The sequence below is a fragment of the Giraffa tippelskirchi genome, chromosome 10, assembly GCF_054371585.1.
Source record: "Giraffa tippelskirchi isolate mGirTip1 chromosome 10, T2T-mGirTip1v1.2.pri, whole genome shotgun sequence".
NCBI lineage: Eukaryota > Metazoa > Chordata > Mammalia > Artiodactyla > Giraffidae > Giraffa > Giraffa tippelskirchi.
The window spans coordinates 4,021,186-4,089,971 of NC_137284.1; the positions used below are offsets into that span (position 1 = coordinate 4,021,186).

The 68,786-nt window shown below is 55.0% G+C and overlaps 3 protein-coding genes across 6 annotated transcripts; 2 read left to right on the forward strand and 1 right to left on the reverse strand.

The window, feature by feature from the left end:
- The first annotated feature begins 3,618 nt into the window (after positions 1-3,618).
- Positions 3,619-8,827, forward strand: FGF19 (fibroblast growth factor 19). Its single transcript, XM_081533218.1, has 3 exons — positions 3,619-4,030; positions 4,420-4,523; positions 7,217-8,827. Exons 1-3 carry the CDS (start codon positions 3,790-3,792, stop codon positions 7,526-7,528), a joined length of 657 nt encoding a protein of 218 aa, XP_081389344.1. The 5' UTR covers positions 3,619-3,789; the 3' UTR covers positions 7,529-8,827.
- Positions 8,828-27,723: 18,896 nt separating this feature from the next.
- On the forward strand, positions 27,724-34,781 carry LTO1 (LTO1 maturation factor of ABCE1). 4 transcript variants are annotated; one of them, XR_014067929.1, is made up of 6 exons: positions 27,724-27,883; positions 29,211-29,316; positions 30,399-30,469; positions 33,076-33,197; positions 33,416-33,559; positions 33,761-34,781. XR_014067929.1 is itself a non-coding variant. In XM_081537953.1 (5 exons), the coding sequence occupies exons 1-5, from the start codon at positions 27,834-27,836 to the stop codon at positions 33,442-33,444; spliced, it is 378 nt and encodes a 125-aa protein (XP_081394079.1). In that variant the 5' UTR covers positions 27,724-27,833; the 3' UTR covers positions 33,445-34,781. The 4 variants fall into 4 exon arrangements, 2 of the variants coding, with proteins under 2 accessions (XP_081394079.1, XP_081394078.1); XR_014067928.1 differs by having other exon boundaries at positions 33,076-33,193; XM_081537953.1 differs by having other exon boundaries at positions 33,416-34,781.
- Positions 34,782-43,121: 8,340 nt separating this feature from the next.
- CCND1 (cyclin D1) lies at positions 43,122-55,707 on the reverse strand. The gene is made up of 5 exons (XM_081537951.1): positions 55,350-55,707; positions 53,566-53,781; positions 52,874-53,033; positions 48,852-49,000; positions 43,122-46,464 (listed from the first exon to the last, which is right to left on the reverse strand). Exons 1-5 carry the CDS (start codon positions 55,545-55,547, stop codon positions 46,300-46,302), a joined length of 888 nt encoding a protein of 295 aa, XP_081394077.1. The 5' UTR covers positions 55,548-55,707; the 3' UTR covers positions 43,122-46,299.
- Between the last annotated feature and the right edge of the window lie 13,079 nt (positions 55,708-68,786).

Consider the following 68,786-nt stretch of genomic DNA (forward strand, 5'->3'; position numbering starts at 1 on the left):
CTCTCTCTTTTTTTTAACCAACACCCAGAAGTTTCTGTAATTACAAAGCACTTCTCCACCAAGGGGTGGGGGTAGGGGGTTTGGGATGAGCTCAGAGAAGTGCTTGTGTACTTAAGAAGGCATGTCGGCCATTGTAACGTAAATTTCTAACCGAAAAGTGAAAAGAAATGGGATTACTTTTTCAATGCAAAGCCTGGAAGTCAAGCTAAAAGAGGAGATCTTCTTAGCTGTTGGGATGTGGGTTTAGAAACAATGAAAACTGACCACCACCAGAAGAACAAAACCAACAAGCTCAGATGAAGGGGGGAAACCCCAGGAGAAGGGTTTAGGGCGGTTAAAAAGGGCAGCTAACATCAGACCCAGACAAAGCCGCCAAGCCAAGCCTTTCTGGCCATCTGGGCCTGAGACCCCTGGGGCCCTGCGTGGGGATGACGGGGGCGGGGGGCGATTGAACCTGGCTTGCATTGTCCACTCCACTCACCAGGGTGAGTCAGATGGCTCAGCCACCTGGACCAAATCAAACGCAGCCTGAACACTCGAAACCGGCCCCACCCAGCCCACGGGGGCTGCAGGGGGCGGGGGCTGCAGTGAGCAGCTTGGCAGCTGGTTGGTTCTCACCTCCATCAGGCTCTCACCTGGAGAGCCCACGGTGGGCGACAGCGCCCCCTGCTGACAAGCGCCGCCTTTCCTCTGCGCTTCCCCTCTTCCTCCAACCACACAGAACAGTTGTTTAGCCGCTAAGTCGTTTCCAACGCTTTGCGACCCCATGGGCTGCAGCACGCAAGGCTCCCTGTCCTTCACTCTCTCCTGGAGTTTGCTTAGATTCATGCCCACTGAGTCGGTGATGCTGTCTAACCATCTCATTCTTTGTCGCCCCCTTCTCCTCTTGCCTTCAATCTTTCCCAGCATCAGGGGCTTTTCCAATGAAAAAGGCTCCAAAGTATTGGAGCTTCAGCTTCAGTGTCAGTCCTTCCAGGGGGAATTCAGGGTTGATTTCCTTTAGGATTGACACAGACCAGGGGTACCAGCAAGACAGCACAGGCGCTGGGCCCGACCACCCAGGGTGTCAACCCTCGCTGGCTGCCTGGCCAAGTCTGTAAGCCTCAGTTTCCCCACATGTAGCACGGATTAATCACCGAAACTTGCAGAGCACTGCTCTGACCACGACATTCCACGTACGCAGCAGCCCCTGGGCAGATGGTTGTCCTTCTCTGTGAACTGTACCTGAGGCACTGTCTGTCCACTCTGCAGTGCGACTCCAGACAAAGTTGAGGCAGGCATAAGGAGGCAAGAAGCCCCAGCAGGTTCATGACCTGCCAAGGGAATGGCCAGGCGTGGTCCGAGCTCCCAAGGGTCTGACCCTGGGACCCTCGCCCCTTTTAGGAGGCCACACAGCCTCCCTGAAATGCAGCTTGACCTAGATTTACAAGCCTGACAGCCTGGGTTCACCACTTACATACTGTGCAACCTTGGGTCACTCTGGCACTCTGACCTGGGCAGCCCCAGGTCACTCTGGGGTCCCCATCTGTTCACTGGCATCACCGACTCGATGGACACGAGTTTGAGTAAACTCGGGCAGTTAGTGATGGACAGGGAGGCCTGGTGAGCTGCAGTCCATGGGGTCGCAAAAAGCCAGACATGACCGAGCGACTAAACTGAACTGAACTGTTCACTGGGGGAGGGCAGAAGATGCTCAGAGCAGGGCCTGGGTGCAGGGAGCTGCCCAGGGCTCTCCCAGCTTCCTCAGCTCCTGGATGGGGGACAAGGGGGCTGGGGGGGCAGGCCTCTCTCCGCCCACTGTGGCCTTAGGAGGGGCAGCAGAGCCGTTGGGGGTGGAACCAGAGGCCGACCCCTCCTCTCCCAGCCCAATTTGGGGCACGGCCCCCAGTGCACCCTCTGCCAACCTCCTCAATGCCCTGCATTTATCCAGGGTCTTTAAACCGAAAGCTGCAGGGGAGGGTAATTAAGTTTAATAGGAGCCGCTGTCGATTTAAAGCTACAGGGGGGAAGTAATTAGATTTAACAGAAGCCACGGCTTTCTGAACCAAGACACTCAGCGTGGGGGTCCCTGGCCCATAAAGCTTTCGAGATGATGTCTTTTTTTGTAAAGACTTTCCTGGTGACATTTTCTGTGCGCTCCGTCATTAACGCCAGTCACCGGCTGGGGTAAGAATGTGGTCTTTACTCATTGAAATTCATCAGGCCTGGCATGGCTTTCTCTCCCTGTCTCCACTGCGGGCCCTCCCCCGGCGCCCCTGGGCTCAGCCAGCATGGCTTTTCCCCAAAATCAGCCTCCTGGAGCCCCACATCCCAGAGTCGGGGGGCAGGTGGTTGGAGGAATAATGAGAAAGAACCAGTGTTGAGCCAAAGCCCCCTAGAAGGACCCCTCTCTTTCCTGCAGGAGCGTTCTCCGGATGTGGTCTCCTTTTTCCGAGCCTCATCAAAAAAGCCATCCGGTTTGCGGGGGGCGGGGGGGGGAGCCACTTCACTGGGTGGCCCCAGTTTTCCCAACTGGTGCCTCTCCCTGCCCCCCAGCCCCCAGCCCCCCGCAAGCAGCGCCCTCCACTGCTGCCCTGCCCCTCCCCACCAGGTAAGGTGCCCCCGCTGTTCCTGTCCACCCCCCACCCCCGCCCGCGAACAGCGCGCCCAGCGCCTGGAGAAGCTCCCAGGGACCCGAGGACAGCACCGACGATGACAGACACAGCGAAAACAGAGGCGCCTCCTGCGCCACGCGCCCTGGAAAGTCAGTTTCCCAGCCTGCAGCTTGCAAGCCCACCCTGCCCCCCGGAATGCGCCCTCCCCGCAGGCTCCGGGTCCAGGGACGGCCGCGCGCCGGGCCGGGCCGACAACCCGGGCTGAAGCGCCATCTAGCGCTCGCCCGCGCGACCCTATTGTTCCTCCAAGAGCCCAGGTCGCGCCTGGCCCCAAGCCGGGGGACAAAGTACTGGCGTGAAACGGGGGGCCGGGCAGGCATCTCGAGAACACAAAGCCGGAGAACGTGAGAGGCTCTGAGCTGCAAGGGAAATAAATTCCAGCGAACCGCTCTGCCGGTTTCCAGTGAGACCCCCGGGGCTCTGAGCGCTGGGATCGTGGCGGGGGCGAGTGGATGTGGACTATAGGGAAGGGGGCCCCAAAGCCGAGGCGGGGTTTTTCCCACCGGGAGTGAAGGATGCAAAGCTCAGTGTCCCCCACCCCGGTCTTTGATGTCGGGACCCCCGCTCCGCGCAGCCCCGGCTAGCGCCCTGCGACGAGCGCATTCCCGGGGCGGCGGGGGTTGAAACCAAAGGCATGGGCGGGGGTGGGGGTGGGGTGGGCTCCATCGTCTCCTTAATTTCTTTACAAAATCAAGTTCGCCCAGACGGGAGCGACCTGGCCTCGCCTCCGCGCTGCCGGGAGGAGCTCCCCTCAAGTCTCCGGCGAAGGAGGGCCCCCTTCTCTTCCAGATCTGGGCGGCCTGGGCGGGGTCACCCGGGCGGGGCCCAGGGAGAGTCTGGGTCGGGGGGCGGGGTGTGAGTGGGTGTGTGCGAGAGGCGGAGGGCTGATGCAATCCCGATAAGCGCTCCGCGTCGCGGGCAGACGCGCTATATAAGGTCGCCGGCCGCCAGCCGCCGCGCCGTCGGAGCTGGAGAGGTGCCCAGGTTCCCGGAGCGTGCAGCGGTCTCCTGGCTCGAGGGCACGGCCACCCCGCCTCCGCACGCTCCGTCCCGCAGGGCCTCGGGGCCACCGCCCAGCCTCCCGCACCCTAACCGCCCGGTCTGCGCGCAGAGCTCCGAGCCCGAGGGAGGTGCCATGCGGAGCGCTCGGAGCCGGTGCGCCGTGGCCCGCGCCCTGGTCCTGGCCGGCCTCTGGCTGGCAGCAGCCGGGCGCCCCCTGGCCTTCTCGGATGCGGGGCCGCATGTGCACTACGGCTGGGGCGAGTCGGTCCGCCTGCGGCACCTGTACACCGCGGGCCCGCAGGGCCTCTACAGCTGCTTTCTGCGCATCCATTCCGACGGCGCCGTGGACTGCGCGCCGGTCCAGAGCGCGCACAGTGAGTGCCCGCCGGGCCCCCGCCCGTCACAGTGCCCCTTCCTCCCTTTGCCTCCCTCTCGCTCCCGGAACCCCGGCTCTTGGCGCTTAGCGATCTACTCCCTCCCCGACCCTCCGACAGCGGGAGGCGCTGGGGGAGGCGGGGGAAATGGGTGCGTGGACCTACTGCACCTCCGCGCTCCCCTCCCCTTCCCCCACTTCGGCTTCTGCGGACCCCCCCATTCCGGGAACTCCAGGTCTTGGCACCTGGGCGTTCCACTCCCATCCCGGGCCCCAGACACGGAGAGGGGCTGAGGGGGTGGGGAGGACGGGCCTGTACACCCACCAGCCATTTGCACGGGTGTGGGCCCGCGGGTCCCGGTTGCAGTTTTCTGCTGTTTTCCCGCCCAGGTTTGATGGAGATCAGGGCGGTCGCTCTGAGCACCGTGGCCATCAAGGGCGAGCGCAGCGTGCTGTACCTCTGCATGGACGCCGACGGCAAGATGCAAGGGCTGGTAGGTGTCTCGGTCCTGCCGGACGCGCGGGGGCGCGGGCCTGCGAGGCAGGGGGTCGCGCAGAGTTAGGTTCAGAGTTTCCTTGTTTGCTCTGTTCGGGCCGGCGTGGAGCTCGGAGGGGAAGGCGGCGAGGGCCGGATTACTCTTCTGTCCGACTTTCTGATTTGTAAATTTATGGAGAACGGGTGAGGCCCGCCTTTGCATTCCGCTTAACTAGAAGCAGGTCCATTCGGACGGAGGAAATTGGCGCTTAGATATTAAACGCGGAACCCACTGTGGGCATTTTCGGTTTTGGCCTGTGCGCGCGTGGCGCTCGCCTTCCCCCTCCCTCCTTGCAGTAGTTTTTAAAAAAGTGGTGGGTGGAGGAAAGAAAGAAAAACTTGGATTATTTTTTTAAGTCAGAAAAAACATTACATTTGGGATTGAAGAGACTTTTTAAAATTAATTTTTATCCACTAAAAAAATTGATTATTTTGCAGCCGCGTTGGGGTCCTATTTTCGTGACCGCACTCATTTTCCTGTCGGGCTCACCTGTAGGCAGAGGCCTCTTTGGGTGGGGGTGGGAGGGCAGGCCCAGGTAGCCAGAGACGTCTGGGGGGCAGGAAGTGTGCAGATGCCGGCTCTCTGGTCGCCGGAACAAAGGCTGAGAGTTCAAAGGGAACCTGAGCCCCCCGGGCGCTCAGCGGAGTCTGTGTGAGGTCCCGGCCTGGCGCAGGGCCTCAGTGCAGCCTTGCTGGGCCGGGGGCTCCGATGGAGGGCCAGGGGCAAGGGGGGGCGAGCAGGGGGAGGGGAGGGGACCGGCCCTCCAGGGATGCCCTCCTTTCCGCAGCTCAGATCTCTTTAGTGTCTCAGTGTTTTTTGTGGCTCTGGTGCCCCTTTATTCTGTTTATCCAGAGATAAATAAACCTGTCTCAGGTTTTATGGCATCCTGCGTGCAAGGACAAGAAAGGAGGCAAAGAAAGCTGATACCCAAAGCCACTCCGAGCCCTGCAGTTGCAACGTCTGTGATGTTTAGTTAAGGGTGGTGGGGGCTCCAGTGTCAGAGCCCCCCACAGGGGCAGCTGGGTCTAGCCCATCATCATTCTAATCCAAACTGAGGGTCCCTTCAACTAAACTCCCGTTCCGCCTCTAGGTCCTGTGATCACAATTTAGCAAAACTTGAAGATTAAAAAAATAAACAATTCCACATCCTCCCAGAAACTTGAAATTATTTCACTCTCTCTTTGGCAAATGAGATGTCAGTTTCTCCCAAAGAAACAGCAGGGTGAAATAGTCACTCTCTTTGATTTTAATTCCCTTGTTTATCAATTTGCATTTCTCCCCTCGGTCTGGTGGCCTTATTCCTTGCACGGGAGCTGGGCACATTGCTTCATTGGATGCAGACCTTATCAGGGCCTTATCTAAGCACAGTGCTCACCCACCTGCAGTGAAGCGACCTTTGTCGGCTTGGGCAGGAATGAGGCCAGGTGCTTCCCAGCGCAGTTTATGGCCTGGCCCTCCTGGCTCCCCGCCTTTGGCTGTGCTCTTGTGCCTGAAGACAAACTGAGCCTCTGCCTTTGGGGCTCAACCAGCTCACTCTCAGTGTTCTGCCTTCCGACTTTCTGGCCACCCACGGGGTGCAGGCTTCCTCCTGGCCTGGAAGGGAGGGGGCTGCCTTTATCTCCATGATCCTGGCAGGCTGCCTGGAGGGCAGCTACTGAATAAAGGAGCCAGAGGGACTGAGGTTTCTCTTACCAGAGCTCCAGACAAAAAGGCTCAGCACCACAGTCATTTGGGTCTACATGGGAAATAGATGCTTTCATCTGGGCTCCAGATTGGATTACTCTTGATTCTTAATTAAAAGACTGATTCTAAAAGGATAACCTAGTTAGCAGTGTTTCCCAAACCGCCTGTGGAATACAAGGGACTTTTTCATGGCAATAATTATATATTTAACATTGGGGAGGGAAGCATGCATGCCTGTCAAGGCTGTGACTTTATGGATGTTGCTCAGAACAAAACCAAGTTTAAAAAATGATGTGACTTAGTGAAAAAATAGAAAGGATCTATGTGAGCTATATAGAGATATTGAGAATATACATAGAACACATGAAATATACCTGAAGTATGTGTGTATAGTTGAAGGCTATAAAGTATAGAGGTATACAAAGTACATATATATATTTATGTCTAATATGTTGAGTATATATGTTTAATGTTACACATGTATTTTATGTGACATATTACTATTTACATGTTAATTCAATGTGATGTGTATTTAATGAGTGTATTAATATATAACAAAGCTTTCATACTAAATATATATAAATATATATAAATATATATATTTTAAGTGTGTGTTTAGTATATATGTTTAATGTCTAACACATATTTAATGTTACATAATTTATGTAAATATGTATACATATATGTATTTGTAACATTTATATGTTAGTATGTAATATCTAATGGGTATATTAATATAACACATGCTTTGCATTTTATGTATGTGTATATATAACATCATACTAAATATATATGTGTTTATATATGTACTTTATACACCGCTGTGCTTTATAAACTTGCACACATACTTGGCTGATGGCATGGGCGTTAGCCAATGGCGTGGACGCCTGCTCTCCCCGCTGCCTCTGCTGGTGTTCCAGCCCGGTGGGCCCCCACTGAGGCTCACAGGCTGTCTCTTTGCTTTGCAGACTCAGTACTCAGCCGAGGACTGTGCTTTCGAGGAGGAGATCCGTCCTGACGGCTACAACGTGTACTGGTCCAGGAAGCACCATCTTCCAGTCTCCCTGAGTAGCTCCAGGCAGAGGCAGCTGTTCAAAAGCAGGGGCTTCCTGCCGCTGTCCCACTTCCTGCCCATGCTGTCCACCATCCCAGCCGAGCCCGACGACCTCCGGGAACCCCTGAAGCCTGATTTCTTTCTGCCCCTGAAAACAGATAGCATGGACCCTTTCGGCCTCGCCACCAAACTGGGATCAGTGAAGAGTCCCAGCTTCTATAATTAATGGAGGCTCTGTCCTCTCCCCCCGCCCTGGCCCTGGAGACCAGGACCCCAGGCCTTAGGTGCTTGCGGAGTGGGGTTTCTACAGGTATGATCCTGAGTCCAGGTTCTATGTAGCTTTAGGAGGAAACATTTAGAACTTGTACATAGACAAAGTTTTCCATGGGCCATGCCGGTTTCTAGCAGATAGACTTGTACGATCATAAAATGGTAAGCCTTCCACCCCACCCACCCAGCTGCTACCTACCCCAGCCCCTCAGCCCTGCTGGACAACTCTGTGCTGCCCTGGTTCTGCTTGAGTACCTCCACTGGCGGGGAGCTCACTGCCTCTGGCAAGGTCCTGACACCAAGCTGACCTTCTCAGCAGTTCTCTCCTCCCAACCTTTGCAGCACGAACGGCCAAAGGAAAAGCAGTCATTTTTGTAAAACTCATGGGCAGGTAATCAACTTTGTCAAACCTCAGGTAAATCTGACTCTATTGCATGGGAAAATTTTTCCAGATCTCAACTTCAAGAAGGCCCATTGGGCCTCCCCAAGCTCCTCCAGCATGGCAGTAACTGGGTACAGGCATTGCCCACCAAGCTCCAAGAGCAGGGGGAGCCCAGAGGCCCCTTCCAGCCGGGGACAAACTTGAGAACTCCCTGCTATGGCTGGCTCTGGGTTGGACAGCCTCACGGGACCCCTTGGCAACCCACCTGGGGCAGATAAGGTGGTCTACCCATCCCTCCTCTTCCCCTGCTTCTCCACCAGCGCTCTGCACGTGGCCAACACTTACCCGGGGTCAGGCTGGTCCCCTAAGGTGAACGGCCACACTGCCACCTGCTCAGAGGCATGGCCAGTCCCAGCAGCATCTTCCTTGCGCCAGTGGCCAGGGTTTCCAGGTTTCCAGGGTTGTGTGGCTTTCACTTGAGGGCCCTAAGAGAAAGAACCCTATAGGCCTCCTCCTCCCTCCAGCTCGCTCACCTCACTCTGGGGTCTGACCCCCCACCTTCCTCTCTACCCGCTGGGATGTTGACCTGAAAAGGTCAGAGCGAATCCTCTGCCTGGGGTCCTGACCCTTTCATTCCAAAGCCAGGAAAAAGGAAGATCTGAAAGCCCCAATCTCACCGATAACTTGTAAAAGCCGCATGGAGATCGAGTCCGTTTTCCAGCACTTGGTTTCCACTGTGATATTTATGAGTAATTTATTGTGTTTGATATGTACATCTCTTTATTTTCTTACTTTATTTATACCCCCAAATGGTATTTATGTATGTACACGAGGGTTTTTTTTTCTACATTAAAGCAGAATTTGTATCAAAAATTATCTGGAATATTTGTGCAGGAGAAGAGGGGAGGGGAGGAGCCTGTGTCTGTTTGTCTGCTGTGTCTGGGACTCTGATCGTTAGGGGCATGTGTTCCTGAATGTTCTAGGATGATGAACAGTGTCCCCAGCCTCTACTGACAATGTACCAGTAACACCCCCTTACCCCAGTCGTGACAGTCAAAAATGTCCAGAAGTCACTGCATTTCTCTGGAGGACAAGCACCCCCTCATTTGACTGAGAACCTCTGGCCTAAACGTACGGGATTTCTTGTGTCCAGTAACAGAGCGTGTGGCAACGTTGGTTCATGGCCCAGTGATGCCCAGGCTATTTTGTGACCCTCGTGGCGTCTCCATGGTATGGCTTTGTGCCCTCAGCATGTGTACTGTGCCTTTAGTGGAAACTTTTGTCTTCTCAAGCCAGGGACAAGGACCCATTGCTGCCTTGGCTTCTCATCTGCAAAGCCGAAGCTTTCTTAGAACTTTCCAACAGATGCCACTAGCATCCAGTGAGCCAGGTCACAGGTACCCCCACACACAAACACCACTGCAGGGCTGGCTGGGAAAGCAGGTGTCGTGGGGCACAGTGCTGTTCTGACCAAAGGGGATGGGGGGCAGGTTGTCTGCTAGTGAGAAAGAAGGAGGGCGGAGGGTGGTATCCATGGAGTGACTAATTCAGGACCGACCTCCTAAATGCAAGTACGGGTGCATGGATTCAGCTGCAAAATGTGAAAGTCATGGGTATCAGGCTGCCAGGGATTGGGGTGGGGTGACTGTAAAGGTGGTGCTGAGACAGTTTTCATGTCCCTGGTGGTGGCGGCATCAACTTCACACGTGTGCTAAGATGCCAGAATCGTACACACCTTTGACTGACCTCAATTTCCTGGTTTTGATGTGGCCCCAGGATTACTTAAGATGTAAACACTGGGGGAAGCTGGGCAAAGGGGATACAGGACATCCTTATACCAACTTTGCCACTTACTGTGAATCTAGAATTATTCTAGAATCTTAATAAAAAATAAGGCCCCTCCAAAACCCCAAACAAAACGAACTTGTTCTCTGACATCATAAAAACCTCAAGTGTTTGCTCCTCAAGCCTTCCAGGTCACAAATGCAGTGAGGCTAAGAGTGATGCCTGGAAAATGGACTGCGGGAGGCTCAGCAGATCCTCCCCCACCTACTGGCTGTTCATTCTTAGCTGAGCCTCAACTTTCTCATCTGTAAAACGGGCAGAGAATGGAGCCACAGCATAGTGCCTGGTGTGGACAAATGTTGGCTTCACTCATTCGGCAGAGGTTGACTGGGTGCTTAGGTGGGCCTCTTATGATGTTTGAAGTGTTAGTCACTCAGTCGTGTCTGACTCTTTGCAACCCCATGGACTGAAGCCTGCCAACCTGCTTTGTCCATGGAATTCTCCAGGCAAGAATACTGGAGCGGGTAGCCACCTGATGAGAAGAAATGACTCACTGGAAAAGACCCTGATGTGGGAAAGATTGAAGGCGGGAGGAGAAGGGGATGACAGAGGATGAGATGGTTGGATGGCATCACCGACTCGATGGACATGAGTTTGAGCAAGCTCTGGGAGTTAGTGATGGACAGGGAGGCCTGGTGTGCTGCAGTCCATGGGGTTGCAAAGAGTTGGACATGACTGAGTGACTGAACTGAACTGAACTGGGCCATTCCCTTCTCCAGGGGATCTTCCCGACCTAAGGATTGAACCTGGGTGTTCTGCATTGTAGGCAGATCCTTTACCGTCTAAGCCACCACAGAAGCCTTGTTAAAGTCTATGAAGGCCATTCCACTGGGCCCTTCTCTCTGCAAGGGGTCCCCACCTTCTAAACCATCTTTCACACTGATGACATGCCCAAGGCGCTCAGAATCGACCCCTGCCATTTGCACATCAGGGCTTCCCTGGTGGCTCAGCTGGTAAAGAATCCGCCTGCAATGCCGGAGACCTGGGTTCGATCCCTGGGTTGGGAAGATCCCCTGGAGAAGGGAATGGCTACCCACTCCAGTATTCTGGCCTGGAGAATTCCATGGACTGTGTAGTCCATGCAGTTGCAAAGAGTCGGACTGCCTGAGCAACTTTCACTTTCATTTGCACATCAAGAGGGCCTTTCCCTCCTTAATGCCCTGTCATCCTAGGCAGGCAGAGCTGCATAACAACGCTTGCTGATGCATCATCCTCTAGCCCTGTTTTACAGATGAGGGAGTGCAGGACCAGAGAGGGGAAGGCACACATCCAAAGTTGCACAGCCTAGAGGCCGGATGATGGGAGGTCTACGGGGTCAGGCCAGCTCGGCAAGGAATCCTCAGGCTGTGACTTTGAGTCAGTGCTGTCACCTTTCCGAGTCGGTACTGTGTGAGAAGCATGAGATGAATAAAGTCTGCCTTGCAGGACTGTTGGAGGAAATTGAGTATTTTTTTTTCAAACCTAGTTGTTTAGTCACTGAGTCATGTCTGACTCTTTGCTACCCCATCAACGGTAGCCCACCAGGCTCCTCTGTCCATGGGATTCTCCAGGCAACAATACTGGAGAGGGTGCCATTTCTTCCTCCAGGGGATCTTCCCAACCCAGGGATCAAACCCACGTCTCCTGCATTGGCAGGTAGATTCTTCACCCGAGACACCAGGGAAGCCCCTGCAGTTGAGTATTATTATGTGTGAAAGATCTTCGCAACCCAGGGCCAGCAACAGCAGCCCTCACCCAGGCTACAGCTCTCCACCCTGAACCATTACTTCCACTGGTTCTCCGATTTGGCTATGGATAAATAATGTCACCTGTCACATCAGTCAACAAAGGGTGTTGCAGCCATCAAGTCCTCGGTCACAGCAGCTGCCCCACACTGTGCATCCCAAGGGGTTTCAGGATGGAGAAAAGCAGGGTGCTGGTCCCAGACAGCTGAGGTTCAATCAAAGGAGTGACTTCAATGAGCCCAGACTCCTGCATCTACCCATACAGAGACAACTGCTAAATTCATTAACTTGAGATGTCTGGTTTTCCTTTAGCCAGAATCTTTTGATGTCTAAGATTTTGATGTGAGGACCTGGTTTTGTTTGTTTGTCTTTTGCTTCTTCTTAAAGCAGTCCCTCAGAGCCATCTGAGAGGCTCAAGTCCTCAAAAAGTCCTTGGAGTAGAACATAATTCTCAATTCTGGGTGGTGTATCTTTTCAGTCGACAGGTTGCACACTGGAATCCCCTGGGGTGGGATGACTAACCCCATCCCTGGAGATCCTGGTTTAATTGGGATAAGTGTGGTCTGGACACAGGGATTTTTTAAAAATTGAAGTATAGTTGGCTTACAGCGTTGTGTTAATTTCTGCTGTACAGCAGTAATTCAGTCGTGCACACACACGCATATATATACATATATGTACATTGCTCTTTAATGCTCTTTTCCATTATGGTTTATAATAGGATATGGATATAGTTTCCTGTGCTCTACAGTAGGCCCCTGTTGTTTATCCATCCTATATATAATAGCTTACATCGCTAACCCCAACCTCCCACTGCACCCCTCTCCCAAACCCCTCCCCCTTAGCAACCACAAAGCTCGTTTCAAGGCCAGAGGGAATTTGTAAATCTCCCCCTTGGCTCTCCTCTGCAGCCTAGGTTAAGAACCAGAGAAACAGTTTACATCCCATCCTTTATACTCTAGAGACAGACACTCGAGGGGGAAAATGAAGTGCCTCCCTCCCTGGAGCCTCTTCCCTACAGCATAGCTGGTAATGAGTAAATGCACAACTTCATTAACTAATTTATACTAAAGTGTTGATGGTTGATGCACTTTCTCTTTAGGTCACATTTTCACTTGACCCAGAGGCCAAAGAGTCATGATGACTGTCTCTATGGATGATGTGGGTACTCTGGCAGGAAATGAGGAAGATTATTTTTTTTGAGACTGCCTCTCAGCACCCACCCCCTGCCCTGCAATGCAGGAGACCTAGGCTCAATCCCTGGGTTGGAAAGGTCCCCAGCAGTAATTCAGTCACGCACACACACATATATTTACATGTATGTACATTGCTTTTTAATCTTCTTCCCCATTATGGTTTATCATAGGATGTGGAACATAGCTCCTTGTGCTATACGGTAGGACCTTGTTGTTTATCCAAGGGAACTGCCATCCACTCCAGTACTCTGGCCTGGAGAATTCCATGGACAAAGGAGCCTGGCAGGCTACAGTCCATGGGGTTGCAGAGAGTCAGACACGACTGAGTGATCTTCACTTTCGATTTTCTCTCAGCACCCGCCCTCTGCCCTGCCTCCTCCTAGGAAAGTGGATTGAACTTTTGCTGTCTTTCCCCTCCCTGCTTAGATAGTGTCGTCAAATTAAGTGAAGAAAGTTCAGCATAGGTAAATTTGGATCGCAGATAAGCAAAGCTTTGTCTCTTTTTTAGTATAAGTATGTCCCATGCAATATTTGAGACCTACTAAAAATTTATTTAAGAAGTCTGAGCACTGAAGTATTGATGCTTTTGGATTGTGGTGCTGAAGACAGCAAGGCGATCAAACCAGTCAACCCTAAAGGAAATCAACCCTGAATATTCATTGGAAGGACTGATGCTGAAGCTGAAACTCCAATACTTTGGCCACCTAATGGGAAGAGCTGACTCATAGAAAAGACCTTGAGGCTGGGAAAGATTGAGGGCAGGAGGAGAAGGGGACGACAGAGGATAAGATGGTTGGATGGCATTGTTGACTCAATGGGCATGAGTTTGAGTGAGCTCCAGATGGTGAAGGACATGAAGCCTGGCATGCCACAGTCCATGGGATCACAGAGTCGGACACGTCTTAGTGACTGAACAACAATAACAAATTATTGATTGTTCATCTGAAATTCACATAAAACTGATGTCCAGGGTTTTGTCTGGCCATCCTAGCTTTATCTCCTCACCACTGACATGAGGTCAAACAATGAGGAAGGACCAGGGGCAGAAAGTGGCTCATTTGGACAAGACTGTCCAGGGATTAGAGCCCAGAAGCAGAATCCGGAAGACCCCATGGGCAGGGCACCCTTGGTAGAATTCCATTCTTTGTTTTGGCTGGCTCCTGTCTGTAAAGTGAGAGTCTTTATACCCCAGCAAGGCCTGTGCACGCTGGGTCTGGGCCCAGACAGCATCTGGGGTCAGAGTCTCATCTCTGCTGCCAGGCATCTCCTTCCTCCATGACGACAAGGCTGTCCCCAGCGATTCTGGCTTCTCTTCCATCCTCCTGCAGCGTCAGTAGGGGTGACACACAAGTCTCTCCTATCAATGGCTCCTGCAGGAGTCTCAGAATCAGGCCTGGTGGACCCTTATCATGTCCCATCTTCTTTCCGCACCAGATTTCCATGGCCAGGGGCCAAGATGCTCTGGCTGGCCAGTGCTGTGTCACGTCCTCCAGCCCCCGGAGGAGTCGTCACCATGAAGCTCTGGGATGGAGGGGGGGTTGGTGGCCTAGAGGAAAACCCAGGGGGGCAGAAATTCCCTCTAAATGCCTACATCCACCAGTTAGGGCTGAGACTTCCCTGGTGGCTCAGATAGTAAAGAATCTGCCTGCAATGCAGGAGACCCGGGTTCCATCCCTGTGTCGGGAAGATCCCCTGGAGAAGGGAATGGGCACCCACTCCAGTATTCTTGTCTGGAAGTTTCCGTGGACAGAGGAGCCTGGCGGGCTATAGTCCATAGGGTCGCAAAGAGTCGAACATGATTCAATAACTAACACACACTCCACTTAGTGCTCTATTGGCTGGGCGTCTCGCTTCTGGATCAGGACATGCCATCTAGAAAGGATCCAGAAGACCGGGAGATCTGAAGGGTGGGTGAATATAGCACCCCCCCTTGCCAGGATGCAGAAACTGCTCACCCAGTGACAGACAGCAGGACCACCTGCCAGCCCTGCTGTTAGACTCCCCTCCGGCGTTATCGGGGGGCCAGAAAGGAGGCTCGACTACAGGAATGTGGAGCGGAGGTGTGTGTTTTGCAACTAGGGGGAAAGACAGAGAAGGACAGAGAGAGAGACTCTGGGTGACACAAGACACAGACATAACCCCCTCACTGTGGGGGTCCCCGCTGGGGACGGCCTCATCACAGAGAAAGGAGGTACCAGGCTTTTCATGACGTGAGTGGAGGGGAGGAAGTGTCTTTTTATTTAGATCTTCTGCTTCCCAACCCACCTTCTAAGTACAGTTGCCTTAAGTATCTTCTCTGCAAATGTTGAGTCCTGCATCAGATGATATCATTTTTGATTCACCTATCAAACGGGATTTTAAAAGCCACCTGAGAAGGATAGTCTCGTGTGTTTATATTTACCCTGGTGTGACGAATATCTGGTCAGTTTGATACTCTTCTTTCCTCTCTGACATTCCAAGCCTTCTTCTAATTTCTTTGAATCTTCAGAGAACCTCCTCTAGCCATTCTTTACTGGTAGGGTCGCTGGCAACAAATCCTTCTTGTTTTCCTCCATCTGAGAATGTCTATTCTCTTTCCATTTGGAGCCACCTGGTCTTTGGAATTCTGTTATTGGGGTGTCCTCGCTGGACTAAGATAGAACTCAGCCTCTTCCCTCTCCTCCCCCATCCATCCTCCATCCAGCCATCCATATGTTCTTCCATCCATCTATCTGTCCAAACAACCAACCATCCATCCATCCATCCAACCAACCATCTATCTTCCGTCCATCCACCCATCCACCCATAGCATCCTTCCTTCCTTCCCTCCTCCCTCTTAGCTTCCTTGATAACTTGAAGCTTCCTGCTTGCTTTCTCTTCCTCCCACCTAGGACTTAAGGCAAATGTCACCAACCGCTGTCCTTCCTAGAGGCTTCTGTGTGCAGGGGACCTCTCCGGAAGGAAGTACAGAGAGCATGGAACTGTAGGATATAGTCTGTATATATATCTGTGTTATGGACTGAATCGCATTCCCCCAAATTCATGGTGGCACTGTAACCCCCAGTATATTTCTGGGTGTGACTGTACTAGGGGATACGGTCTTTAAAGAGGATGAAAGGAGGTCATTAGGGTGGGCCGCTCATCCAACGTGACTGGTGTCTTTATAAGGAGAAGAAGAGACAGCAGACATGCATGCAGAGAAAAACCACAGGAGGACACGGGGCCAGACGGGCTGCCAGCCACGGAGAGAGGCCTCAGGAGGAGCAAAACCGCCAAGCTACAGCCTCAGGAAGAGAGGCAACACGTTTCTGTTGTTTAAGGCCCTCATCTGTGGTTTTATAAGTTTTTATTGAAATAGTTGATTTACAACATTGTATTAGTTTTAGGTGTACAGCAAGGCAATTAGGTTATACATACATACATATATATGTATATATGTGTATATGTACTTTTTAATGGATTCTTTTCTATTAGTGGTTATTATAAGATATTGAATATAGTTTCCTATATTACTGTATACTGTGCTATACAGTAAGATCTTGTTGTTTATCTATTTTAGATACAGTGATGTGTATATTTTAATCCCAAACTCTTAATTGATTTCTCTCCCTTTTCCATTTGGTAACCATAAGTTCATTTTCTGTGTGAGACTATTTCTGGTTTGTAAAGCTCATTTGTTTCATATTTTAGATTCCACATATAAGTGATATCATATGGTATTTGTTTTTCTCTTTCTAACTTACCTTGCTTAGTATGAAAATCTCTAGGCCCATTCATGTTGCTGCAAATGGCATTATTTCATTTTTGTGGTTGAATATGATAATATTCCATATGACCCCATGGACTGTAGCCTACCAGGCTCCTTTGTCCATGGGATTTCCCAGGCAAGAATACTGGAGTGGGTTGGCATTTCTTTCTCTAGGAGATCTTCCTGACCCAGGGATAGGACCCACGTCTCCTGCACTGGAGGTGGATTCTTTACAACCAGGGAAGCCCATGGCACACTTAGAAAATAATATATATCTCCACTTATTTTTGCTGAGAATGCAGTCCAGATGAGAGAATTTAAACTGCACATAGCACATCTTTCCTAGCACATAAGCTCCTTGAGGCAGGTTTTAATATTCATTCCCTGTTGTAACCCCCAGAACCTGGACACCTGCAGGCTCCCAGTACATGAGCCCATGGGCCCTGTACCCTCTCCAGGCCTGGAGGGTGTAGTTTCTCTTCTGGTGGGAGGCTGATGGACAGCTAGGGGGAGTGAGGAGCCTGGTGAAGAGTCCTTGCCAGTCACACTTCGGACATCAGCTGCAGAGCTTGGTTCTTTCTGGGCCTCCACCTTCCCATCTGTAAAATGGGGGCTTGAACCTGGGTCTTTGGATTCAACGTGATTTTCCTTTTAGAAAGGTGTGCATTTAATTACACTAACAACAATGCATGAGTTATTTTTGTGAAAGAGCAATTTCTATGGGCAAAGAATAAGTCTGTCCCCGCCTCACCTGCTGCTGCTCACCCTCTCACCATTCTGGACTGTGAGTGCATGGTTACATATGTGGTTGGCACCACTGTGGTCCCAAGCCCATGTCACCCACCTCATTCCTCTCCTCTCCCTGCCCCACTTCCACCTTCACCCTCCACACCCCCCCCCCCCACCTCTCCACCAGCCTCTCTGGCCTCCGCACGGCTCCTCCTCCTGACCCCTAACCCTTAGACTCTGCCTGGTCATCCTGCCCCAGCACTTCAGTGCAGAACTTCCAGACCACATTGACTAATCCAGCCCGCCTTCTGTCTACACTGGATTCCGCCCCACGCACGGACCGCTCTCGGCACCGTGGAGGCCCACGGATGCTGTGATGCTTCGCCCTTATCAGCAGAAACGTCCTGGAACACGTCTCCGTGCTCAGCAGCAAGCACTTCTCCAGGGGGCTGGGGTCATTTCCTAGAGCTGCCGTAACAAAGGACTGCACGCCAGGAGACTGGAACAGCACGGATTTGTCCTTTCCAGTTCTGGGGGCCAGTTCTGATGCTGAAGCTGAAGCTCCAATCCTTTGGCCACCTGATGTGAAGAGCCGACTCATTGGAAAAGACCCTGATGCTGGGAAAGATTGAGGGCAGGAGGAGAAGGGGACGACAGAGGATGAGATGGGTGGATGGCATCACCGACTCGATGGACGTGAGTTTGTGCAAGCTCCGGGAGATGGCGAAGGACAGGGAAGCCTGGCGTGCTGCAGTCCACGGGGTCACAAAGAGTCAGACATGACTGAGCAACTGAACAACAACATGTTCTGGAGGCCAGAGGTCTGAGAGGGAGGTGTGGGCGGAGTCCTGCTCCAGCTTCTGGGGGCTCCAGCAGTCCCTGGGCTTGCGGCCGCGTCCCTCTAGCCTCTGCTTCCATCTTCACGTGGCCTCATTTTCTCCCCTGCATATGTGCTTTCTGTGTCACAATATAACCCTGGACCTTGGATTTAGGGCCTTGTGGGTAGACAGGGTGTTCTCACCATCAGAGCCTTATTCCTGCAAAAACACTTTTCCAACTAAGATCACATTCACAGGTTCTGAGATTGGGACTTAATCATATCTTTTGGGGGCCACCCAACCCACGACAGATGGACAGACAATTCGTAAAATTGCTATGTTGGAAACTGTTAGTCACTTAGTTGTGTCTGACTCTTTGGGATGCATGGACTGTCGCCCGCCAGGCTCCTCTGTCCATAGGATTCTCCAGGCAAGATTACTGGAGTGGGTTGCCATTCCCTTCTCCAGAGGATCTTCCCGACCCAGGGATGGAACGCGGGTCTCCCGCATTGCAGGCAGACTCTTTACCATCGGAGCCACCAGGGAAGCCCGTGTTGGAAAGGGCATGCGCATTTAAAACATTGCCAGAGGCTGTCAGACTGCATCCTCAGTTTATCCAGGGGTGATGTTAACACGCGCTTGGGCACAGAGACAGACTTATCAGAAGCCCCGGCCTCCATTCACTTTGGGGAGACTGAGAACAGGGGGTGATGGTGCCTCATCCACAGTTTCACCCACCACCCACAGCAGCCGGGGCTAGGGGCCCTGCCTTCCCCATAGGCAAGGGCTGGTGGGGCCTGAGGCAGGCTGGGGGGTATGGGGGTCTCCTCCTTCTTCGTCAGCTCTTCTGTCCAGGGCCCGGGGCCCCAGGTGGAGTGACTGAGGCTGAAGCCTGGACCCCAACGCCAGCCTGCAGTAAGGAGTCTGAGACCTTGGATTGAAGCGGGACTCAGATTCAAGCCACCTGGCTGCACAAGGCTCCAGGACACCCCTGGGGCACTTGGAGGACAGGGCTCCGTAACCTGGCTTCTCCCATCAGAACCGGGTGACCTGTCCCCTGGCCCGTGTTTTCTCCTCCCCACATGTGATCTGACGGCCCTGAGCCGACAGGGGCAGCGGGCCAGAGCTCCGTGATCAGTTCCAAGTGGGGGCCGGGTAGTCTGGGGGCTGAGTCGAGTTGCAACAGAGGTGGCTGCCCCCGGCCCCGGCTTGGACATTTGCCTCTTCAAAGCTCGGTAGCTGTCCGGAGCCTCTGTGAGTAATGCTGATAAACTCCATCTCCACGTCTGCTTTCAAGATGACAGTGATAACCTAAGAAGGGGATCTGACACACAGTGGGTCCTTATCGTGGTTATGGTTCTGGAGAAATGGAAGCTGGGGAGTAGAAGGTTTCAGCACCCGTAGGCCGGTAATGACTGGGGGTACGGGAGCCCCGGCCCAGGGCGTCGGCAGCCCTGGTTGGGGGGAGCCCATCCAAAGCACAATGGTGCCCCCAGGTGGCGGCTCCGGATCCCCAGGCTGCCGTTGCCAGCTCCCACGCCATCCTTTCCATCCTCGGCTCACATCTCACCCTGGGGATCAGCGGCTGCCCATCCGTCCTCTTTCACAGACAACCCTCTCCCAGGAGGCGAGAGAGTCTCCTATCATGGACTCTGGGAGAGTGTGAAAGGAGAGGAATGTTTCATCCCTTCTGCAACCTGACATTAAAAATGTATTTATAATATTTATGAATTCATCTTATTTCCCATGTGCCAGGGACTCATCCTTTTATCAGCCCTCCAAGGTGGGTGTCAATATCCCTCCCATTTTACAGATGGGCAAAATGAGGCATGGGCAGGGGAATTCTGCTAACGCCCAGTGGGTGAGACTCCATTTCAGATGCTGCCAAAGCTGGCTTCCTGCCGCAGAGGAGAGGTGGGAAGGGCAGGCTGTTGAGAACCGTTCCCCTGCCACCCCACCGTTATTGACAGAGACTCCACTCTGGGCCTGGTTGGGGGCCTTCCGGATGCCACCCTCCAGCTGGGGAAGAACGGGGAAGGGGCAGGGGCTGCCTAGAGGGGGAAGGGCTGCAGCCTCGGGAAAACCCATGGCGGGGTCCCAGGCCAGAAGGGCCACAATGCTGGGAGGCAGACACCAGAGGCCCAGAGCTGCGGCCCCTCCGAGGAAAGGAAGGGGTGTCAGCCACGTGGAGACGCTGGAGGACCCCCACTCTGGGCTCATGAGTCATGTGCGCCCTGCAGGACGGATGGGCTGTGCCTTCACCCATCATCTGACCTCAGCAGGCCCCCTCCCTCTCTGGAACACCAGGCCCATCTGGACCAGTCGTTGCTTGGTCCAGGGCTCTGCCTCTCCAGGTGCAGCACATTTCTAGAGGGCTGCCTCCCCTCCGGAGAAGGCAGTGGCACCCCGCTCCAGTACTCTTGCCTGGAAAATCCCATGGACGGAGGAGCCTGGTGGGCTGCTCTCTATGGGGTCTCACAGAGTCGGACACGACTGAAGCGACTTAGCAGCAACGGCAGCCTCCCCTCCTGGTGAAAGATCTTTGAGCTCTGAAAAGAAAACCCTTTCTCTGATCACCTTCTCTTTCGGGAAGGCTCTGTGGGCAAACACAGCCATGGTGGCCCCTGGCCCCTCCTGCCTCCAAGGCTGGGGGTTTGCTTCTCAGCCACCCCGGTCCCCTCACTTATTCATTCAACAGCCTCTCACTTACTCGTTCAACAACCATCTATTGGGCATCTACACAGTGCTTGATTCTGTACAAAATGAGCTCTGCAGTTTGGGTATCTATTAATACTAACACGCAAGAATGTTCACCTCGTCTTTTCCACCTTTGTGCTGTGCTGTGCCCAGTTGCTCGGTCGTGCCTGACTCTGCAACCCCATGGATTGTAGCCCGCCAGGCTCCTCTGTCCGTGGGATTTCCCAGGCAAGACTACTGAAGTGGGCTGCCATTCCTGCTCCAGGGGGGTCTTCTGACCCAGGGATTGAACCCACACCTCTTATATGTCCTGCACTGGCCGGTGGGTTCTTTACCACTGCACCATCTGGGAAACCCCTGGTTTTGGAGAAACGACTGCCGGGCCCGTAATGGATTCTGTGTAAGTGGGAAACAGCCCTTCCCGGGTTAAGCCCCTGAGACAGCAATGTTCCTTTGTTCCTGCAGCCCAGCTTAGCTCAGCCTAACACAAGGTGAGCAGTCTCCTCTCCGACTTCCACGCCCCGCGCAGCGGAGGGCTTGTTGCCACGTCTTTGTGCTCCTCTCCCCAAGTCCTCTCTCCTTCTCAATCAGCACATGACTCCCGGGGACCCGCCTGGGTTTAAGGAAGCAAGGAGTCTGGCCCTGCCTCCCGGGACTCTCCTTTCAAGAAAGGAAGTGGAGGTCAACCCTGCTTCTCCTTCCAGCACTTGGAGTCGAAGGCTCTGCCTCTGTGGATCCCGGAGCAGAGGCAGAAAGACGAATGGCCAGGAGCTGGGGGGCTGGGCTCACACAGTCTGGTCCGCCTCTCAGAGCTTGTCCTGCACAGCGCTGGCCTGTACGGTTCAACCACCCAGGGGTCTCTGCTGCCTCGGGGGCAGAGACTGACCCTTGCTGGCCAGGGCCCTTCTCTAGGGTAGCAATCCCCAATCTTTTTGGCACCAGGGACCGCTTACTTGGAAGACGATTTCTCCACCGGGTTGGGGGGGGGCGGGGGTTCGAGAGGTAATGCTCGCAATGGGGACCAATGGGGAGCTGCAGGTGAAGCTCGGATGGCTCCCTCGCCATCACTCACCTCCTGCTGTGCACCCCCTTCCTAACAGGTCGCAGACTGGGGACCCAGCTTTAAGGTGCTCAGGGGACCCCTGGTGGTGGTCACTGGTCACAACTCAGGCTCCCACCCGTACCCCAGGTCTCCTGCTTTGTGGCTGCGGGGGATTCCTGTGCAGGCAGGTGGAAAATGGCCCTTGCAGGCAGGCTCCGGAGTGCCTCTGGCAGTCAAGGAGCAGAAGAGACGCCGCCAGAAAGGCTGGAAGGGACTCAACCTATGGATTCTTGGTCCCCTGCCCCAGCGGGTCACACTTGGATGAAAGACTGGAGAATACTTCTTTTTCCAATTGTGTTTTCACTTATGGGTGGTTCAGTTGGTAAAGAAACTGCCTGCAATGCAGGAGACCCAAGTTCAATCACCGACTTGGACAGAGACCCTGGAGAAGAATAGTACCCACTCGAGAATTCTTGCCTGGAGAATTCCGAGGACGGAGGATACAGTCTATGGAGTCGCAAAAAGTCGGACACGACTGAGTGATTGACGCTTTCACTTCATGATGTATATAGAACAAGTTAAGAGATTTGTTTCCTGGAAGTGAGTTGTCATTTAATGACTTCCGTTTAAGACACTGAAATCCATTTTTTCCCCTGGTTATGAAAGGCTATGTTACTTTGCGATTAAAATAGAATCAAACTCATAAAAACATATACAGGAGAAAATAAATATTATTCACGAGTTCATCAATCCTGTCCCTCAGAGAGGAAGGAGCTCTGTAACTCAAGGACTTGGATAGGATTAATGTACACTAGGAAAGGGACCCCAACTCTGCAAATTTGAACATATATTAAAAACAGTATGCTTGCAGGTTCCTTCTTCAACCACCACAGGAGCAAATGACACATTTTGTTTTCAACTTGTTTTTGGTTTTTTTTTTTTCGTTCTAATAAAACAGTTGTGTTTCCAGGTCAGCCACTGTAGAGCTCAGATCAGGTTTGGTTTGGTTCATCTTGGAGGGTGCCTAGTATTTCACTGTGAATATAAAAATTAAAAAAAATTATTTCCAATATGACAACACTTTCTAATCAACTTTGATGAAGTTTTTCATTTCAGTTATATCCACCTGGTTCTCTTTGAGAGAAGAATATGCAAAACATTTCTATTTTTTAAAACTGTGTTTTATTTGTTAATATGGTAGAGCCCTGGCTTCCCTTGTGGCTCAGCTGATAAAGAATCCGCCTGGGTGACCTGGATTTGATCCCTAGGTTGGGAAGATCCCCTGGAGAAGGGAAAGACTATCCACTCCAGTATTCTGGCTTGGAGAATTCCATGGACTGTATAGTCCGTGGGGTCACAAAGAGTTGGACACAACTGAGAGACTTTCACTTCACTGGGAGTTGATTATACCAGCTCCTTTATATTTTTGTTATAAATTACTCAATATTAATGTTTTGAAACCATTGGAATAAGTGCAATTAGGCAGCTTTTGAAGGAAACTAAAAATGGAAGCTTAGAAAGTTCTATATCCTTGAAAACCTTTTCAGATAGTTTTCACTGTACCCATAAAAACCATCTCTTCTTTTTAAAATTCAATTAGTTATTTTTGGCTGTGTTCGGTCTTCATTGCTGCACACGGGCTTTCTCTAATGTGATGCATGGGCTGCTCGCTGGTGGCTTCTCCTGTTGCAGACCACGGGCTCTAGAGCACAGATTCAGCTGTTGCAGTGCTTGGGTTTAGTTGCCCCGTGGCATGTGGGATCTTAGTTCCTCAACCAGGAATCGAACCCAGGTCCCCCGCATTAACCACTGGACCACCAGAGAATTCCCCAAACCAATTTTTTTCCACTCAATTAGATGGAGAAATTTCAGTTCCTGAGATAAATACAATCAAACATCACAGTGTGTTCTCAGAAACTAATTTAACAAGGAGACAGATCAATTCCGATTTTTCCTGCTTGCTTTTTATGGGTTCAGTTGCTAACTCCGACACCAAATTTGAAATTTAACTAAACATTTTCCAATAAATTATATTTGAACTTAAAACTTAGCCTTTTTCTATCTTCAAGGCCCTAGCTTTAAAGTCTGGTCCTTGTTAGAAAACGAAGCAATTTGTGAAAACAATATTAAAAAGCCAAAATAATGTAATCAAACTCTTAGCCTTCAACGTTAAGACAATCTGTGTTCAAAACAATATTTTAGGAACACAATCAGAGAAATAAATGCAGTGGTTGGGGGGAATCCCTGTAAAGCTTTAATTTCCAGACAAATAGTTTGAGTCAGTAATGTTGGTTTTTGTAGCATACATAATTTTTCAAAGCTTTTGCACACTTCTTTAAAGCTTGAAATTAACTCGTGCTCCTCTGTACAAGTCTTTATACCCGTGACTTTCACCATTAGCTGTGTGCATGCTCAGTCGTGTTCAGCCCTTTGTAGCCCACCAGGCTTCTCTGCCCATGGAATTTTCCAGGCAAGCATGCTGGAGTGGGGTGCCATTTCCTACTCTAGGGAATCTTCCCAATACAGTGTAATTGGTCTCTTTTTTTCTCATCACATATCAGTTGCCCTATGCCAAAAGACAGAGTCTTTACTTTCTTTCAGCAGATAACAGTTTATGCTCATAACATGTATTTTACGTATGTATTAATAAGAGAACAGTTCCCTTACTTGGGACATGTTTACAATACAATGTGAAATGTTTGAGGGGGTGGATGTAAAGTTGTACGTATATGAAGATTATTTTTCTGTGAAAATTCAAAGGGGAAAATGTGACAAAATTAGCAAAAATGAATCGGTGACCAGAGTGGATTTGTTTGCTTGCATGTTTTGCCCTTTTTCTTACATCCCAAATGTTTTGTGATTTCATTTGTTTATGAAAAATGGACAAAAAAGCTAACAAAGAGAAGATAACAAAATAATACAAAGTCTACTTCACTTCATCTTCACAAATATATTTTTGTTGGACTTTTTATTTAAGTAACTCATGTTCACTGTGTGAACATGGAATATTCAGAAAAAAATATAAAAGAGGAAATTGAAAATTACTGTAATTCCAAAATCTAGATATAATCACTGTTAACATTTGGGTGTACTTACTTTAGTTTTTTAAAAGCGTAATTATTTAATGTCTTTGGAATCAGAGTATATGTAGAGGTTTTTCTTTATTTTTTACCCTTTGTTTCTATTTTTTTTAATTTGTATTTTTTATTTAAGTATTATTAATTTGGCATATCACATTTCAGGTTTACTGGATTTTTTTTCTCTTTTTATTTAAGCATCAGGAGCCTTCTCTGTGACATTACTCTTATTTCAAATATTATTTTTGGCGGGTGCTTAAAAGTCTTCACTGTGAATATCCTACCATATACGTACCATCATCCTCACTTTGCCATCATAAGCTGCTTTCTCTTTCTGGCCTTTGCAGCTCATGCTATAATACTGCATTGGACATCATTGTACAAAAAATTTTCACTTTTCTCTGTTAATTTCCTTGAGCTGAAGTCCTAGAAAGGAAATTACTAGGTAGAAGGGTAAAAACATTTAAAATGTCCTTCTTATCTTTTAGAACTGCTAAACCAAAAGGTAGCTTTAACTTGGGCATCTGTGGGCATTGACAGTATCTTCCTTCTAAAAATGATGATCTTTATTTATTCTGTTTTTTACAATTTTGAAAAGGCAAAAAATGAGACTCATTCTTTTGATCCACATTTTTTTTTTACTACTAGTAAGTCTGTCTTTGCTATACTTTTGTTTGCCAGCAAACTGTTGTTCTTTTCTGTGAATTATATATTCAAGTCCTTGGACCATGCTTTTTCCTGTTAAGATGCATTCATTTCTTATCCATTTTAATAGATTCTTCATAAACCAAAAATATTATTCGTTTAGTTATAATATTTATGACCAATATATCCCCAGATTGTTCTTTGGTTTTTAATTTTGTTCATTTACCACGTTTGCGTGCGCGTGTGTGCCCAGTTCCTTCAGTCGGATCCGACTCTTTGTGACTCTGTGGACTGTAGCCCACCAGACTCCTCTGTCCGTGGGATTCTCCAGGTAAGAATACTGGAGTGCTTGCCATGCCTTCTCCAGGGGATCTTCCCCACCCAGGGGTTGAACCCAGATCTCCTGCGTAGTCTTCTGCATGGCAGGTAGATTCTTTACCCCTGAGCCACCTGGGAAGACCTATTGCCACCCTTGGACTTGCATAAATTTGCACTGATTTTCCCTTTGTGATTTCCCCCGTGGCTTTTCATGTGTTAAAAATGAATCTCCATACTTACCTGAATGTTCCACCTAAATTTTTAAATGTCTTGTTTTTTTCTTTTGAAAAAAAGTCTTTAATTCATTTAGAACTGTTTTGATGAATGGTATGAGATATAAAGGCTTTCCTGGTGGCATAGTGGTAAAGAATCCACCTGCCAACACAGAAGACATAGGAGACACGAGAGATACCAGTTTGATCCCTGGGTCGGAAAGATCCTCTGGAGAAGGAAATGGCAACCTACTACAATAGTCTTGCCTGGGAAATCCACGGACAGAGGAGCCTAGCGGGCTACAGTCTATGGGGTCACAAAGAATCAGACAGGGCTGAGTGATTGAGTACATGAGATATAAATGGAAATTGACTTTTCCCAGACAGCAAGTTTTCCCATTTTAGTGATTGATGAGTACCCCTTTCCCCCATTAATTTGTGGTGCTTTTTATCCCGTGGGAAGGTTTTACATTTCTTGAGTCCCCTTCCAGGCTATTCCATCCCTATTTCATTCATCTGTCTATTCTTGAACAAACATGCTAGAATATTTTTATAGATACTGTTGTTTAGTCACTAAGTTGTGCCTGACTCTTTGCAACCCTATGGACTGCAGCCCTCCAGGCCCCTCTGTCCACGGGATTGATTGACCCAGGGACAGAACCCGTGTCTCCTGCCTTGGCAGGTGGGTTCTTTACCACTGAGCCGTACGGGAAGCCAAATTTTTATGGAGACTTTCTTTTTTTCACATCTGGTATAGCAAGTCCTCCATATCATTCTCTCTTTCAAAAGCATCTTAGTTAGTCTTATCAACTTATTCATGCAGATGAAATTTATTTATTTATTATTTTAATTTTTTATTGTTTTGGCTGTACTGGGTCTTTGTTGTGGCTCAAGGGTTTAGTTGCTCCATGGCATATGGGATCTTAGTTCCCTGACAGGGATTGAACCTGCATCCTCTGCACTGGAAGGTGGATTCTTAATCACTGGACCACCAGGGGAGTTCTCAGTTAGGATTTAGAGTTTGACACATTTCCCCCAGATCATGTGGAAACTGAGGTTGCATTTCTTCCTATCTTGGGTGGTGGGGTAGTTTTCCTTGTATAGGTTCTGCTCAGATCTTATTTCTAAGAAACTTATCGTGACCATGGTAAAGTGGATTTCCCTGATTATCCCTGCTCAGACCACTACTAATTATTGTTAGAAAAACAAAAAGCAAGTAATTTTTTTTTTTTTTTTTTGAGATTCAAGTGGAGGGTGGCCCTTGGCTGTGGGTCGGGGTCGGCGGGAGACCGGGCCACTCTCCTCTGGAAACTGTCTCCACTCCGCGAATTGCCTTTCCTGGAACTTTCCCCCGCCCCAAACCCCACGGGCCCAGAGCCTCTTAGCCAGAGCTCCGGGAGGCGTTGGTTCTTCGGTAGATTTTCCAGTTTCTTTTCCTGGTCCTTTCTGAGCCGCTTTCGGCAGTTCAGTGGCCTCTGCCTGGTTTTGGGAAAGTGAGATCTTGGGTCAGCCCCGCGTAGCCAGGTGGATGCTCCAGGTGGGTACCGACCGAACAGCTTTAGGGTCAGAGCCGGGGGGCGGGGCAAGGGGCCTCGGGGCGGGGCCGCGTCCCAGCCTAGCTCCGCCCAGCGCCGCCGCCGCCGCCGCCGCGCACGCGCTCTGGGCCCGCGCCGGCGCGTGCTGAGCCCTCCGGCGCGCCGTCGTTACCCGGCCTGCCCCGCGCGGCCGCCCCCGGAAGTGAGCTCGGCGTCGTGAGCGGCCGAGGTTTCCGCGTGCTGTGGCCTCGCGTGTCCGCGGCTCCATCGCGGGGTGGCGGAGCCCGACGGGCGGAGGCGGGTCGGCGTCCACCATGGCCGGTGATCAAGACATGTTCGACGCTGTCGTGATGGCAGATGAGAGGTGAGTGGGTCGGGACCCCTGGCCCTAGTGTGTCGGCTCTCAGCCTTGGGCTGCGGCCCTGGGGGGAGCGCACTGGGGCCCCGGAGGCCGCTGGCGCGGGAGGGCCCTGGATGCTGTTACTTCCCCTTTACTCGTCGGCCTCTCGGGCGAGCGCCAGGCACCGCTGTTCTTCCGGGGCTGCCCCCATGCATTTGCTCGACCTGGTGACTGCCTCCCTCCAGGGACGCCCCGTCCTCGGGTGGGGCGGACCTCTGCCATCTGGGCGCTGCCCACCTCTTTCTTGTTCGTCAGTGGTGGGACAGACGGCCGCATTCACGGACAGGCTCATCAAGGTGTCAGGCGTCATCCTTTTCCCTCCTGAGCCCCTGGGGAGCGCCTAGGGACTGTGACAAGGCGAGGGGGAGCTCTTGGCTGCTTTGATGGCTGTTTTCCAGTGCCTGGCCTGCTTGAGACATCGATAGACGTCCCTGAGAAAGAGGGAGCAGTAAGCGATCAGTCGCTGACAGTTCATTTGGAAGTTGCTGTAAGCTGTACGCTGAACTAAGCCTTGTACGCCTGTTATGTATTTTATCCCTACTTGTGAACTAGATCCCTTCTTTGAGATGAGGAGGCAAGGTCACTCCCAGGGTGGGAGCCAGTATAAGTGGGAGTGATACACTTGGCATCACCGAGGCCTCCCGCCAGCCCCTTTCACTTTAGTGGCCCGGGAGTTGTGCTGGTTCCACTGCTGGCCCCTCTAAGTCAGAGCCTTTATTCTACCCCAGTCCCCGCAGTCATGGTACACTTCGCGCTGACCTGATGGCACTCCTCCCTGCCTGGCTCCTGAGGTGTGATGGAAAGCCTGGTGCAGACAGCAGAGTTTCGTTTGTCTGTCCGTTTTGAAGCACTTGCCCAAACAGTCTAGCTTACAGACACACAGAACTGGGGCTGCTGACTAAGTCACTGGGGAGATTTCCAAAAGCAGATTCCTGAACTTTAGTGAATGTGAAGGGCGAGGCTCCTGGATTTGTATCTTTGGGATTTTCCTGTGTGTTTCCAGTATTCTGCCTGGTTTGGGAATCCCTGATTTAGCCCGGCTCCCTCATTGTAGAAGAGCTGAATTTGGCTTCAAGAAGTACAGCGACTTGGCCACAGCAGAGGCCTCAGGAGGGGTGGAGCTGACGTTGGACCTAAGTTTTCTGGCTCAGGTTCTCTTGTTTTTCTGTGATACCAGGTCTTGTCTTGCGGTCTGGGTCTAGGTCCGGGTCACGTGGAGGAGAAGAGTTTTTCCAGGAAGAATCCTCTTTCTCCGGTTTATTTGCTCAGACTTGCTGCTTCTCTGTCGCAGGTTTCACGGGGAAGGGTACCGGGAAGGCTATGAAGAAGGAAGCAGTTTGGGTGTGATCGAAGGGAGACAGCACGGCACGCTCCACGGAGCCAAAATCGGATCTGAAGTGAGTGGGGACCTTCTCCCTCCCCAACCCCCGCCGCCACTTAGAAAGGAATCCTGTTCTTTTATCGTTGACAGTTTACCTTGATGGTCAGTATGATCAAGCCACAGTTTCAGGCCTCTTAAAATGGCAGTAGGCTAGATAGAATGTTGATGGAGATACATTCCTAGGATGGAGCCTGCAGAGCATGTGGCTGTGTGGCGATGATGCAGTCGGGTGGGCTGGAGAAAAAACAAGTCCCTTGTCACCTCAGTGGGTGTTGAGTGTCGTGGTGCCGAGTCCTCCTGCAGAGAGCGAGCGCCCTGTGTTGTGTGAAAGTGTGCCGTTTATATCTACATAGGAGTTTCGTAAAATCCCTGATTTTCCTTTTCTCCTGCCTTTTGTCCTGGATAGGCACTCACTTACAGGTAACTGGCCATAAACAGCCAAGTCTGAGGCCATCGGAACTGTATTAGGTATCTGTGGCTTCTAAACAAATCAGTACAAGGCACGTGGGCTTAAGACAACCAGTGTTACTTGTCTCACAGAGGTCCTGGGGGTCCGTGGTCCAGGAGCAGCTGAGCCGGGTGGTTCTGGCTTAAGAGTCCCTAGATGCTGGAGTTAAGGGTCAGCCACTCGAAGGCTTGCCCGGGGCCAGAAGAGGTGCTTCTCAGATGGCTCGCTCCCTCGGCTCTCTTCAGCACGTGGACTTCTCCATAGGGCTGCCCTAGTGTCCTCCTGACCCTGTGTGGGTGGCCCAGGTGGGCAGAGCAGAGGGGACATTACGTGTTAACACCTAAATCCAGAGGTCACATGCCGCCTCTTCTGTGTTCTGCTCGTCACGGCCACCCGATACAGTCAGGAGACCACGCAGGCATGAGTACCAGTGGAGCGGGGAGGTGGGGCCCAGTGGGCCTCCTTGGAGGCCGGCTGTCCCACTGATGACCCGACCTCTGACTTCCATTTCCTGGTCCAGGACAGCACGAGAAGAAGCACGCTTGCGCCCCCTCCTACCCTCCCTCACCTTAGTTTTGAGAGCTTGATAATTAGATCAAATACAGCGCTCGGTTATTCATTGCACTCTTAAATGTCTCGTCAATTTACAGATCGGGTGCTACCAAGGCTTTGCGTTTGCCTGGAGAGGTCTTCTGCATGGTTGCGCCACTGAGAGAGACAGGTAAAGCCAAACCGCCTTTCTTCTTTGGCGTCTGGACCGGAGTCGCGGTTCCGTGGTGCACCCTGACGCGGGTGGTTAGTCTTAGTCTCCTCGTCTGTAAAACGGAGAAAATAATCGGGCTGAAATAACCTCATGAAATTTTTACAAGGTTTACAGGAAATAGTACCTAGAAGGTGCTGGGCCCGTTTTGGGTGTTGCATGAACACCTACTGTTATTCTCAAGAGTCCTCTGATCTCCACGTTTTCCCTGGAGGCAAGCACTCAGTGACTTTCAGTGGCCCTGCCAGTGAAGGCAGGTTGAAAATGATTTTATCTTCTTATTTCCCCTGAGCTTCTGATAAACAGAGCATGGTAGTCTGGGTGTGATCCAGGCTCAGAAATGGTGACTGCATCATCACCAGGACTTTTAATGTAGCCGGAAGGTCTACCGAGATGACCCAGTCCATATGTTTTGCCCGTGTCAGGTACCTGGAAGCACTAAGGAGCCGTTAGCTGTCCTTTGTAGCGTTTGTAGCCTTCTGAACCTGCTCTAACGGGTGCCGCTTCCCAAAGCCCCAGACCCTGTCCCCACCCCCGGTCTTCACTCTTCCCCCTTCCATGCAAGGCTGTCCTGCTGCTCAGGGGAGCCAATGCGGGGCTTTGGCAGCTACTCTGTGTCATTCGGATGCCCGGTGGCTTTGCCTGGCTAGGGAGGGGCTCCAGGAGCGTGAGTGACAGAGCGCAGAAGCGGCATTCCCCTGTCCACGTGACTTGTCATTTGGAATGTTTTGAATTTCTAGAATGTGTGCCACCACCATATTCACGTGTCAGAGCAGGGATGCTCGAGTCAGGGTCTGGGTGATTCTGGGGTGGCTGCTCTCTGACCTGTCCCTTCACTGAGCAAGTGGGAGCTAAGCAGACTCGCCCATTGTGCAGGGCCACCTCGAGGAGGGGTCCTCTAATGGCTCCGAGGGCGGCGGGGTGGCCGGTGACCTGGTGGGGACGGTGGTTGGCAGCACGTGGCAGCACTTGGGGGCAGTCAGGGCTGAAGGCGCCTCTGCGCTCCCGGTCCACGCAGGTGGGGGTGGTGCGCCCAGTCTTGGAATTCTCTAGCAGCCTCCCCTTGTCCCTGCGCTGGTGTCTGCAGCACACGGAGGGTGTGAAGGTTCCTGTACCTGGGGGCTGCGAACTCACGCCCCAGGGAAGGGCCCCCCCCCACCCCCTGTCCTAAAGCCGTGCCCCCAGGCTCCATCAGAGGGAGGGTCTCGTGGGTTGTGTCAGCTGGTGGGAGCCCCGCTGCCCCCACCCCACCAGCAGAGCCTGGTGGTCTCTGAACCGCAGCCTGAACCCTTTTATCTTAGAGGAGTGAATTTTGGATTTTCTAAGTTTCTACAGTTTAAAAATAAAAACAGTAGATGGCGGACAGAGGATCTTCTGCTTTATGTTCCAAGTAAGGATGTGTCCTCACTCAGTGAACCCGGGGACTTTGCACCCCGGAGAAGGTGTGTGGGAGCCTGTCTCCGCCTGCAGGATGGGTGTGTCTGGTGCAGCTGCGGTGACCGGGCAGTCAGGCGGGGCCGCTTGCGGACTTGAGAGTGGGCAGTGGTCCCTGCATCCGGGCACGTACAGCCGTCCCCACATGTGGGCATCTGCCTTCCGTCTGCTGGAAACCGATGCCTTGGTGCTTCTTTCACCCGCTTTGATGCTTCGCGGTTTTGTTTTCCCCGAGAGGCGGCCGTCATAATTCTCGTTAACTGCTTTAAGAACAGCAAACGTGAGCTGGTCCTGGTCGCTTTGAATGGCTGTTGCTTCATCCCAAGGACGAGTCCTTTGAGATTCCCTGGGAACAGATACCTAGTATGTCCTGACGCCCAGCGGTCGAAGGCGGGCTGGGGCCCAGCAGGATTGCTTGCCCGTGACCCAGGAGGGCGCCTGCCCTCCCCAGTGGGAGCCCTGGCTTCCAGGGTGTGGTGGAGACGGACGGTTACTGAGCGCTGTTCTGCGGCAGGTCCTGGGCTTTCTCTGGATTACTGATCCTCCTGAGCCTGGGAGGTGCTGTCAGGGCCCCGTTTTACAGATGAGGACACCGAGGCCCAGAGCCGTGAAGTCCCTGAGTGCCTCGGGGCGGTCCTGCTCCAGGCTGAGCCCCTCGTCTTCCTGGGGGAGGGGGCTGAACTCAGGCACCAGACAGTGTGGACGGAGCAGGCTTGGTGTTTACCTGCTGTTAAACTCCCTGAGGCCCTGAGTGTGAAGATTCTAGATCCTAGAAACCCCTCAGATGGGAACAGGCGTAGCCATGCCCAGCGCTCTTTCCTTCTGGTTCTGCCTGCTCTGGGGCCAGGCCTGGGGACCGGTGGTCTGGGTGCTTGTCGCGTGGCCTTGGCCACTGGACCAGGCCGCAGCCGTCCAGTGAGGGCGGTTCTCCCTTGATGTCGGGCGCAGGTGTGGGCGGATGCACGTTGCCAGGCGAGGGAAGGTTGTTGAGTGTGATGACTGAGTTAGCCGCCAGCTCCTGAGCCCCGGCGTGCTCAGCGCCACTGCCTTAAGGAGCGCGCACAGCACCATCGTTGCGTAGGCCAGGCCTGCCGTGCGCGGGCACTGAAGGCCTTTATTTCTGTGTTTTACAGCAAAAAGATGAAGGTCCTAGAGGCGTTGATTGGGATGATTCAGAAGTTCCCTTACGATGACCCTACTTACGATAAACTTCACGAAGACTTAGACAGAATTAGAGGGAAATTTAAGCAGGTTTGTGTCCCGAGTGTTTCTTTTTGATTGGGGTGCCTGTCTTAGACGTGGCCAGGTGGTCCTGGGGATCCCTTTGCTGATGGTTTGGGCCACCCAGGCCATGTCAGTGGTCCATAAAGCACGTCCTCGTGTACCTCGATGTGAGGACCCCGTGGAGGGTGGTGGCCTAGAGAGAGGTCCGCAGTCATTTAAAAAGCCACCCTTTTCCTCTTGTGTTTCCAGCTTTGTTCATTACTGAACGTTCAGCCTGACTTTAAAATCAGCATGGAAGGTTCTGGACTTTCATTCTGAGGATGACAGATGAACAAAGACAGGACATCAAGGAGCAGATGTTCATGTGTTAAGTGTTGAAAAACGTGATTAAAGGCAAGACAATGAGGAGGATTCATTGTTTTGCAGGATCGGTTCCAGTTTGGCCAGTGAAAGGGCCCCCTTCCCCAAGGTCCCCCCGTGTGGCCCCCGTCCCCCCACCCGGGGGGCCCCTCGGCACAAGCCTGTCCTTGGTCGGGTCCTGTCTGCCCCGCAGTCTGGACGGCCCTTGCAGAGCCCTGCTCGTCTCCTTTGCAGGGTCCAGGCCGCCGGCTCGTGGGTCCCCGCCGCTTGGCCGTCCTGGCTGGATCTAGACCTGGCTCTGGATGAAAGAAGCACCCCTGATACTCTTTGGCCGTGCTCAGAGGGGCCGTTTTTTTAAAGATGAGGGGGACAGGGCTGGCCGGCAGGAGTGGCGGGTACCGTGGCATGTGCTGACCCTTGGGATGCGCCGGTGCTTTGTGACCTGCTCCTGGTGTTCTATTTAGTCCCTTCGGGAGCCCACGAGGCGGGCGTTACTCATGGTTTATAGAGGAACCCGAGGCCTGAGAGACCGCCCGGTCCAAGGGCTGCGGGCGGCAGAGCCGGGACTCCGGCCCTGGCGCTCACCCCGTCTCCTGGTGCCCAGCCCGGGACGCACGCTCCAACCACAGGCCCGGGGTGCCTGCCCGCACTCCTCACTATGCTCGTCGCCTCCTGTGCGGTGGACGTGGGCATCCGGCTGAGAGGAGGAGAGGCCGGCCCTCTCCCCAGGGAGCCGGGACGTGCTCGTCCCGCGTCCCCCACCAGGGAGGTACCCTGTCGTTAAAAACGGTCCCGGGGGGAGATCTGAAGGCCACCACTCCGCGTGCAGACACCTTGGGGTCGCTGCGAGTCTGCTCCAGCTTTTACAGTCCTCCCAGAGCGTCGGTGTGCTCTGCTCCCCTGGCAGCTGCTGAGGGTCCCTGCGGGGCCTGGACGCTCGGCTCACCGGACGCCGAGGAGGGAGGCTCGGCTTCTCGAGGCTGGCGGACACGACACGGCTCCGTCCGGCTCACTGTCCCGCGCGTCTCGCCGTGTGTTCCTGGCCTTCAGCCCCTTCTCAGCTCTGGGCGGGCCAGGGCCAGGCCTCAGCCGTGCCGTCATCACAGAGGCCACCAGCTCATCTCCGTCCAGCAGGGTGGAGGGCTCTCGTGGTTTTCCTGGGCAGAATTTTGTGTTTCCTAAGCTAGCTGCTTGGATAATGTATTATTTTTATAATTGGAGAAAAAATAAATAAACAGCATATTTTAAAGCCAAAGGCTGTCTGGGACCTTTTTGATGTGACTTTTAGTGAATTCACTCCCTCCTCTGCGGTAGTTGGGGTTGAGGGACCAGGTCGCACGGGGCAGCCCCCTCTTGCGCTCGTTTTCAGCTTTAACTAACACATGTGGAGGCGGCTTTTGTGGGAGGGCGGTCCCCACGCTGCTCAGGAGGGGCGGTCTTGCTGCCCCCTGCCCCCAGCCCCTCGCGCGCCTCCCCCCACCCCCCTTTCCCTCTTGCCCCGTCTTGGTCTCTCTCGTCTCCGGTGTCAGCCAGGCCCGCAGCAGCCCCTTCCTCTCCTCCATCCTGAGGGGCTCAGCTGCCTCGTCGCTCGTGTTCAGGGCCCCTGGACCCTGGGCTTGCCCTGTGCCCGCCCGGCTCCTTCTTGGAGGACGAGACCCCATGGCCAGCAACCCTTGGTCACCGGAGAGGCGTCCTGGATGGGAGCGCAGAGCCCCCGCTCCATCCTCACACTCCGACCCCACGATGCCGCCTCCAGCCACGGGGTCTGGAGGGCTTGCTCTCCTGGCAGATGAAATGGTGGAGGACGCTGGGGGGCTTCGGGGAAAGATCACCTCACTCTTGAGGAGACGGGATCTCTTTTGGAAGTTGTCCCGTGGGGATGTGATACCGGAATTTTGACAGGCAGCTACTGATGGAGCCACCCCTGCGCCTGGCAGGGCCGAGCCAGGGGGACCCCCTGATGTCATCACCGAACGACTGTGCCAACCAGCCCCCGAGGCGCCCCACTGGCCGACTTCGAGTTGTAGGAGCCTGGTGCATGCCCTGGTTCCGGGCTTCCCAGGTGGCGCTAATAGTATAAAGAATCTGTCTGGTAATACAGGAGACGCAAGAGACGTGGGTTTGATTCCTGGGTCGGGAAGGTTCCCCTGGAGTAGGAAATGGCACCCCGCTCCTGTCTTTCTTGCCTGGGGAATCTCCATGCCACTTCAGTCGGGTTTCCATGCTTCACTCACCTCCCACACCCCGTCCCATCTCTTCCTGTCCACCTGACCTTTGGATTTCACCAAGGGTTCACCCCCTCTCTGGGGGGCTCAGGTTTCCCAAGGCCTGCTCACTCTTCCCCCATTGGAAACCCCCCAGCATATTCTGTGCCACGGTATCAGTCAGCCAGGACTGCCACAGCAAATGCCCCACACCGGGGGCCTTAAACAGCAGGTATCTGCTGTCTCCCAGTCGAGGCTGGAATCTGAGACCCAGGTGTGGGCAGGGCTGGTCCATCCTGAGGCCTCTCTTGAATGTTAGTAATTGGGAATAAGCAGACTAATCCACGTTCTGGCTGAGCTGACCCTTTGGGAGTACGCTCTCAGGCACCGTGGTGGCCGAAGAGTTTTACTCCCCCGGCCCAGGCCGGACCACGCCCTCCACGCTTAGTTATTTCACCTTCAGCCCGTTGTGTTTCTCCCCCCAGTGGTGAGGAGAGAATGGAGTGATTTGGAGGACGGATAAGAAGTCTTAACTTGCTGAGTGGCTGCCCGGGGCTGCCTTGACCTTCCTCAGGTCCCTGAAGCGTCCCCAAAGCCTGCGAGGTGGGGCCACTGTCCCCCCCAACCCCCCCACCCCCCTGCAGATAGAGGCACGGGGCACCCAGTTGGGCTGAGTGACGAACCCAACGGCTGCAGTAAGTGGCCTCCCTCAGGCCTCACCAAGCACAGTGGGGGTCAAGCGGTTTGCATGAATTATTCTTAGCCAGTACAGAGCCTCATTTTTCTGATAACTCACAGCCTGTCTGTGTGACCAGTCTTGCATCTAGCTGATTGGGGTGGAGGCGGACAGATTTATGGGACGGGACCCGTGCTGGCTGCGGTAGTAGAGGCGGGAACCAAATGGACCAGCAGCTGCCCCCAACCCTGTGAGCAAGGCTCACTGAAGTATGGGTGGGGAGCCTGGAAGTGTGTGTGTGGGGGGCTATGTTCAGCTCTGCCTGGGGAACAAGGGAGTGGGAAGGAGGGCAGGAAGGCTTCCTGGAGGAGGTGACCTTGGCACGACTCACTTTGGGAGCTTTCGTTTGCGCTCAGCACCCCAGAGAATGTCTCTTCCACCCTACCTGAGAACACTAGTTTGGAGAGATCAAAAGCTGCAAGTTAACTGGCAAGGTGGTCCCAACTCCACAGTTATTCCAGTCCTTAGTGGGTGAAGTGAGGAACTGGTCTGCAGCCCAGGAAACGAGTCCCCAAGTGAGTCTGATCAAGCAGAGAAAAGCGAGCGCTGTGTTCAGTTCCCACAGGAGGTGAGCGTCGTGCAGATGCTGGGCCAGGACCCCAGGTGACGGTCCTGTCTGTGCCCAGGACTAAGGGGCTCAGTGGGGACTTCACTGTTCCAAGAAGGATAGTCGCTTCTTGCCTGCAGCTCTGATGGTGACTAAGACTCCTCACCTGATGTCCAGGCCCTAGTTGGTCTGTCCCTGGGGGGCCCCGTGGAGCCAGCGCTTCATCCCCATCTTCTTGGTGCCCCATTAACAGATCGGCTGGGCTGTGGGTCGCCGGGGTTGTAGTGAAACCTGAACGTGATCCTGTCTCTGCCGATTAAAGAGTGGGATGGAGCGGGGAACCCCACGCTCCAGTAAACAACCACGAAATGGAAGACTTCGTGGTAGGTGTCTCCACCCTTTCAGCCAGGATTTACTGAGCTTCCATTTTTCTCAGTGGACATGACCCCCTGAGATCATGGGGTGCTCTGTGAATGTGCTCCCTAGCTCTGAGAGCTCAGACACACCTGTTGGGTTGAGCCATGTCCCCTAAAAGACACGACAACATCCCAGCCCCTGGCACCTGGGAACGGGGCCTTCTTTGGAAATAGGTCGAAAACATGCAGAACGTGGAACAGTTAAGCTCTGAAAATGCTGGGAAGACCCCGTCAGACGAACTCCAACAGTAAGGAACAGTCCTGGGCTCCTGGAACAAGGGGGCTGACTCGATCCAGCAGCTTTCCTGGAGGCCTGGTCCCCCTCCTGCTCTCCTGCCTGACCAAGCTTGCACTCAGGCTCCACTCCGTGGCTGAAGCTCCCTGGGTGCCCCTCGCGAGGCGGTGGAAGGGTCATGCCAGCCCTGCCGCGTCCTAAGGATCAGGGTGGAGGACTCTCTTTGCCAGAAGCTCCAGAAAAATCTCTCCCCAAGTCTTGCTGGCTGTTAAATTTCACATCTACCCTTGAACCTGCCACTCTTCCCAGGGGGCAGATGTGCTGTTGGCTCTGAGCCCCTCAGCATCTGTCCCGGAGCTGGGGAGGGGGTCAGTCCCCGCAAAGCCACGGAGCTGACAATGGTGCTTCCCACCAAGCGAAATCTGGGGGCTGGCGACAGTAGGAGAGAGGCATGGAGACCAGGAACTGCCAGGGGAGGGCAATAAGGATGGCCTGGACCACGCTCGGGGACCGGTGGGGCCTCCTTGCTCAGCTGGACACTGCATGGGATGGCAGCGATGGCCCTGGCGGGACGGGGACGTTTACTGAGTGATGCCTGTGCAGCAGGTGTGTGCTCAGGGCCTCATGGACCTCGAGTCATTGGTCCTCCCATCAGCCCTGGAGGCGGGCCCTGAACAGAGCCCATCTCGCTTCCCTGCTGGGCATGTCACAGACGTTAGCATGCATTCCTGGAGCCTCCATTCTTACAGACAGGACTGTTGCCTGTTTCTTTTTTTTAAATTTTAGTTTTGTTGGATCTTCGTTGCTATGTATGGGCTTCTATTAATAGTTGTGTGTTGAGGGTTCAGCAGTTGCAGCACGCGAGTTTAGTTGCTCCAAGGCATGTGGGATCTTAGTTCCCTGATGAGGGATCAAACCTGTGTGTCCTGCATTGGAAGGAAGATTCTTAACCACTGGACCACCAGGGAAATCCCATGACAATCCCCACCTTCTGGGTAAGAAAGTCCAGGCCTGGGAAAAGCCGCACAGCCTGAAAGTTGCAGAGCTGAGATCCAACTCCTGGATCTTCCCCTCTGCACGTGCTCACGTGCGAGAGAGTGTGTTCTTCAGACAACCACTGACCACATCAGATGCCACTGCTAGTATGCCTGGCCTCCGTTCTCCAGGTCCACTGACCAAGATGCTGCCCTGACCACAGGGACCGCTGACTAGACGCCTTGGATGTGGGTGGACCTGACCTCGACCCCTGGGCCTCCAGGCTCATCAGGGCCCCGAGTGGACGGACTAAGTGTAGGGTGGTTGTTGTTCAGTCACTCAGTCGTGTCCGACTCTTTGTGACCCCATGGATTGTAGCACGCCAGGCTTTCCTATTTTTCATCACTTCCCGGAGTTTGCCCAGACTCCTCTCCATTGAGTCGGTGATGCCATCCAGCCATCTCATCCCCTGTCGTCCCCTTCTCCTGCCTTCAACCTTTCCCAGCATCAGGGTCTTTTTCAATGAGTCTGCTCTTCCCATCAGGTGGCCAAAGTATTGGAGCTTCAGCCTCAGCATCAGTCCTTCCCATGAATATTCAGGGTTGATTTCCTTTAGGACTGGCGCAGGGTGAAAATACTGAAATGAAGGCTGTGTGCATTTTCTTCAAGCACCTTTTTGAAGACCTTGTGCCCTTCTCAGCAGGGCAGCCAGGCTGACTGGGGTGCAGTGCAGGCCCCAGAGACACAAACCCGACCACTGGCCTGGCTCCGTCACTTCCCCGCTGTGTGACCCTGGCTCAATGACTTCACCTCTCTGGGCCTGTTGCCGCACCTGCAGCAGAAATCGGCTCACTCCCGCCCTCACCCGGATCCAGGCCGGCTGTGCCCGGGGCTCCACGCAGCCGGTTCGAGGAGCTGCGTGGGGAACAGAGCCTGTGAAGCTCCAGACGCCCACTGCCTGGCCTGGCCCTTTGTGGAAAGCCTGCCAACTCTCGACCTGGAAGATGGGGTAACTGTCCCTCTCAGAGCGAACGTGGGCTCCACGGGGCCCAACCTCAGCATGTCCCCTGCCTGTCAGCAACCCCTGGGGGCTCTTTCAAGATTCAGGGAGAAATGAGGTGTTTGGCCCATAACACGATATCTTGTCCCCGCGGCGTGACTGATGAGCTACTGTCCTCCCGCGATGGGACTGGGAGGACCACCGCCTGGCGAGCTCCAGGATGTGGGCTGACCTTCCAGCTAGACGGGTCTTGCTCTGGAGGACCACCCTGGGGAGGCCAGCTCGGCTGCCGTTAGCTGCAGCTCATAAGGACAAGCTGAGCTGCCCAGGCCGGCGGCAGCCCTCCAGCAAGAGCTCCTGTGTCCCCCTGTGTGCCCTGGGCTGGCCGTGACAATGCCCCCGGATGTGGGCCTCCAGCCCCCGTCGCTGAGCAGCCCGCCCACCGGCAGCAGCTATTGTCTCCTGGGCCCCGGTGTGGCTCAGGGCAGGGGCTGGCGGGCAGGGGGACTGTGGGAACGGATTAGAGGCCAGGGGCCTGCTTGCGTCCCCCCTGCAGCAGCTCCTGATCAAAGGCATTCCAGGGATGACAGAGCCCTGTGTGCTCAGAGGCCAGCCCAGTGTGCGGGACACACGCCCCACACGGGCACCCCCCCCACCGCCCCCCGGAGCTGGGATTGGGTTCATGGGGGAACAGCCGACCCCTGCCACCTGCAGGGCCCAGAGATACGGCTGCCTGGCTTCCAGGGGGACAGGCTCAGGGTCGGGGGAGGTGGGAGCCTGGCCTGCAGCCGTGGTCACCCAGGGCCCCGACTGTGACCTCTTCAGCAAACATGCCTGTCCAGGGACCACCCGCCGGCCTTAGCACACAGGCTGTGTCCCGGGGCTTACTGGGCCTCCTCAGCAGGATCAGGAGCTGCCCAGCCCCAGGGGAGCCCCCAGCTGCAGAATCCTCACAATACGGGGCCTGCCCACCACACCCGGGTCCAGCAGGGCCTCTGCAGCTCCACGTGGCCCCACTGTGTGCAGGCCAGGGGCGCACCCCACCAGCCCAGACTGGGAGACGGCTGTCCTCCAGGGCTCACAGTCCGGAGCAGGGAAGCACCATGTGTGATGGTTCCTGGACCACCCAGAGCCACCCGTCTGGGCGGGGTGGGGAATGCTCGCAGAGGGTCTTAGGTCAGCCTGGGGGAGGGCAGGGGGAGGGGACTCCAGGCACAAAACTGGAGGTGGTCTAGTCATCTGGCATGTCCTGCAGTCCTGAGGGCAGGAACTTCGGGGATTAGAGGGCGGTGGGGGAGATGGGGGCAAGGCCCCGGAGATGGGCCCAGGTCCCAGGACCACGGACTGAGCCGAAAAGAGCTAGAAGCCCCAGGGAGGTCTGGCAGAGGGTGGAGGGGCCGCCAGAGGCAGGGAGACCAGCTGGGAGGCAGGGAGGCCCCAGGTGAGTGGCCGTGGGCCTAACAGACCAGGCTTCCAGAAGGGGGCGGTGGATTGACACTGGACAGCTTTGTCTCAGAAGCTCCTCAAGGCCAGGGTTTGTTTTCATGACAGGCATGGGGCAGCCAGACCGCCGGGAGACGGGGCCTTCACTGCCATCCCAGGGGGGGACCCCAAGGTGACCGTGGGGGTTGGAGACCTCTGGGCCTGCAGCGTGACTGAGGGGAGCCCACCCCCTCCTCCCGGGGGCTTCGCCGCTGGAAAGATAGGCCTTGGAGGGCCGCGGGCCCTCCTCGCTCAGCCCAGACCCTGTGTGTGCTGGGGGTCATGCATCTCGTCCACACCGGGCCCCCCGCTTTGCCTCCCCCCTCTCCTGCTCCGCACACAAGGGCTGCCTCCCCGTCACGCCCTCTTCCTTCCACTGTCCGACCTGTCAACCCACGAACAGACCTTCCACCTGAAACCCGGGACTCCATAAAACAGCCCGCAGCCCCGGCCGCCCCAGCATCCACCTCCCCCCACCCCCTGCCCCCACAGCTTCCTCTGTCGATTCTCACTGGAACTTAATACAATCACTCTTGCTTCTAGGAAGGTGTGTACTCAGTTGCGTCCGACTCTCTGTGACCCCATGGACTGCAGCCCGCCAGGCTCCTCTGTCTGTAGGATTCTCCAAGAAGACTGGAGTGGGTTGCTATTTCCTTCTCCAGGGGATTTTCCCGACCTGGGGATTGAACCTGTGTCTCCTGTGTCTCCCACATTGCAGGCGGGTTCTTTACCCACAGAGCTATCAGGGAAGACCCCGTTCCCCCCCTGAAACTGCCCCTCGATACCCCGAGGCCCTGGTGGCATCAGAGCCTCGCTTGGGCCCCTCTAGGCCTACGGTCTGGGGGGACAGACTGTCGATGTCTCTGGGCCTTGGTGCTGACAGAGATGGGGCACGTCCTGGGCTGAGCCACAGCGGAGGTGCAGACTGGGCCGCCGGCCTTCAGGTGCCCCACCTGCCGCTCTATCTCTCCACCCCTGAGGTATGGGACCCCATTTCAGAGCAACCTGTGGGCTCCCGGGGCAGGGACCTTGCCTTCCTCCCCCATCCAGCGGGCAAAGCGCTGGTGCGAGGAGGCAGCAGTTCAAGCCCCTCCACTCCACCCCCTCCCAGAAACTACAGGTTCCACGGACTCATGGGTCCCCCACCCCTCCCCCTGCAGCCTGGTACACAGCAGGCACTTTGTAAGGGCTGCAGTGAGCTGACCTAGTGCATAGTGGTGGACTGGCCACGTGACCCAGGCCTCCTCCTGGCTCCTGAGCTCCTAGCTCAGTGAATGCTTGGGGAGGGCGGGGGGAGGACATCTCGGGGACCCCCAGGCTTTGAGAAGAGGCCCCAGCCCCCACAGGGCTGGGACCAAGGTTCACATACTATTTCCAGCTGGCGTGGAGAGTGTGGGCAGTTCGCAGGCCTCTGAAGCCCAGAGGAGGCCTCACAGGTGTCCACCAGGCCTCCCAGGTCGCCAGGTCTGGATAGGAGGCCACTGGACCGCGGACCGGATGCTCACGTCACTCCCCCGGGCTCAGGGCGCCTTGGGGCCACCATTCACCCAGAGCAAACAGCATTTTGCGCCAGAAGAGTTAAGGAATGCCAACTTGACCTCACTATCTGCAAATAACTGGGGAGGGTGAACTGGCCAGACGTGGGCTGACTCACGGGGGGACAGTATGGTCCCAGGACTGGGCCCTGAGCCGCTGTCTGAAGTGGTCAGGGCCGCCTGCAAGCACGTCCCCCATCTCCGGGGGGCCCATGTGGCCCATCCCAGCGCAGACCTCTGGTCTGGGTTTCCTCCTGCTGCTCGCCAGGGGACACGTCGAGGCGTTCTTGTCATGACTGGACGTCCTGTCACCTAGCGGGTGGAGGCCAGGGAGGCGGGCAGACACCCCGCGACGCCCCGTGGCGCCCCGGGCAGCACCCCCCACCAGAGGACGACCCGGCCCCCGTGTCCGCAGGGACCCACCTGCCACCCCGCCCCAGGAAGCAGACAAGCGGGCGCCGCACTGGGGTTTTACCAATTTTATTTCTAGACTTTTCACGTTTGTCGTGTTTCCTGCTGGAAACGTGCCGGTTACATGTCTGTGCTGGGAAACACCGTGGCGTGCGACCAAAACCACACACAGACCCCCAAGTGCCTGCCCGCCCGGACCCCCCGCCCCCACCCACTCGCCCGGTCACGGGCCAGACTGCCTGTGCCCCCAGGCCCGCCCCCAGCCTTTGGCCTCAGAGCACGCACGTTCCCCCACCCCCCGCCACGGACAGACCGTCCCGCTCGGACCCCATTTGGTTCAGACAGAGGCGCCGCAGCCAGGATGGTTGAGGTAAGCGCAAGCGGGGCTCCGGCTGCAGGGCGGGCGAGGTGGGGCTGCACCTGCCAGGGGCCTGGGGGTTGCGGCTGCCCCGCCTGGGGCTGCGGTGGACGGTGCAAGTCCTTTTGGTTTGGCAGCGTGCTTGGCGGCTCTTGGGCATACAGCCCTGTTAGCTGGCTTATCGTTGAGATCTGAAGTCTCTTTAAATGAGCAATTTTTTTTTTTTTTTGCTATAATGACCAGAACCACAAACAGAAGACTAATATAACACATACAACACACCCCAAACCGTGACACGGTCCGGGAGCGATTGCAATCATGCCAAATGACCAAGTCCTACAGCACAGCACCACGGTGGCACATGAAGACACACTTGTTACAACAACAACAACAACAACAACAACAACAATAATGCAATTTTCTTAGCTATACGCAAAGAACAATACAGCTGTAAAAAACCTACTGGGTGGTCAATCTCAGGTCAGGTGGAGAGTCCAGCATTACAGGCGCAGGGCAGAGGAAACGGACACGGCCTGTCTCCAGAGACGCCCAGGGGTCCTCGTGAACGTGGCCAGGGGTCGGGGATCCCCAACGGGCCCCTTTTTTGGGTTCTCATCCACATGTCTGTCTGCCGAAGCAGGAGGCCATGGGTCAGACAGAGCCTGACCGCCTGGTCTGCAAATGGCTAAGTGAAGCTTGAGGTATTGTGAAACAGGAACCTTTTTGGAATAGAGCAGTAATCACATTAAGTCAAAATTGATCACATAAAAAAAAAAACCTACAAAAAAAGGCATCCGTAATACATTTTTTTTTTTTCTATGAGAAAATTCAAACTAGAACATGGCTAGTATATGACATTGTAAAACAAACAAACAAAAAAATCTGATCCTCCAATAGCAGCAAAACAATGTGAAAGATAAGGAGAAGCGATGTGAATGTTCCAAACTGTACTGGGAAGTCATCGGTAGCAGCGAATAAAGAAAACGGAGCCGCAGCCTGTCCCTCGCGTGGTCCCCGCCCGCCTCCCCTCCACACACGTCCACCCTCACCTCCTCGCTCCCTTCAAACACTCCCTACAGAATAATTACAAAAAGGTACATAGCCAAGATGTGCAAATTACCTATCGGTTGCTAAGTTTCTTTTATGAAAGGAGGGGTCGGAGATCGTATTAGAACTGAACTTGTTTCCAAGCATCCTGCTTGTCCTTGAAATGGATGCCTCTCCAACTGGATCACTCTGGGAAACACCAAACAGGCCAGATCAGCTGAGTTCATGTCTTTGTGTTTTTCTCTCGGGAATTTTTTCCCCCCTCTCCTATAAAAGGACCTAACTTTAATATAAAACTGTCCTACACTTGCAACATCTAAGGCAGAAAATTGTGTGTGTGTGTGTGTGTATGTGTGTGTATATCAAGGGGAGATTGCATTACTTTATAAATCATACTGGCCTTACGAACACCCTCTCAATAAATATTCTTTTTAGCCTTAACTATAAATTATATATTTTAGTGTTTAAAAACCTTCCGTTGCAAAACATCTAAAGTTAACTCTGAAACTGCTGGTTCTCTAGGTAAACCTTTAAGGCCTCTACTTTCAAACACCAGTTGGCACTGAAGGATTCCTAAACTTCAGCTTCTCTACAGAAAAGGAAAGGAACACACCATCCTGGCAACGTGAAGAACGAACACACACTTTCTTCCCCTCGACCAGAACCTAGTCCTCCAAAGTATCACCACCCCCTTCTGCTAACACCATAGTGACAAGCACCTGCCTTGCGTCCTGTCTGCACCCTAGTACTGGAATATCCCCAAACCATTCCATTAGGAAACTGTTCCTCGCCCTCCACACACCCCAGAAGCAGAGATGTCACCTAGAGACTTAGAGACTGAAAGTGCTTTGAAATGGAATGGTTTTGGAATATCGAGAAGGAAAAAAACAACAAAACAAAACAGAACGGCTGTAGATTTCACCTGGATATAAGCAGGCTGCAGGTCTGTTGAGTGGAAAAAAACACCAGCATCTCATACACAGGTTAACTACAAAAATATGAAGATTATAAAAATAGAATATATTAGGTCACTATTGCGGTTTCTCTTTCTGGTAGTGGACGCTAGGAGTTGCAGGCGGCCTTCCGTCACCGTGATGCAGGCTGGCGCCTGACAAACCCCTCTGGTGGTCAGTCCACAGGGAGAAAGAGGATTAGCCTTTCCAAGACGCCGAATTCTAATGCTACCCTAGCCGAGAGGTTACATTACATCAGCCATTGACAAGGTGAAGGTTACACGCCTACCTACAAAATAAAATAAACAAATGACTTATAAAGTGACTACATGCATAAGCAAGATACAGGATGCCTAGAACTGCTTTAAAGCCGTGTCCTTAAGAAAAGCACACGCGTATGCTCCCCTATCTAAAAGCCTCTTCTACTTTAAAAATGGGATGTGGACTTTTTTCTATCATTTTTTTTTTTTAAGAACCATTTTTATGCTTTTTTTTGTTTGTTTGTTTTAAAGACATAAAGAATCAAATCTAATCCTCTCCCGCAGACTCGTTCCTTGTGTTAATGTCTATTCTTACAACACGGAGACACAAACACACGAATATCAAAACTAGTTGATTACGGGGCATAAAATCCTCTATTTTTTGTGGCACAACCCTCTTCCCTCTCTCCAGCTCAGGGTTATGTAAATACTATTTTTGTTGTCCTCTCCTTTTTTTTTTTAAAGACAGCTTTTCAGGTACTTTTTTTTTTCGCTTAAGTCAGAGACGGAAGGGAGAAAGAGCAAAGGAAAACACCAGGACAGTGAGGAGGGGGCCGCTCTCCCCCCGAGGTGGCCAGGAGCCCCGGGGCGGCCCCTCCCTCGCCGCGGCGCCCTCAAATGTTCACGTCGCGCACGTCGGTGGGCGTGCAGGCCAGGTCCACCTCCTCCTCCTCCTCCTCCTCCTCCGCGGCCTTGGGGTCCAAGTTCTGCTGCTGGGCCTGGCGCAGGCTGGACTCCAGGAGGGCTTCGATCTGCTCCTGGCAGGCGCGGAGGCAGTCCTGGGCGAGGGGGTGGGCACAGGGCTCTCAGAAGGGCCTCCACTCACCTCAAATGCTGAGGGCACTGCCCCGACGCCAGGACCCACCATGCCGACCCCGTCTGGCCACCAGCTGCTTCCCTCCCCTGGCCTGAGGAGCCCACAGATCACCTAGGCGGTGGCGAGCCCGCTTAGGACCCAGGGGCTCCAGTAGACACAGCTGACCCTGCCCACCTGCCTCGCCTGCCCGGAGCCCCCAGCAAAGCCCAGCCCCCAGGTTCCCACTGGCCCCACGGCAGCCCCCTCAGCACATTCAGCAGCAGCATCTGAGCCCAGACTGGAGGCCTTCTGAGCCCCCGCTTCTTGGCCTTAACCTCTGTCGTGTCAGCCCTGGTGGTGAACCCAGCCTCATGTGATGAACGGCCGTCAAAAGCGTTAGGCCGTGCATGATGGAGGATGAATGCTGGGTGGCCCCAGGGGACCTGGGTCCTTTACCACCATCCTCTCCCGCTTGGGCCTGCATCCCAGGAGACCCTCTGGCCCAGCACAGCTCCCGCCCGCCATAGTCCTCCTCCCGCAGCGACCACCCCACACGTTCAAGGGGGAGGAGGAACCATGGAGGCCGTGGGCCTCTCCTGGTCCCGCTCGGGGGCAAATCTCCCAGCAGCTCGAAGGCGCCGTGGGCAGTTGGGTGGCCACGGCTCCCGGGCTGAACAGAGAGGCCACACAGGGCTTCTCTTCTAGAACCAGGAGAAGGCTTCAGGGCAGCCTGGAACCCAGACCCATGCCTTTCCCACAGGAGGAACAAGGCTTGGCATGGGAAGGCACCCCCAGCATCCACTTAGATGGGGCTGGAAACAGTGAACACCGCCCCAGAGAAGTGAAGCTGGACCAGGAGGGCTTGAGTGAACCCCTGGGGATCTCCCACGGGTACAGGGATTACGGGCTGGAGAGGCCTTTCGAGGTTCCTTTTCAGTATTCATCATGGCAAAGGAAGAAGGCATGTGCACATGGCCCCATTTTACAGAGGTGGAGACTGAGGCCCGGAAGGTGTGGCAGGGGACCAAGACTGCTGACAGCCCCCTCAGGCTCCCATCCAAACACCCACCACTGCCTCTGGAAAGCACCCGCCCCATCTGCCACAGCAGGAAGCCCCCCTCTCCCGCTTCGGGGACAGCTCTCTTGCCCCTGTAACTCAGGGGGCCGTGCGGTGGAGCTAGAGCAGGAAGGGCCCCCCCTCTGCGGAATCCTGCACCCCACAGCCCCCTCAGCCTCACAGCCTCATCCCAGGGGAGGCAGACTGGGCCACGCCTCCACCACCGAGAACTTTCTGTGTCTGAGCTCAGGGCTGTTTGTCACCTGGTCACCAGACTAACGATTCCCCCACCGCCCCATCCTTCAGCCGGGTAGCCTTTGTCTCAGGTCGAATTAAAATAATCTCTATTCAAATAAGGGGTCATGCAGCCATTTCCTACAACTGTCTGGGGACAGCATCATAAGTGGCGTTTCGAGCTGAGGCTGACCCCAGGCAGTGAGGCCGAGATGCCCCCTCCTTCCACGGGACTCCCTTTCCAAGATGCCCATGCCTCCAAACAGAAAGCTTCCTCCTCTGGGGTCACCCAGGCCGCGGCCAAGTGCCACTGGCAGAGGACAAGTGGGCGTCCACCCCACACCCCGCTTTCCTCTGCCTCCCAGCAGCCCGAGCCAGACCTGGACTGGGGTCAAAGCGGTCCCCTCGCTCCCCCACGGGATCCTGGCAGGGCGGTGTGACTCCCCTCCCCCAAACCTTGATGGTCTAATTTGGTAAATGCCCTCGACCCTTGTAATTGTCACTTTAATTGTTTAGGAAAAGAATGGGGGATAAGACAATGGCATCTTTAAGGAGAAAGAGACAATGGACTCTGGCTTTCACAGAAGCAGCCTCTCAAAAGGGGCCATAAAAACAAGTTGTCTGTAGCGGGCTCTCCGTGGAGGGAGACCTCACAGGAGCCCTTGTAAAGCGTCTATTTATCGGGCATCCACATTGTCGCCCAGACAAAGCTCGACCGATCCCCACCCCACACGGCATTAGGACATGGACCGTTGACCCTGCCTGCCTTGTGGCCGCTCTTCCTGGATGGCTCCCCCACCCCGGGAGGGGCTTAGGCTCCAGGGGCCCCGGGGGACCACCCTCCTACCCACTGACGAGTTCCCAGAGTCTTTTCTCCCCAAAGGAGCCCTGCCCCCTGGGAAAGGGCGTGGAGTGCCCCCAGGCATTCTGCCAGGGCTGCAGCCTGGCCCTGTGCCTCCGGACGCAGACAGCTGCCGGTCTGTCCATCCTCCACGTGGCCCCTGCTTCCCAGGCCTTTGATGACTTCTAGTATCCAGAGCCGGGCAGGCCCCCTGCCCACGCAGGAGCGGGTCACTTACCGGGTCACATCTGATCACCTTGGAGAGGAACCGCGTCAGGCGGTGATAGGAGAGGAAGCCGTTGGCGCTCCCCAGGTGCAGGCCTTGCACCGCGGCCACCACGCTCCCGGCGGCCACCATGGAGGGTGGGTTGGAAATGAACTTCACGTCTGTGGCAGGGGGAGACAGAGAGGCAAAGGGGTTGAGTGGGGATGTCCCGGGACCCTGTGATCAGGGCCCTCCCTGGCCTGTCCTGCAGATTTCAAGCGGATGGTCAGGATGTAGGCGAGGCTCCACACGCCCAGCCTTGGTCATCCCCCTGGACGGTGGAGATAGCAAGTCAGCTCAGGCTCCCTGAACACGGCCAGCGACGCTCCTTTACAGACCCCAGAAAAGCAGACCAGGAGAACCGCTGGCGGAGGCCTCTTGGCCCGTAAGCCCGTGAATGGATCACTTATTCACACAAACACATAAAAGGAGAGTCGTAAGAAGTTGGGGAACACCCACAAGGAAGGTGGGGTCCCTCTACAATGCTAACCCCAAGCACCGGGGCTGCCAAGTCCCGGGGGTGGCCATCCTCTACATGGGAAGACGAGCCCAGAAGTTCACTCCATTTACCCGCCCCCAGGGGCTTGGGAGGGGTGCAGCGTGACTTCTCTACTGCATCCGCCTGTCCTCAGCAGCTCTCCCCACGCTGCTGGGCAAGTATCCACCCCAGGGAGTTGGGGAGGGGCTGGCTCCCATGGTGGTGCCCGGCCAAGATTACTTGTCAGCCACTCCCTGCTGTGCGGACACCTGGCTTCCCTTCAGGGGGAACAGTCTCATGGAAGGTCGAAAAGCCATGGGGGACATTGAAGTGACCCAGGGCCTGCAGGCTACCCCTTTGTCACTTTCAACAAGGAATGACTGGCTGGAGGCCGCTGATTTCAGCATCTGAACCAGGGGGGGCCTCTTGGCCTGGAGTCGGGCCCTAGGAGGTCAGTCCCCACCGCCTCACCCTGCACCACTGAGCTGAGTGGAAGGGGATGGGCACAAGGGCGACCCCCCGGGGGCTGGGGTGCCTGCCCCCACCCCACGGCCTGGCTTGAGACTTCATTGTAAGAGCGAACAGCCAGGGTCTCTCGTTCCAGGAAGCGGGAGGCCTCAGAAGGGCTGGGAGGGGAGAAAGACAGCCAGCCTTGAAGGGGTGACAAAGTCGGGGCTGGGCGCTCTAACCACTTAAAAAAGAATCCCCCCCAAGAGGTGTGCCCTTCTTCCCTCCAAACGGGAGCAGGTCCACCTAGTCTGGGAGCGATTCATCAGGACCATCTGCTGTGGCCAGAGCACAGCTTCTCACTGGCTGCACCCTGAGAGCCCCGTCCGGCAGAGGCGGGATGACACACTTGGACTGTGTGCACAGGCACACACGTGTGCACGTCTGCAGGCGCCTTGGGGGCCTTATCTGCTTAGATGAGGGGTGCATAGATTTCAACTCGGAAGCTCCAAGAGCTGTTCCAATTTGCTGCCCAGTCCACGGAGTCGCCAAGAGTCAGACACGACTGAGCGGCCAAGAGCCCAGTGGGCCACAGCCAGGGTGGGTGTCGGAGCTGTGTGGCTCCCTGACACCACTCGGGCCTGTTCTTTCAGCCTGGTACCGTGCCAGCCTCAAAGAGGCGCTCCTCACAAGAAACGCTCTACGGCGTACACACACGGGCCAGGCGGCACTGCTGGTAAAGAATCTGCCTGCCAGAATAGGTGATATGAGAGACCCAGGTTCAATCCCTGGGTTGGGGAGATTCCCCTGGAGAAGGAAACGGCAACCCACTCCAGTATTCTCGCCTGGAGAATCCCACGGACAGAGGAGTCGGTGGGCTACGGTCCATGGGGTCACGAAGAGTCGGACATGACTCAGCAACTTGAGCGCACAGCGTGCACACACGGACACCCACATTAGCAGCAGAGCAAAACCCCACCTGCTGTATGGGTGACGTGCCTCCCCCACCCCTGGGCACCCAGTCGGGAACCTAGGTCTGCCAGGCACATGGACCAGGAAGAGCAGACACCCGCCCCCCTCCCCAGCACCTTTTAAAAGGACCTCTGCCATGTGGAAGGCAAAGCATCTCCTGGGACCTGTACTCAGGCCTCCACTTCACAAAACCTGTTTGAGGCTGTAACATCCCCTTCTTATCTCCAGAGACCCCTCCTTGTGACTAAAGCACACAGCTGCGCCACTTAAGCTCAACAGCTCAGGACCTGGTTGGGGGTGCCAGTCCTTGCCCCCCCCCCATGCTGCTGCAGAGGAAATGCTGAGTCACCCCTGGCCATCCTCCCCCTTCACCCTAGGTGTGCCCAGGTATCTGTGACTCCAGGCCAGGGGCGCTGGCTGGGACAGCCGCCAGAGCGCAGGCACGAAGTGTGGTGACGGCCTCTGTGCCCGGCTTCTGCACCGTCTGCACTCCACCCAGGCCACACACCCCGCTTCCCAGGGGTCCCGGGAGTAGGGGGGGTGCTCCGGGCTGTCCCAGCCGTCCTCGGGGGGAGGGAGTGCAGGAACCGTTCCTTGCATTATCTGCGGGAAACTTGGTCGTTTCTCTGAACCGCTTTCAGCTCCATAAAAGGCTGCCTGCAAATCTCTGGAGGCTTCTCTTCTCGGAGGCGTCCCAGCCAGAGAATGCCTCCCTGCCCGCTTGCTGGGCTGGCCCCTGGAGGCCGGGGAGACACGCGTGAGAGCCCCCCCCCCCACTGTCCCTGCCCAAGGGCGGGGCAGGAAAGCCAGGGGACGGGGCACCCTCACCCCTCAGACCCTTCCAAGCTGAGATGTTTTTGGCCTCTTGTTTGTCCCCACCCTCTCGTCTGTTCACTTGGCAGGACTTCTGAGGGGTCCTTCTTAGAGGGGTTCACGCCTTGAGCAGGCAGAAGGGGGCAGCAGAATCTCTCCACGTCCCCTAACCTGGAAACCTCAGCCATCACTAGAGCCCCTGGACATGGAGAGGGTGACATCAGTTGCCGGCTGAGGGACCCCACCCCTTCTGGGGAGGGGGTGAAAGATGCCAACCCCTCTTTGGTGCAGCGTGGTCCTCAGGTCTCCCAGAGGGAGCCCCAAACAGGTCTGATGGCTGAGGCCTAGTGAGGGGTACAGGCGGCCTGCAGAAGAGCTGGGCAGGATGGGGTATGGGTCCCCAGTCAGGGTCCCCAGACGTCCTGGGCCGAGATCGTGGGATGCAAGGGAGGAAGGGGTCACAGGGCTCAGCGGGCAGGGCTGGGAGGAGCAGGAGGCGGCACTTGTGTCTCCCTGGGTTCTGAGTGACTGGCCGCCTAGGGGCTGGGGAGAGGGCCCTGCCAGGGAGGGTCCTCCAGGGACGGTCCAGAGCAGCGCCGGGGTGGGGGTGGGGGCTCCTGCTGCCAACCGCAGCGGCCTGAGCCCAGGCTTCTGAAGGCGCTCCCAGGGAGAGCAGCGAGCAGAGCCGGCCTGCGGCGCCCCTGGCGGGGCCTCAGGCGGCCAAGCGCCTCTGCTGGCCGCCCCCGCGCCAGGGCCGCGGCCAGCCGACCAGAGCACGTGGTCCAGGCACTGCCGGCCGGCGCTCCCCACCCCTGGAGGCGCCCCTGGCAGGTGGCCCAGCCTGGGAGAGGCCAGGAGGGGGCCCCCGCAGCTCAGGCTCCTTGAGGACATGGGGGGAATGGGTGTGGGGGGGACTCGGGGCGGGGCTCAGGAGGCAGGCTGGACGGCCAAGGTAGACCCCTTTCAGCACGGAGTGACCCCTGCCTGCAGTGGGGAGCAGAAGCTACAGCAGCTGGACACAGGCTGGCTGGCCACCCGCCCCCGCGGCCCCCAGGCACTGGGTGGTAACAGACCAGCCTCTGCTGCCCCCGCCCAGGAGGCAACGCCCCCCTCCCTGGAGCCCTTAAAAGCAGCCCAGCCCTCTCTAAGAGCTCCCCAGAACAGGGGACAGAGGAGCGCTTCCAAGAGCAGGAGGGGCCCGGGGACCATCTCCTCCGACGGGGAAACCGAGGCAGGGGCCAAGCAGCTCTTCCCAGGCAGCAGCGGCGGGGGGCCAGCACCCTACCTGTGGCACAGAGGGCAACGAAGGTCTGCGCGTGTTTGCGGATGATCTGCTTGTTCTCCTCGGCCACCGGCATTTTGGAGAGGAAGTGCTCGATGAAGTCGTGCGGGGTCATGGCCGCCAGGTTCCACTTGAGTTTGTTCACCAGGACCAGCTCCATGTGCTGCAGACCCAGGGGGAAACGTGCGTCAAGAGAGGCGCAGGCGCGGACCCCAACGGAGCAGGGGACGGGGAGGGGGAGGGGGGGTCGCTGGAGGGTCCGGGAAGTGAGGGGGGACAGCGCGCGACCCCACATTCCAGCAGGGACGGTGCTGCTCCCCAAGGGTCCTGCCCTAGACTCAGCCCACCCTGGGCCCGCGGAGACCGGGAGCCCGCCCACACCTGGAACGCGGGGCCTGGTCAACCGCGCGGGCGCCGCCCCGCCGCCGCCGCTGGAGGGCGCGCGCCCCCCACTTTTCGCAGCGCTGGGGGCGCAGAGGCGGTGGGAGCCAGAGAGAAAGTGAGGGGGGCGGCGGCGCGGCTGCGGGGCGGCGCGGGTCCCCGCCGCTCTTCACGCGGGGCCCCACCCGTGCGGCCGGCTTCCTTGGGGGCCGAGGGTCTCTCAGCGGCCCGCCGGGGACCCCCGCGCCTCCCCCACCCCGGGGTCCCGCGGCCAACGGGGCGCCTGGGGACCGTGGCGAAGGTCCCAGGGTTACCAGCAGCTCGTCGGGCCGGATGGAGTTGTCAGTGTAGATGCACAGCTTCTCGGCCGTCAGGGGGATGGTCTCCTTCATCTTCGAGGCCACGAACATGCAGGTGGCCCCCAGCAGCTGCAGGCGGCTCTTTTTCACGGGCTCCAGCGACAGGAAGCGGTCCAGGTAGTTCATGGCCAGCGGGAAGACCTCCTCCTCGCACTTCTGCTCCTCGCAGACCTGCCAGGGGGGACCGGGGGCCGTGACCGCCGCCGCCCGGAGCGCCCGGCCCCTCTGCGGAGACCTCGCGCCCCCCGGCCCGGCTCGCGCCAGGGCGGCTGGGCTGCGGGGTCCCCGAGCGCGCGGAGGGTCAGGGCAGGGGGCGGCAGAAGCCTCCGCCGCCGCGTCTCCCTTCCCCGGGAGTCCCCAATACCCACCCACCCCGAAACTGAAAGGGAAAGTCCCAGCTAGGCTGGCACAGTGGGGGCGGGAGAGGGCAAGGCTAGTCGGCGTGTGCCGCGCGCGGGCTGCGGGCCCCGGGGACCCCGGCCCGCGTGGGTGCCTCGGGAGCCGCCAGACCTGGGGTCGGCACCAAATGGGGCGCAGAGCCGCGGGGAGGGCCGCAGGGCTGGGCGCCGCGCTCGCAGCGCCTGCGAGACACAAAGGTGGCGTCCCAGGCCGCCGCGCCGCATTTCCCCAGACGTCATCTTTTCAAAAAATATTTAAAAATATAAAAAAATTAAGTGGGTACATAAAAAACCCCTGAAAATGACCCTCAGACTGTCCTTTACCCAGGCCGGGGGTCGGGAGCTCGTTGCGGGCTCCAGGGAGAGCCCCAGGAATTCAAACTCGGGGGCCCCCCTTCCCCCTGGGCGCGGGCGCCGTTTCCCTCTCGCAAGGGCACCACGCCGCACTTTCAAAAATTATTTTAAAATACTTGCGGTGCCCCGGGGAGCCCCCTGAAGGCATGAAAACGTGCCCCTGGCTCCCAGCTCGCTCCAGACAGGTCCCCCAAGCTGAGACCCCGGCAGATGAGGGTCCATTCCCAGCGTCTTGGGGGCCACACGACCTTGCAGCCCGGCGTGCTCTCCGGCCCAAGCTGGCCTTGAGGGACGCCCCGGGACCCATTGCTTAAACAAAGGGGCCCCCTTTCCCGAGAGGGGTCCCCCCACAACTGCCCGAGCTCTGTCCCCGCGCCCCTCCCGCTGGTTCCCGGCGGCGGCGCGGCCCCTCGCGGCGGCCCCAAGCGCCTGGCCGGCCGCTCCCCGCCCCCACCCTGCCCCCAATTATTAATAAACACTTTTGCTTTGCAATAAAAGAACAAAGATGGCGCATAATACTGGCACGAGCGGCCCTTGCATACGTGTCCATGGATATTAATTTAAAAATCAAATCTATGCCCCCTCCCCCTGGAGCTGGCGGCTCAGCAGCCGCGCGGCCGCAAGAGGAGGCGCAGCGGGGGCTGCGCGGTGGCGGTCCCGGCGGGGGCCACAAAGGTCGCCCAGCCTGCGGGCCCGCACCCTGAAGCCAACTGGGGTGCCCGGGCAGTGGCGTTCCCCCAGGGTACCCCTCCTCGCCGCCGCCCCCCCCTCACGAAAGGAATTATCTAACGACCCCACCCCCACCCCCTCCTTTTTCAAAAAAATACCCCGAATATCTATATATTTTGGAACTACGATTCCTAGCAACACTCTGGCAAACTTCAAAGTTCGGGTGGGAGAGAAGGGAGGGAGATGAGTGGCAAAGAAAAGTGGGTTTGCGCAACAAGTCGCAGGAAAGTGCTAAGAGAACCGCCCGGAGCCCCGCACCTCCAGCATCCAGGTGGCCACGATCTTCCGCATGGACGGCAGGATCTCCTTCTGCACACACTTGAAGTAGGACACCGAGGGCGCGCAGGTCTCCTCCGCCTTGAGCATGGCCCGCAGCACTCGGTCGTTGAGGAGGTTGGCATCGGGATACGCCCGGCGGATGGTCTCCATCTCGCAGCACAGGAGCTGGTGTGCCATGGGTGGGGGCTCGGCTAGGTGGCCTGGGGGCGGCGGTGGGTCCGGGGCCGGGTCGGCGCTTGGCTCGGGCTCCTGCTGCCCCGCGCTCCCTCGAGCTCGTCTGCCCCTCGCCGGAGCGCGCGGACGCTGCTGCTCGCTGCTACTGCGCCGACAGCCCTCTGGAGGCTCTAGGACTTTGCAACTTCCAACAAAACTCCCCTGTAGTCCGTGTGACGTTACTGTTGTTAAGCAGAGATCAAAGCCGGGCAGAGAATGGGAGCGGGAAGGAGGGGGGCCGGGCGCAGGGGGAGGGGGCGCGGGCGCCGAGCGCCGGGGAGCGGCGAGGGGCAGAGCCCAAAAGCCATCCCGGAGGCGCCGCGCCCGCCCCGCGCGGTGTTGCCCCCGAAGCCGGGTTTTCATAGAAATGCAAGCCGTCCTAAGGCTGCCTTTCTCCCCGCCGGGGAAGAGGGGTGCAGGAGCGGGGGTTGGGGGGGGTCTGTCCTCCCTGAGCGGGTCCCTCAGGATTTGGGGGGTTGGGTGAGGGTGGCTCTGCAGAGGGGGACAACTAGGAGGGCGGGCAGGCCACACGCAGCTGGGGGAGACCGCATGGAGGGGGGACGCTGGGGTTCGATGACACTCTGAACCGGGAGAATGGGCGCATTTCCGAGAACGCCACGAGGGCACCCACGGGCGGAGGCAGCCAAGGAATCTTAGCGTCTACGTCTTCTTTCATTTTCATTAACACGTGTAAATTTCAGGAACCATTTACCATTCAGGGACTCAGGGCAGAGCCGACAACCCCGGCGGAGGTTTCATTCCCGCACCGAGGGGGGTCTGTGCAAATGCCGGAGGGGTAACCCCCAAAGTTAAAGGGTTTTCAGCCTAACATGCGCTCGCTCAAAAAATAAAATAAAATAAATGCCCGAAAATTCCAGCAGCAGCCCAAGATGGTGGCCAGCATTTCCTTCGCCCTGTCCTCCTCGCCTGGGGGATCTGCGCGCTGTCTTCCTACCTTAGCTAGTCCATTCTTGCGGGGGGCCCCCAACCCTTGCCCCTGCCCCCGCCCTGTGCCGGCAATTTAACAGCTAGAAAAACACTCGGAAAGGAAGGATGCAAAATAGTGGTCTCTGTCCTGTCTCATTTTTTTAATTAAAAATTAAGCTAAATCGCTGGAAATATTAGTCGCCTCCCGCCTGGGACAAGACCACCGGAAACTTCCTAATTGGCTTTGTTGGCGGTGTGGACCTCTCTTCACCTTTAGAATTTGCCCGGGGGCTGCATTCGTGAGCCTGAGGCGGTTGGCGGGGGTCTGGCAACAATCAGAACAATTACAAGTTAAAGAAATAGGTGTATTGATCTGATGATTTTAAACAAAACCTATATATGTTCGTGGCTATACGCGAGTCCCCAATATTAATAGCAAACTTATAAGACATATAAAAGAATAGTTTTTTAAAATGAAAAGATTCAGTCTTTTTGGTGCTTATTTTTAAAATAAAAGGACATCTTACCCAGTCTTAACATTTTTTTAAAGTTTTTACTCTACCTGCCCCAAATTAAGAACACTGTTCATTAACTTCCTTCTGAATATAGTCTAGTGTCATCAAACCATCAGATACCCTAACGTTAAAGGCTCAAAGAAAACAGATTAAAAAGCCCCCCTCCCCTTCGCAAGGGCGCACACAACAGGACAAGACCCCCTCGCTTTTCAGAGCTGATTCTTCCCGCGCCCCTCCCCCGCCGAGAATCAGGGTTACTAATATTCCGGGTCCAGGAGGGTAATTACCCTGAGCTCACGCCTCGGGAGGAGCGGATGGCCCAAGGGAGCGCCCACTGCCATATCCCCCTCCCTGGGCACCCAGGCTCGCGTTGGCCCCCGGCACGCGGGAGCCTCGGAGCATCAGCCCGTGCACGAGGGCGGCGGGGTTGCTTTTCATTCATAAAATCCCGACCCGGCGGCTGCCGGGATGATTTATGGGGCTACGCGCTACCACCGGGTTGCTTCTGTCCGGGGGGGTCGGGAGGCGAACGGGCCCGAGCCCCGCGTGTGGCCGGACCCGGGCCCGAGGCGGGCTGGCCATGGCGAGGGGCAGCGGGTCGTAAAGAGGATCGCCCACTCCGGCGGGACGTACTCCAGGTCCAGGAGGGAGCTTCCCCCTAACCCGGAGAAAGACGGAGGAAACTGGAATTAGCATGAGCCAATGGGGGCGCGGCGCTGTTACTAGGCGGGCCGGGCAGATCTAGACGAGGAACTTCGATGATTTCCCCGCTCAGGGACGGGCGCAAAAGTGCAAGCCCGGCGGCCGAGCGTGAAGAGCCGTCCAGGAACCCGCGGGGGGAGGCGCTGGAATTTGGTGCCCGGTGGGGGAGAGCCCGCCGCCCAGCCCCCACCCCGGGGAGCCAAGATCCGCGTACCCCGGAGAACCCGGGTGGTGGTGGTGGTGGCAACAGCTTCGGGCCTTTAAGAAAGGCTGCTTATAGGAGAGTAGGGGACGCGTTTTATTTTATTTTTTGAGAGAGAGAAAAGCAACTTTTTAAAACTTCACTGCTTAAGGTTTAATTTTGCACAGCCTTGATAAAACCCACCACGAAGCAGGAACTACAAGTTCTTGGCTCATTTAGAGTGCTCTGTGCTATTTCTTGGTGACCCTTTGAAACAAAGGGCCAGTGGCTCAACGGGAAACCAAGTTGGTTGGGAAGAAAATGCAAAAGTAACTTAGATCACCTTCTCGCTTTCCTCGCCCCCTCGTCCCCTCGCCGAAGTGACCGCAAGCCGGGAGGGACACCGGCCCCGAGAGGGCCAATTCCGCGGCGGGCGCCTTTGCCACCGTCCCTGGCTGTGGGAACCTTCATTCACCGAGGGGGGAGGGAGCGCGCTCATTCAGGAGCCAGCGCGCTGCGGCGCCGACTCCGGAACGCACCGCGGCTGCGCGCCGCCGGGCCGGGGGGCTCTGGGGAGAGGGTGCAGGGCCCAGCGGAGACCTTCCCCGGGCCGTAGAACTCCGGCACCCGCCCTCCCCGGAGAGGACTGGGCGGCGGGCGGGCGCGTGCAGGTGGGGTCACCTGCAGCCGCATACCTGGCGGCGACTTGAAAGGACTTGGCTCCAGCTCTGCGAGTTTTCCATTGTTAAGCCCTTAAGTCGTTCTGGAAAACGCTTCCGAGTGCCGGCCGCGGGGTTCCGGGGGCTTCACTTCCCCCACAAAGTGCTCGCTTTTGGGGGGCTCGCGTACGGCGGTCCACGTGCTGAGATAGCTCCGCAGGGGATATGCGGTGCGGATCCCCTGCGTGCCAAAGCTGCGGAACAAGCCCGAGCCAACTCCGGCCCCAGGGCCCACCCGGGACACTCGCGGGCTGGGAACTGGGGCAGCCTCGCCTCCCACCACCCCAAGCCATCGGGCAGGTAGCAGGGGATGGGACCACCGTCCCTCAGCCCTTAAGGCCGTGGGCGAGGTGCGAGCGGGAGTTAAAAGCAAATCCCAACAGGTTGTGGGGCGGGGCCCGGTTCCCTCAAAAACCTCTGGGATCCCAAGGGAGAAGGTGCACGCTCGGAGAGGAAAGGAGATTCGAACTCCTTGACCTCTGCCCCTCAGAACGCACGGCCCGCTGTCCTGAGCAATGCGAACCCCCAAAGTTCACCAAGAATTGCCTGGTCTCTTGGCTCAGGGCCCCTGGCCGGTCTCTAACCAATGGCCGCGGGGCGGGCGCCCCGGCTGATTTAGATAGATAACCACCTCCGGCCAAGGCGAAGGAATCGGGCGGCCGGTGGGAATAACGACCTAGGAGGCCATACCCCTCCCGCGTCTCTCTCGGCCAAGCCTACCCGCGGCTGACCAGGACACCAACACACGCCCCCACGCCCCCCTGCCCCGCGTCAACGACGCCCAACCTCCGCCCAGAGAGCCGGGCGCCACTGCAGAGACCCGCGAGGCGTCGGAAAACTTCCGCTGGAAGGAGCCTCTCTAAGACCCCCGTGGGCTCCCGCGGCACCCCTTCCGCCTCCTCCAGGACTTGTCACTCGCGGCCCCGTCCTCGCCTTTCCCCGGAGAGTGTCCGCGGGGAGGACCCCCTGTACTTGAGCCTTCCAGCCTGCTTCTTTGTGCCGTGGAAACGCCCCGAAAACGTTCCCATCCTTCGAACTGGCCCTGGGGATGGGCCAGGGGTCTTAGTGAAGGGCCGTCTAGACATTCCAGGGCTCCCAACTCTTGCTTCGGGGGTGGGGGCGGGGGCAGGGTTCCAAGTGCGGAGAGAGGGGTTGCGTACTTAGCGCGTTGCACGCGTTTCCGAAGGTCCCTCGGCCTCGCGCTGTCGGGGCTAGTGGCGGGACACGGCTTTGGAGAATTCTGGGGTTCGGGTTTCTAGGGGCTCGAAAGGCCGCGCCCTGTCCCCACGCCCCGCCCCGCCCGCCTGCTTGCGCTAGAATCGCCTGCCCTGGGAGTCCGGGGAAACGAAGCTGGGGACTGGGGTGCGGCCCCGCCGGGGAGAGAGAAGAGGGAAGAGCGCGCGCCGCGGGAACCCGGGCCGGGGCTCCAGGGCCGCGCCGCGCATTCCGCGCATTCCCGCCCGGCCTCGGCTCCGCCGCCACGTGGTCGCGGCGCGCGCCGTGCTTACCGTAAGGTGCAGAAGAGAGGCGCACACCCCAGCTTGGGCGCGCCTGCGGACCTCCCAGAGTGAATCCCGACCTGCCCACTCTGTCCGGGTGAATAGCCAGAGGTTGCTCCCTTTTTACGTAACAAGGAGCGTACAGCTGAAGTTGTGACACATCCATTGGAAGGTCCCACTGGTATGTCAGGAGGGTGACTGCCCATCTCAGGAACGTCACCGAACCGGACCGATGACCATTCTGCCTTCACAGCGGTGAGAGCTTAGTGGAGGACTTGCAGCACGCGGAGAAGGGCTTTCTTCTTTTTCTGGCTATTCCAAATCAGTCGGTGGCTCAACCCAGTATCAGTGAGACTGGGAAACAGAACCTGTGACGTCCTTAGTGCATAGGGAACGTCCATAAAGCTGCCTGTACTTAGTTGCTTAGTCGTGTCCGACTCTTTGTGACCCCATGGACCGAAGCCTGTCAGGCTCTTCAGTCCATGGGATTCTCCAGGCAAGAATGCTAGAGTGGGTTGCTGCCTATATTATTTTTTTAAAAAAATCCTGAGGGGTCTTTTTCCGAGAACCAGGATAATGATCTACTTGTCAAAAATTCATGCAAAACCAAACCACTTTTTCAGGATGCCAGGAAGTTTGCAAGCGTATCTGTGAGGTTGCAGAAGAGTATCACACACAGACCTGTATCAGCCAGTAGCTGTGCAGTCGGGCAAATCTCTCTCCGTCTGTAAAAGGGAGTATGACTGTGTGTCTGGAAGGCTTTGGAGACGAGTAATTACGGTAACGCGTGTGGGGCGTTAGCCTGGGGCCTGGCATATGTCAAGGCCTGTTGGATTTATTCATTCATGTATTTGTTCTTGTGCAGAATGAAGGCCATATGATGCGCGCTGTATGTGGAATTAATTAAACATTTCAGTTTATATTCAGAAAGAGGATTACAAAATGGCTTTATAGTCTATAAACTCACTTTAATTTGCTGACTTCTCCTGAGCTATCTGTGGACATGAGATTTAAATCCTAGATCACGCATTAAAAAAAAAAAAGTTTAACCACGGTAATCTTCCCTTCTTACTTCTCAACATGCAAAAGAAGTAAAAAAATTAATTTAAAAAATTGTCATTCAATCATTAAGTCATGTCCAACTCTCTGTGACCGCACAGACTATATCCCACCAGGCTCCTCTGTCCATGGGATTCTCCAGGAAGAGGACTGGAGTGGGTTGCTCTTGCCTCGTCCAGGGGATCTTCCTGACCCCCGGATCAAACCCACGTCTCTTTTGTCTCCTGCATTGCAGACAGATTCTTTACCACTGAGCCATCAAGGAAACCCCAATGATTAAAAAAGGAATCATGTTAGTTAAGGGTTAAAATGTCAAGGCAAGGCTGAAGGTCAGAAACAAACAGGGGGGTTTCTGGGTGGTCAAAGAGGGCAGACAGCCTGAGGCCCTACCCAGGTCTTTGGATAGGTGGGGCCCAGAGCCATTCAAAAACAAAGGGGAGCGAGGTGATCACAAGTGAAAGTGACCAAACGTGCCGGTCACTGACACTGGCGGAAGCAAAGAGGCAGAAGTGTCAAGAAGCCATCGAACTGGAAGCTGCTGATAGGGTCACCCCATGGCCAGGGCACAGGCTGCCCTCAGGGTCCCTGAAGGGGAGAAGGACAGGGGAGGCTGGTTTAAACATTTAGCTGCAGCTTGGGCCTACTGGGGAGAGAGGACTCCTGGACCACCAGTCTGGAGGGCGTCCCAGTGCCCGAGGTACTCTGGTCAGCCCTTCTTCTTTGCTTCTTTGGTGACTGTTGTTCAGTCTCTCAGTCGTGCCCGACTCTCTGTGACCCCATGAACAGCAGCACACCAGGCTCCCCTGTCCTTCACTATCTCCTGGAGTGTCCTCAAACTCATGTCCATTGAATCAGTGATGCCATCTAACCATCTCATCCTCTGTCATCCCCTTCTCCTCCTGCCTTCAGTCTTTCACAGCATCAGGGTCTTTTCCAATGAGTTGGCCCTTCACGTGAGGTGACCAAAGAACTGGAGCTTCAGCTTCAGCATCAGCCCTTCCAATGAACACCCAGGACTGATCTCCTTTAGGATGGACTGGTTGGATCTCCTTGCAGTCCAAGGGACTCTCAAGAATCTTCTCCAGCACCACAGTTCAAAAGCATCAGATCTTCCGTGCTCAGCCTTTATGGTCCAACTCTAACATCCATACATGCCTTTTGGAAAAACCATAGCTTTGACTATAAGGACCTTTGTCGGCAACGTGTCTCTTCTTTTTAATATGCTGCTGTGTGGGTTTGTCATAGCCTTTAGAATGGAGCTTCCCTGGTGGCTTAGATGGTAAAATGTCTGCCTGCAATGCAGGAGACCCAGGTTCAATCCCTGGGTCAGGAAGATTCCCCTGGAGAAGGAAATGGCAACCCACTCCAGTATTCTTGCTTGGAAAATCCCGTGGTCAGAGGAGCCTGATAGGTTACAGTTCATGGGGTCGCAAAGAGTTGGACATGACTGAGCGACTTCACTTTCTTTCTTTTCTTTCTTGGTGATTAGAAAGTTTTAATCACCTTTCTAACCCAAAGAGGAAACTGGGTACAGCAACTGGGAAGTTTCCAAGCAAAATGCAAGCTTAGTGCCAGTGGCTTGGCCAGCAGGCAAACACATGCCCCTTGAGCTCTTGCGAGGTGAGATGGCTGGTCACGCGCCTCCCTCCCGTGTGAGCCTCAACCCTTCTTTGGTCCTGGTGAGTCAGGCAGTGTATGGTTTCCCCATGCTGCTGTAACAGAGGACCAGAAACTGGGGGCTTCAGACGACGGCAACTGATTCTCTCAGAGTTCTGAAGGCTAGAGTCCCAAATCAGGATGTTGGCAGGGCTTGGCCCCCTCTGCAGAATCCTGGGGAGAACTGTGCTTGCTTCTTCCAGCTTCTGGGGCTCCCATGTCTCTTGACATGTGGCCACATCAATCCAGTGTCTGCCTCTGTCCTCACAGGACCTTCTCTTTTCTGTGCGTCTTGTCCTTTTCTGTCTCTTATAAGGACATCTGTCATCGGATTTAGGGATTTGTGGCTCAGCTGGTAAAGAATCCGCCTGCAATGCGGGAGACCTGGGTTCGATCCCTGGGTTGGGAAGATCCCTGGAGAAGGGAAAGGCTACCCAATCCAGTATTCTGGCCTGGAGAATTCCATGGACTGTAAAGTCCATGGGGTCGCAAAGAGTCAGACACGACTGAGTGACTTTCACTTTCACTTGGATAATCTAAGAAGATCTGAACTTGATTACATCTGCAAAAACCTTATTTCCAAATACAGTCGAATTCACAGGCTCTGGTAGTCAAGAGGTGAACATGACTCTTGGGGGCCACCATTCAGCCCACTACAGGTGGGAAGAAGAGCAAAGATGGGATGGGTGTTAAAGCTTAAACTGCCGTCAAATCCTTGTGTTTGATAAGGTCTTGGTTTGTGTCAGGCTTTGGTAGATATTTAGGGGCAGGGGAACAGGGCCCATACATAACTGAGTTATGGTGTGTTTCTTCCAGGGCTTTCCACTGGGGGCCCGAGAAATAATACATGGAAACATTATTTTTAAATGCAAGTTTGTGGCCAAATAGGCAGATGTCTTCTATAGGCAACCACTGTCCCCCTCCCATTCACTCCTTTGCAGAGGTAGACAGGGAAAAGTGAGCAGCATGGTTGCGATTAAAACTTTTTAAAAAAATTTTTACTGATTTATTTTTGGCTGCATAGGATCTTAGTTGGGCTTCCCTTGTGGCTCAAACAGTAAAGAATCTGCCTGCAATGCGGGAGACCTGGGTTTGATCTTGATTGTGGCCCACAGGCTCTTGAGTCACAGTGCGCGGGATCTTAGTTGGGCTTCCCTTGTGGCTCAAACAGTAAAGAATCTGCCTGCAATGCGGGAGACCTGGGTTTGATCTTGATTGTGGCCCACAGGCTCTTGAGTCACAGTGCGCGGGCTTCACTGCCCTGTAGCACGTGGGCTCTTAGTTCCCTGATCAGGGATCGAACCTATGTCGCCTGCACTGGAAGGCAGCTTCTTAACCACTGGACCACCGGGGAAGTCCCACAGTTAGGATTTTAGGGAAGGGTAAAGAGAAAGGCTTTATCCAAGAATGAGGAAGGCTAAGAGAGAGGATACAATGTTCTAGATGTTTGAACAGCATAAAGGAAACCCTGAAAGGAGAAATTGCAGGGTATGCACTTGGCTGAAAAGCAGAGTCTCTGAACCCTTTAAAGCAGATTGGTTGGGGGGGTGGAACGGAGATAGTCATCATTATCCACAGGGGGCCAATTCCAGAACCCCCTCAGAGGCCACAATCTGCCGGGTTCTCGTGGCCTTTATTTATAAAGGCATAGTGTTTGCATATAACCCACACACAGCTTCCCATTATACCTCATTTTTAAATTTTTTTTTTTTTTTTTGCTGTGCCCGGTCTTCTATGCAGCATGCGGGCTTTCTCTAGTTGCCAAATGCAGGCTCTCCAGTTGAGACTCAGGCTTAGTTGCCCCACAGTAGGTGGGATCTTAGTTCCCCAGCCAGGGATCAAACCTGAGTCCCCTGCATTGGAAGGCGGATTCTTAACCACTGGACCACCACGGAAGTCCCTCTCCCATACACTTGAAATCATCTCTTGATTATGGGTAATACCGATGACACTGTCGATGCTTTGTCATAGTTGCCATTGTGCAGCAAATTCAAGCTTTGCTTTTTGGAGCTTTCCAAAATTTTCATTTTCTTGGCGTATTTTTTGACCTATGGTTAATTGAATCCACGATGGGGACCCCATGGATGTGAGGGCCCACTATAAAGATAGTGTTGACCTCACAGGGTTTTCACAGAGACTAAATGAGTTCGGGGTGGGGTGGGGTGGGTAAATCCAGATGGCACAGGGAGGACAGCCATTATTAGCTGTGAGAGTGCAATTGCTCAGTCATGTCTGACTCTTTGTGACCCCTTGGACTGTAGCCCACCAGGCTCCTCTGTCCATGGAATTCCCCAGGCAAGAATATTGGAGTGGGTTGCCCTTCGCTTCTCCAGGGGATCTTCCCAAACCCAGGGATGGAACCTGGGTCTCCTGCATTGCAGGCAGATTCTTTAGGGAAGCCCTGAGACTCACAATAAATCTGAAAATTGTAGGCGTGAAAAACAGCCCCTTCATTACGTCACAACCAACTCATCCCCCCATTTTTTCAATCAAAAGCTTCTGTAACTGCCAATAAGATCAGTCCACGTGCGCGCCTAGAGCCCACGCCCTGCAACAAGAGAGGAGCCCCCGCTCCGTGCAGTGACGTGGCAGAGTTGTTAGGCCAAGTCGATAGCCTTCCAGACATGGGGGAAATACCCGGGAGTTGTGTTTTGTTGCCTTGTCCTGGCTGAATGCACTCTTTGCTCTGTGCTTTTGGACAGATTGGAAACAACAGGTCTCAGAATTCCTTGTGGCTTCCCAGGTTGGGACTACAGCAGCAGAAAGGGAGCCACTGAGGGTCACGGAGGGCAGAGGGCAGGGTTGGGGGCCGCGGGGGTGACGTCAGGGCAGCTCTCCGGGAAGAGGAATCTGGGCTTTCCTAGAGGGAGACCTGGAGGCTCTTCTCGGCCCCCTCTCAAGCCTCACCCATCCCTTCTTCCTGCCCTTCCTGGCTGATGAGTCCAAACTCGGAGTCCACCCACCAGCAAGTTCCCGTGCAAGTTTCAAAGTCATAGAAAGAGGCTGTTTGGAAAGAGGAGATGAAAGATAAGGATGGTGGCAAGGAAGGTGTGACTGCGATGCCGGGGAGGGGGTGAGGAGGGGGGAGTCTGGCGATCAGGAGGGTGGGAGCAGGAAGGAAGGTTAGCAACACCCCCCCACGGTCCTCTTCCCTGTACCCACACAGCATCTTTACAGAGAGCAGATAGTTCATCTTCACATCAACCTCTGGGGATAGTCACTTCATCCCCATTTTACAGATGAGGAAATCGAGGCCCACAGGGTCATTAGCTATGACAACGCTCGGGTGCCTCTGGCTTTGTTGGACTCTAAAACTCAGGAGAGGGAAAGGCAAATTATGAAGCCCCTGGCAACTGCAGAATTCACCATTTTAAAAGCAGCTTTATTGAAATATAATTTATACACCATAAAGTTCATCAGTTTAAAGTGTATAAGTCAGTGATTTTCAGTATATTTGCAGAGTTGTGCAACCATTGCCACTATTTAATTTTAGAACATTTTCATCACTCCTAAAGAAACCCTGAACCCATTAACAGACACACCCTTTTCCTCTGTCCCTCACCCTCTCAAGCCCCAGGAAACCAGTAATCTGTTCTCTATCACTAATTTACCTAATTTGACTGTTTCCCATAAATGGAGTCCTCTGATATGGGGGCTTTTGTGCCTTCTTTCATTAGCATAATGTTTCCAAGGTTCATCTATGTTTTGTAGCACATTTCAGCACTTAATTCCTTTTTATGGCTGAGTAATATTCCACTGTATGGATGTAGCACAGTTTATGTATTCATGTGGGTTACTTCTGTGTTTGGACTGTGAGCATAATGCTATTCTCAACATTTATGTTTTCATTGCTCTATGTATCAGGGGGTCATCTTTTCTATACAATCAAGTGAAAGGTCAGTCTTTGGTGGGGTGGGGTGTTATTCTCTGGGCCTGAGTAGAGATCTAGACACATCCAAAGAGCGTTTCTCATGTTTCAAACCTCCTGCCTGGCCCTTCTATGTCTTGTCCTCTCTGTTTCATCTTTTCTCTTCCATCTTCAGGGAGGTCCTACGGTCTGGAACCATGAATAAGAATGCATCAGAAAGGTTGTGTGTGTGTGTGTGTGTGTGTGTGTGTGTGTGTGACATTAAAAAACTTGATATGATGGGCATGTGTCCTAATTAGCCATGCATAGGTCCGTGGACTATGAAGATGAGGGTGAGCATGAGGCATTCCCTGAGACCCTGACAGTCTGGGGTGTGTCAGCTCTGACTCTTACCAGATAAACCCACACCTTTAGCATGCCAGGAGTAACCCAGGGGGTCCAACCTGTAAAAGGAGAGTAAAATCCTAAACACACTTCCAGACTTGGGAGGGAGGAAGGGGAAGATTCCAGAAGATGTCCAAGATTATTCTCTTTCAGCTTGTAGACCTCAGCCTGCAGAGCCCTCAGGCACTCAACTCACCTCGGAGCAGAGGCTTATCCAGCACCCCTTGTGGGGAGAGATTTGGAGTGTGTCCGTGCAGTGGCCCTCTGCTTTGTCCCCTCAGCCACAGTGGAGGTGATAATGTGCTGAATGGGAACCGGTGATGGACAGGATCAGAAGAGGCAGGAAATCCCTATTGTAGGGCTGGCAGGTCATCTAAGTTCAGGTGTAGCGATGGCTGAGGTCACAGGGTCTGTTGACAGGGTCTGGGCCGGGGCAGGTCCGGTGCTGGGGATGGTGCAGTCTCCTCCTGAGACAGGATCGGGGCACCGTCTGGTTGGAATACATACTGCCTTACCTCCCCTGTCCCTGCCCATTTTCTCCATCTGGTTTTCCTTTTTTGCTTAAACCCATCAGCATTGGTTTCAGTTGCTTGCAACCAAAAACTTGGATGAGAAGGACGCTGTGATTGAGCACATTTGCAGCATGAAGACCTATGGCTTCACTGCCAAACAAGAAACTTACAAGAGTCATCCTAGAAATGACCTCGTGTCCAGTCATGGGAGACGGTGGATTACGGCATATCCAGAGGTTGGAATATAGCAAACTACAAAGGCACAGGTAGACACTAGCTCAACTGTAAGATATGCATAGCTGGTCTGAAGGACATATGACAAAATGGAAGGAGCCAGTCCTTGGGGGGTTGGTAAGGTTGATTTTTCCCCCTTCCTTCTATGTTCTATCATGTCCTTTCCATAGACTCTATCCTCTTATGAACAAATATTTATATTAAAACCAGAAAAAAGAATCGAACCTGAAAGAACTCTGAAGGATACCCAGGGATTTTGCAGACCCTCAGGCCCGCTGTCTGTCCTCGGGACACCTGAGCCAGACTCCCTGTGCTTTGTCAGGAAGCAGCCTCGTGGGGCTCTCCCTGTCACCAAGGAGCATCCCAGGTACCAGGTCAGGAGGAGCCTGAATTCACACATGACTCCAGCAGACAAAGGGGTGGGAAGCTGGTGCCTTAGGTAGAGTTTAATGGGTCCCAGGGTAGACGACGCTCCTGAACACATAGCCAGTACGATCATCACTGGGTTGTGACCACTTCAGAGCAGGGGAGGCCCAGACCCTGCCTCCTAAGATGCGGGGTGCCGGCCGAAGGCAGGAGGAAATGCAAAGAGGGACCTGCAGATAGAGCCTACCGTGTAAAATGCTCTTCCCTTTGAGGCTGGGCTGGTGCTGAGAGTATGAGTGAGAAGCGGGGGCAGCTGTCCTCTCCTTGATGTGGGCGTGGGCTGCATCATCTCTAAGAATTCAAGTGGTCCTTGGGAGCTGGTGATGGCATCACCGACTCAATGGGCGTGAGTTTGAGCAAGCTCCAGGAGTTGATGATGGACAGGGAGGCCTGGCGTGCTGCAGTCCATGGGGTTGCAAAGAGTTGGACACGACTGAGCGACAGAACTGAACTTGGGAGGCACGTGTGTGCTGATCCACTGGTTACCTGGTGTCTACTAGCACAGGTAGACACCTTGAAGG

Excerpts from the sequence above, each read along its gene's own strand:
- CCND1 (XM_081537951.1), bottom strand. The coding sequence starts at position 55,547 with ATGGCACACCAGCTCCTGTGCTGCGAGATGGAGACCATCCGCCGGGCG. Across the intron at positions 53,782-55,349 it reads TGGCCACCTGGATGCTGGAG|GTCTGCGAGGAGCAGAAGTG; the intron begins GTGCGGGGCTCC and ends CCCCCCTGGCAG. Across the intron at positions 49,001-52,873 it reads CGTTGCCCTCTGTGCCACAG|ACGTGAAGTTCATTTCCAAC; the intron begins GTAGGGTGCTGG and ends CCCCTGCCACAG.
- FGF19 (XM_081533218.1), top strand. The coding sequence starts at position 3,790 with ATGCGGAGCGCTCGGAGCCGGTGCGCCGTGGCCCGCGCCCTGGTCCTG. Across the intron at positions 4,031-4,419 it reads GCCGGTCCAGAGCGCGCACA|GTTTGATGGAGATCAGGGCG; the intron begins GTGAGTGCCCGC and ends TTTCCCGCCCAG. Across the intron at positions 4,524-7,216 it reads ACGGCAAGATGCAAGGGCTG|ACTCAGTACTCAGCCGAGGA; the intron begins GTAGGTGTCTCG and ends TTTGCTTTGCAG.
- LTO1 (XM_081537952.1), top strand. The coding sequence starts at position 27,834 with ATGGCCGGTGATCAAGACATGTTCGACGCTGTCGTGATGGCAGATGAG. Across the intron at positions 30,470-33,075 it reads TGCGCCACTGAGAGAGACAG|CAAAAAGATGAAGGTCCTAG; the intron begins GTAAAGCCAAAC and ends TGTGTTTTACAG. Across the intron at positions 33,194-33,415 it reads TTAGAGGGAAATTTAAGCAG|CTTTGTTCATTACTGAACGT; the intron begins GTTTGTGTCCCG and ends TTGTGTTTCCAG.